Source organism: Botrytis sinoallii (genome assembly GCF_014898435.1).
Source record: "Botrytis sinoallii strain Bc 23 chromosome Unknown BSIN_006, whole genome shotgun sequence".
NCBI lineage: Eukaryota > Fungi > Ascomycota > Leotiomycetes > Helotiales > Sclerotiniaceae > Botrytis > Botrytis sinoallii.
The window spans coordinates 2,627,561-2,698,542 of record NW_024066033.1 but is presented as its reverse complement, the minus strand read 5'-3'; the positions used below and the strand labels follow the sequence as shown (position 1 = coordinate 2,698,542).

Genomic DNA, 70,982 nt, shown 5'->3' with positions numbered 1-70,982 from the left:
CCTAGCGAGAAGTGATTTATTGAACATGATCTGAGAGAATGGTATATTAATATTTATCCTCTGGGCGCACTCACTCACTCGCTCGCTCGCTCCCTATATCTGAGAATTCGACGCGTCCTCGGTGAAAGTTTACCATGTAATTTCTATTCCCTGGTACGAGTTGATGATAATCCAGAAGATCGTCACAACTGCCTACCTAGATACCGAGAGCCAAACCCATAAAAGTAAGCCTAGTCGACTCCAAGATGGGTACATTATACTAGCTCGATCTTGGCATGTGAAGGGGTCATAGTATCCCAAGTATTCGGGAACGGGTGCTGACTTTAACTTATACTATACCATATCTACGATTGCGTTCTTGAAAATCGTGGGATTTTGGAGGACAAGTTGAGTTGTTTATGATGGATTTTGTATCTCGTTCCTATACTATTTGGCTACTCTGAGATGCAAGATCTACATAGATTTGCTGGGCCTTTCTTTGGAATGCAGAGACTTTGTTGATACCGGTGGTCTGAAGTTACATTGTTGAGAATTGATTTTATACGTGATGATCATTTTTGTCAATAAGAAAAAGGGTCATCGAAAGGAATCTATTTCCTCTAGAGGTTGAAGGTGGGTAAGGATGACAAGTTGACAAATTGACATGGAGGCGGGGAGACGGGGCGAGTAGGCCTACGATGAAAGAGTCAAATACAATCTGAAGGTTCAATGAACCAGTAAAACTCTTTCTAGAAAGAGAAGAGGGGCAAACCAAAGGCTTCGAAAGTCAAATCTCGAAAGTTCTGAAATCTTCATATGTGGCAACGCCTGCGCTAGTTGACATCGTGAAGTGCCTCATTTTTGTACATTACTCTTCCTCCCCCCTGTAGTCTAATCGTTAAGCAGTGAAGTTGAGATAGTAAACACTACTCTTATGATACTAACAAGCAAATTATACATGATCACATTGTGGATGGAGAAACTAGGAGCCCAAGCTCGGCAAAATCGAGACTCTTGTAAAAAATACTATTACTTTAAAATGGAATGAAAAATCAGGAAAGTATGGAAAATTGTATGAATTAGAAAGCAGTCATTATTTATAAGTTTTCAATACTTTCATATAGATTTTATTCAGAAAGATTGATGATTTAAGTTGATAGGGAGTTTGGAAGATGTGGTAACTTTCTGGCGTGCTAGTTTTTTCGTCCACCGTGTGATGATCTTTACAATGATCCCTCTTACCAGTACCCACATTTGCCTAGTTCGGTACGTATTAACCTTAATGCTAGCGCTGGGAGGAAGTGCCTCGTATCTCGTATGTCGTATTGACCCCCCCGATAGGGTTAAACGAACAAAGTTATCCACTTATACCTACTCACTTCTTCACATTCTACTCAATATCTCGTGCAGCATTGCAAATTATGCAGGAAATCACTTACCTTGCTGTAATTTCCTCAACGGAAAATATCATCATCAATATCGCTTTATCAAAGTTCAATGCTCGTATCAGATACGACGGTAGTCGCGATGGTTCATGTATATAAACATTCAATTCATCGCCTGGAAGAATATTCACTCATCACACTTTCTTCTTCTCCATTCCCCAGAACAAATCATCTTCTCGCCGTCGAGCTGAAAAAAACACAATGACATCTCCGTGTAATATCTCTGCTATCCCCTATCCAGATTTACCCGGTGCTTCATTTCTCTCTGGAACAGCAGTACCAGTTCTAAACTATACCGCCTCAATCTTACCACTCAACCAAGGCTCCGCTGTCAATATCACTTCACTCGATTTCTGTAATGTAACACTGACATATACGCATCCGGGTCAGAATGATACTATCAATGTCAAAATCTTCCTGCCTTCATCTTCATCGTGGAATGGTCGATTTATGGGAACAGGCGGTGGTGGATTTGATACCGGGGCCATCGACACTTCTATGACTCCTCCGGTGTCTGAAGGCTACGTTGCAGCTGGCACAGATGGGGGACACTGTGTTGGCAACGATATTACCAATCCCACTGCATTTTATGCCAGCGATTGGGCGCACGTGTCACCTGGAAATGTCAATCTTTATTTACTTCAAGATTTTGCTTCGGTTGCCTTGAATGATATGACGATCATTGGAAAGTCTGTTGCAGCTTCTTATTACTGAAGAAATCCAGATTACTCATATTGGAATGGCTGTTCGACAGGTGGGAGACAGGGTATGATGATGGCTCAACGCTACCCAGAAGGGTACGATGGAATCCTAGCCGGTGCGCCCGGCATCAATTGGGCAAACTTTGTCCCCGCTATGTACTGGCCTCAATTTACCATGAACCAACTCGGAGTGTATCCCAGTGCGTGTGAAATGGACGCGATTACCGCTGCCGGCATCCAGGCGTGCGATGGCCTGGATGGTATTGCAGATGGTATCTTGAGTACACCCAAACTCTGCAATTTTCACGCCAATTCCACAGTCAGGAGAAAGGTCAGCTGCGCAGATGGAAGTGCATTGACGATTTCCGCGGAAGCAGCCATGGTGGCTCAAGCGGCTTGGGATGGTCCCCGAGACGAGGATGGAAGTTTCCTGTGGTACGGATTGAATCCTTCGAGTCCTCTCGGCCTCGGGACCGCCCTCACGATTTGCGCCGACGGAAATTCAAACTGCACAGGCTGGCCCGTTCCATTCGGGCCCGAATGGATCAGTCTCTTTGTTGTGAAAAATGCATCGTTTGCGCTTGACAATGTCACCCAGCACGAATTTGCACGGCTCATACGTTCATCTGTCGAACAATATGCATCGATCATCGGAACGGCGGATCCCGATCTCTCGACATTCAAAGCAACGGGAGGGAAGATTCTCATGTGGCACGGTTTGTCGGACGAAATCGTTCCTCCACCTGGAACCGAAAAGTACTATCGCGAAGTCGAGCAGAGGGATCTGAATGTGCGAGATTATTATCGACTATTTGAAGCGCCGGGTGTGCAGCATTGCTCTGGGGGGAATGGACCGTTTCCGACGGATTTGATGGGGGCTTTGATTAAGTGGGTTGAGGAGGGCGTGGCGCCCGAAGTTGTGGAGGCCAGAATCGCTGCGACGGGTAATGCGACGGAGATTGTGAGGCAGTTGTGCCAGTATCCGTTGGTGCAGAAGTATGTCGGTGGGGATTCTAATGTGGCGAGCTCGTTTGTGTGTAGTTTGGAGTTTTGATGAGGGTGTTGGGTTGGGTTGTAGAGGTGAGATGGGGGTTGAGATATTTGGTGAGGTGATTTGGTGAGATGATGTTGATGTTGATGTTGATGTTGATGTTGATGTTGATGTTTGATGTTGGATACTGGATGCTGGATGTTGGATACTGGAAAAGATAAGCCTTTCGATTCGATGTAATGAATTCCATTGTACTTTAATCTGCCACTATTTATTATTACTTCTTTAGACACACATATATATACTTTATTTATACAATATAATACAAAAGTCTTGATTTACATCTCGAGCCAAATGATCATCTTGATGAAATCTCCCTTCCTCTTGTGTATAGTAATCATTAGGCGTTACTATCTACCTATCTATCTAGGTAGCTTACTTCCATCCCACACTTCCCTCAAAATCCTCACTCATATCTATTCCATACACCAGAATCCATTCAAACCTACCAAATAAATATCTCCCCTCCATTCCAGAAATCCACGTGATCATACCCATCACCGAAGCCTTCGGCCCATCCAAGTAACAATAGGTACCTTCACCTCCCGCCCCCTTCCCCCTTCCACCCAACCCGAAACTCTCGGCCCGACCACCACCCAATATCAATACATCCATGCGAACCCAAACCATCAACCGGGAATAAAAATAAAAAGTTTTCTTATTCCCAGACGATGTAATTCTTTTACAAAATTGGTTTAAATGTGCTGGTGAACGAGGAAGGTGAAGTATTTTTGAGATGTGCAACAAAAGATTTCTTGGGAGAGGGAGCCAATGAGAGGGAGGTAACGTGATGATGGGGGTTTGGTGTTTATGATGAGTAATTGCACTGGCTGGGTATTGGGTATTGGGATGTTCTGGATGGGTAGGTGTATGGTTGATATTCATATAGCAATAATGTAAATCCAGGTGGGTACTCGATGATGGGAATAAAGGAGTAAAAGATCGATATCTGGGTTTGGGATGGATGTGATATACGTATCTAACCTTGGAAGTATGGAATACTGATGCTGTGTTTTTTGGCTCTGGGATTTGCGTGTCATATCACTTCACGTTGGATTCATATTAATGGTTTATTGTTTGTATGGGTGGAACTTGTAGAATGGGTTACTTTGGATGATGGTTTATATATGCGTTTATTGTATATAGATAGGTAGATGGATTGTATGGAGATTTCTTGGATGGAGGGTACTCAGATGAGGTTGATTGTAAGATTATACTATCTTGACTTCACTTCAAGCTGGTGATATTATTCTTTGGTGAAGAGCGGTGTTTATGGAACTGCTTGCTTGGGTCTACCTACTTGATACTGGATTTTGGGTCACAAGTTATATGATATTGATGTCGGCGAGAGGTTGGATGGAAATGAGAAGGGAGGATGGACATAGGGAGGATGAAAGGACTGGTAGATGGACTTTATGATCACCTTCTTTGGAAGTTCTCTTGTAGTTTATATTTGAAGATATAAATTTGGGAATACCAAGGTCGGCACCGACATCAACATCAAGCATCAACGTCAAGTTCGACGTTGATATCAATTTTGAAGTAACTTTGAATTAACTTCACTCTACACCTTCACTCTACGCCTTCACTCTACGCCTTCATCCTTCACTTATCATCATCAAATTCTCAACCTTGAACCTCTCACTTCCACTTTCCTATATTCCATTCTCTGCTGTCAATCCATCTCGCTGCCGAGGTACCTTGGTGGTCTAAGAATCCCTTCGAAGCTTCCATCAAAGACTCATGATATTCACTCCAGATACCTTGCAAATTTGAATGAAAATTTGAATGAAAATTTCATCCATTGCACTGCCTCCCCAATCTTACCGCCCTCAACAGAATTTTCTATTGGTGATATCTTCAACATAATTCACTATCAACGATTGCGCCATCTTTCTGCCACACCCAGTTTCCACAAAACAAAGACAAATTCACTTGATATCTCACACGCGCCGCGTCTATCGGAAAGACGCCAGAGAAACAAGGTTGGGAGAAAGAAAACTTGCTCAATCTCATTTCCCAACAGACGCCGACAAGGCATTCTCCATCACTTTCACCCGTTTCCCCTCACTTTTTCCCTCATTTTCCAATCATTCACTTGTAAGCTGCAGAGAAAATTTTCCCCTCCGAAGTGATCTAGCGCACCGAGATGGATTCCAAATTAACTTAAATACTTCCACATCCCCCGCACCCTTTCTGATTTCCTTTTTTCTCGACACGAATCTCCTCCAGACTGGAGTTTGTTCTCTTCTTTGCAGATCCGCCACCTGCATTGAATTGAACTTACTCCATGTCTTGGACCAACATCTCAATCATTAAAGTGCCCCTTGGATCTTTTTTATTCTTCAATTGACTTGTTCTTCGCCATCCCCTCCTCCGCTCCCTTCTTCTTCCCTTCTCTTTGTCGGATATCAACAACCTTCACCATTTCATCTTGGTCTCTTTCGTGTAGTGCCTGCTGCACGAGAGTGTCCTCTTTGGTATTGGTTCAACATTTTAATCATTGAGTGCCTCCGCCTACCGATCTCAATCATTCTTTTGTTCCTCATTATCCTTCAACACCTTCTTGTTTGTCGATACCTTCTTCTTCATCTCAATCTGCCTTTCAATTGTAGTGCCTGCTGCAAGCGATTGACCATTTTGACCTGATCCTACATTTCAATCATTGAGTACCTCTATCCATCGATCTCAATCATTCATTTGTTCCTGGTATCCTCAACTTCTTCGATAACGAGCGTTCTCTAGAAGGACTTTATCAACCTTTCTGGTGTAGCGCCAACTGCAACTGAAAATGATTTACTTCGTCTCTTGAACAATCGTTATCTCCTCTCTCAATCGACCAAACCACTCGATCGAGCCTCGTCAGATTTCGACCTTGAAGGTTCTGTGTAGCGCCAACTGCATAGAATTAACAACTCCACTTCTGTCGACTCGCTCATCTTGTGGACCCCTGGTCACCTTTAACCTTACTTGCGATTCGGACTTTAGGATTGTCTTTTCTTTGTAGCGGCCGTTGCAAAGGATAGACACGTTTTTTCGTCTCGACCTTCATCACTTGTTCGGTACTTCGACAATACAAAGCCAGCTACCCTTTGTACTCACCACGCTGGTCCTTTCAATACCACCACCGGCGACCCATTCGCACTATTCTCGTCTGCGTCTGGTCTTCTTCACCCTTTTCCGACTGTCCTTGTGTAAGTTTTTCCTCGATGCAGTCTTACCTGAATAACATCACTAACTACAAACAGATTTTTCTTTTCGTGTGCTTGTTCTGATTACGATCAACTCTGACCCGTTCGAGTTTTGGTGAGTTGTCAACTTGACTACGTTGTCGATCACCAAGATACTAACACCCATTGCAGAATCGATTTGTCCTTTCCTTTTGCGTGCTTCTTCTGGTTACGATCGACTCTGTCCCCGTTCGAGTTTCGGTAAGTCATCAAGTTGAACACGTCGTCGCACCACCAACATGCTAACACACCTTGTAGAATTGTTATCTCCTTCCTCCTTTCCTTTCGGTTTTTCCTTTCGGTCTTTCCTTTCTCGACAATATTGTTATCATTTTTATCCGGTTCGACAAATATCTTTTATTATTCTTATCGCAAGAAGTATGTATTTTCCATCATTCTCATTCCTCCCTTCACCTCTTACCTTGACCAATTCTAACCTCAAACAACAGGTTTTCGCAGTTCGGAATGGTGTGGTTGCAGGTGTGATGAACTGGTTGGGCGGAAACCCACATCTTCATGATCCACCTCTCCACTTACCATGTCTTCGCCTTCCTCTGTTGATTCTACCAAACTTTGTTGTTGATCCTTATACGATCTCCCTCGATGAACCATACGTCCAGTGCGGAGGTTCTTCGTTTCGCAGAGCTGTACGTCCCGGTCGCCGATGGCACGACAGGATGCAGTTTCTGACGGGAGATCAGGTCGAGTAATAGTCAGGACGGTGTAAATATAGCAGGCTGCGTCGGCAGGAAGCTTGAGAGCCCCCTGACTTCCTTCTCACTGACCATCGATTGCCTGAGGAAAACACCAGGACGGCAGGCACACCCGAGAGGGTACGTGACCGACTTAGCCTAATGGGACTCAGGAAGACGCGGGACGTCCCCCGTTGTCTTTCAAAGCAAATATTACAACCGAGTGAGGTTTTATTAATGGGTACGGGATCGACGTTGGCTGGTGATGGTGAGTTGGTTGGTGACTGTTGATGTGGTGGGACGGTTTGGCTGGGGAGTCTGAGGTGGGGGTTGGTGTGGTGGTTGGGGTGGTGGTTGAAGTTTCGAGGCTGCGGCCCTTCTTGTATTCGGGGTCAGCTGTGTTTTCAGGCCTGGTGGGCTGGAGTTGACTTCGGTCAAGGAAACATGGCAGAAGTTCAATTTGCTTTTGGGCAATTGAAGGTTGGTGGTGTTTGAGTAGAAGGTAAAAGTCAGAAAAACCCAAAAACATTCGAAAAACGAAACCTCAAAAAAACACGAAAAACAACAAACACAAAAAAACTCGAAAAACGAAAAAACACCAAAAAAAGGAAAAAGTCAGGCTTGACTTGTACGAAAAGTCCGCTTTGGTGACGGCCGAGGAGGGTTTCTTGTGGAGGAACAGCTTGACTTGAATATTGTAATAACAATTTTGTACAAGTACCTTGATTTCCCTTGTGAATGCATTTGATGAACATGACATGTCTTGTGATTTCCACCAACCTTTCTTCTGATTCATTTCTCTCTTTTTGTATTTACTAATATCATTGATATCACTTGAGAAAGTTCCAATCATATTCCCGACTTTGAGATTCTAATAACTCTAATAAAGCGGGAATGCTTTAATGAAATAGTAAATCGAATTCTGATATGGATACGAGTATACCCATCCATCACCATTGATGTGATTGACTTTGAAGTAGAAGAATCCACAACCACGTGGCACAACATCACACCATCACACCATACCATACCACTTCTCTCTACTCGTAGTTGAGTTGCATACCTACTTACCTATTCATCTAGTAAGTACATATTCCCTCCATTTCCTACACTAACTTCTTCCTACCTACCAGTAAATCACTTCGTTCACCTCATTCACCTCGTTCACCTCGTTCACCACAGCAAACACAACCTTATCGCAAATCAACCCACGATAATAATTGATTTCTACAACTCCCATCCCATCCCGTTCTCTTCCACAAAAACCCCAAGGCAGTGAGAGTAAGTACAGTACACCAGGTGGGATTGATTACCTAGAAGCTGGAGGTGATATTGATGTTGATGTTGAAAAATCGATGGCTCGGGTTCTCGGGTGGGGTGGCTCGAGGGTGAATAGGCTCTACGTAACCGAAAAAAGCAGCGGAAATTGACCATTATTCAAAAGAACTTTAACAACTAAGATCTCTTCTCAATATAATATCCAATAATACAAATACTCGTTATCAATATGAAAAAGACACAAATTTTCGTTTAATTTTTTCAAATTTTAATATTTCATTTGAAATGAATTTATAATCTATTAAAAAAGATCTTTGAAAGGGTACTCAATTTGCGCCGCTTTTTTCGGTTACGTAGAGATAGGTTAGACGCACCGCCGCATTTTATGATTTTTAGGTTACTCCTCCGTTGGTAGGGTAGGGTAGGTTAAGGTTAAGGTAAGGTTATGTAAGGGTACATAAGATAAGGGTACATAAGAGTATATTCCGCCAGCCCAGCCCAGCCCAGCTCACATTTTGAACATCGAAATCGAAGCACCAGTGAACTTCAAGTCTTGAGAATTGAATCTTTTTGGATGTGAATGTGAATGCGAACGTTGGATTTCGAATTGTTCGCTGTGGGTTTGGGTGCAGGGCTGGTTGGATGGGTGGTTTTTATGGTTATGTAGGTTTTCTTGCGATATTGATACGGATATCGATATTGAATATCGAATATTGTGTTGTAGAGAGATGGTAGGGTACGTAAGGTAGGTTGTGGAGATCGGCAGGTATGATTGCACTGCTGCTGCTGGAGGGATAGTTTGCATAGTTCTATGTGGTTTACGCGTCTAAGAATGATTTGATGTGATGGAAACAAAAAGGGCGCGGAAATATCATGGATGGATGGATGAAGACCAAGCAAAACGCAAAAGACGAAAGGAGATGAGGGAAAATATGTGTATCGAAAGAAAGATGCACTTCCATCATGCCCTGCATGTCGAACATGCCAGTGACCCAAAGATTGGGTGGACCGGGATAGTGTCTAGTTGGAATGATTTACGCGTCGCGCGTCTGAAATCCTTCCAGCTGACAGTGGCCGGTATCTTGGTCACCATCTGGATTAGAGTACATGGAGGTGAGAATACCCAGTGTCTTTATATCGACTTTTATTTGCAGCTGGGTCGTTGCGTCGACTTTTTCGACCGCTGAGACAACTGGTACTGCTCGTACCGTATTGCCCGCTTGCGTTGGAGCTACCGTTTGTGTTTTTGCTCTTCTCTTTATTGTGCGGGGCTTGAAACGTATTTGAATCTTCAACGCCCAAATCGTTTGAACCTCCGCGGTAGTCTTATTTACCTTTTTATTCTTCGCTTGCAGATCTGACTCGATTCTAACTCTAATACTGTTATGCGTTAGCTTGATATTTTCTATAAGGTATGTATCAATATCTAGAAAGAAAGCATTTATCTCCTCCTCAATATCTTTGTTATCAACCCCATTATGTTCCAATATCGCTCTGAAAAGGTCTCGGGTTCCTTTCCACATTTTGGAGAGGACAATCCTTGACTTCACGTCGCAAGCGATCCTTGTCTCATCATTTTTCCCGTTCGGGAATGAAAGCTTTGAAAATTGTCTACGAGCTTCAATATCATGAAGCTTCATCTCTATCAACTGCCAATCTTCAGTATCTATCTCAGCGTCTCCACTTCCATTTTTCTCCATCTTGTTGAGGACTGTACTTCATATCATCCATGTCGACTATCATCTCGTCCATCTCATAGAATGTAGCTCAAATCGGAATAAATCATTCCGAGAAATTCGTCAACTCGAGCGCCTTTTTCTTTATAGTGACCTGTTGGAAATGATCGCTCCGATACCGAAACATCAGGAGCTCCTATTACTACCTAGTATGTTTCAGTAATAATGCAGAGGGTCTTCATCAAATTATTTCACGCTACTTTGAAGGATACAGGGCTTTGGCTTATGATGTAACATGTTATAGTGCAATCTTTCATGTAGTTATATAGTGATACTTCCAAATCACACAGTGCTTTGTTGTATTCCAAAGGAAGGAAGGGATTTGTCTTTGGTGATGTTATTGATAGTAGTTGAGTAATACACACCTTTAAGCTTCTCTATTTCAGAAACCAAAATTCTCCAATTCCGCATGATCGTCAGTTCCCTGGTAAAGTCTCCTGTCTGGAAAAGCTGCTTCTTGAACTTAAAGTTCGGACCTCGAATGACCTTTCCGTCTCCCCAAAATTCAGCCATCGTTTAGACTATGCGGAATCCATTTGTAGGAAGGAGCTCAATATGATCTAGTTTGAGAGCGAGAGCCACACGTGCGCTACTCAATAGCTGGAGCTGGAGCTTCTCGATATCGACCCGCTGTGGCGGACCAGAAGGTTCACTTTCATATCCGGAAAAAATCCATGGATAGCAAGAACGCGAAATTGGAACGTAGTACAGATGTGCAATTGCTTCAGGCCATCGTGGTTCGCTACGAATTGCTCCACTATTCGACGGAGGATCTTCATTGTCTTGCTTTGTGCTCTCGGGATTAGATGTGCACGCGGAAAAGCTAATGATATCTTTTCTATGTGCGGCATGCTTGTCCCATTGTGAGAACATTGTATTCTAGATCATGCGTGATTACGCAGTACGGTTGATAAATTGCCCATACATGACTAATACTCTACTCGTGGTCGATTTGACTGCGTCGCATTCTGGTCGATTTGACTGCTGTCGAATGCGACGTATTCTGAGGGGTGATTGTTGCCTCGGTTGAATATAAGACTTATAGAAGTAAAGCGGGTTCGTCCGCTAATGCCTCTACATTTAAGTATTCCAGGGGTAGAAAATCTAAGGAAAGTAGGATTTATTTTAAAGGGAGAGCGAAAAATACGTCTAGGGGATAGAGATTCTTTCGAGTAGTAGGTACCTATAACTTACTGTCTTGGAGAAGTCGAGGTGTGGGTTTTTTGAGAATATTCAAATTGATGGGATGGTATGATATAATACAGATAAGTACGAGGAGCTAGAAGATGAGAAGTTATACTTCCATGTACCTAGTTTGTATGTATCTTGAGATTTTTGCGAAGTTATCGAGATGGTCTGCTTGCAGATGGGGTCGAGGAATACTCGGTGATGGTGATGGTGGAGTGATCTGCGGATGGGAATAACTGATCGAGGCTCAAATTAAAGAGCTCAGAGGTGAGATGTTAGAGAGGGAAGATAATATGCGCATGGAAGCTGGATGACAAGGTCCGTAGCGAATACTTCAGATGCACTGCACTATACCGGGGTGTTGAAGAACTGGAGTAGTGCTCGTGACATGACTTATCATCTGTATGTGGTAGCCCTGTCGAGTTTTCCTTGGCAACTTGGAGGTGAGAGGAGGTAACGAGGCGTTCGAGATATTTCCTTCGAGGCGAGTGAATGTGCGAGATTGTATCTGTCGACGGTATTTTTCCTATACAGAAGTTGTGTATCATGGTCAAGTGGTGTGGCTTTTATATGGGATGGAAAAGAGATCTGTTTAGCCGTGAAGGAGAAGTGAAGAGGCAGATAATATCAATGATCGCCAAGTGATTGCATTGGTCCAGATGATATGTGAAAGACATGAGTCTTTAGATCTGCTATTCCTTAGTTCTCGATTCAACGCGGTTGTCATGTGATGTGTATTTCTTTCTTAAGGACACAAAGCAAAGATATCGCAATTGATGGCAATGAAAAATATTCTTCAACTATCCTAGAGAGATCATCGTTAAAACTATCATAGATAGGGACTGTAGGATCTGGTACAACAACGAGTTTAACAATTGACAGAAATATAGCTCAAATCAAAGTTTTCCAGTCCTCCTTCTAAGTTCTCGATATGGATTCAAGGAGCGTAATAGAGTTTCAACCAACTCAACAAGTAACTGGTCCTTCATGAGGTATATTGGCGATCTCCCAGCGGATTCGAGATATCCACGGCCCGCTTGAATTCCAGTCAACCCGCATCTTGCAGTATGGCGGAATTCGACAAATTCTTACCGAGCGTGAAATCAACATAGTATTAGCGCACGATGGTGAGGATTTAGTAGCTTAATACATCTGCGATACTCGTGGAAGGCTGCTATGTATTTCACGTGCGCATTGAACATTTTACAGCGAGAACGCGGAAATTTCTATCCACGTCCCATATATATGATCTGCCTCTACAAATCGATCAACCACTTCGGGTCTTGGAATTCAATTACGGTTACAGTTCATTCATTTCGAAAGGCGCATCGTGCATAAGATTTTGCTCGTATGAAGAACCGACAAACAGATGTTCTATACATCTCATATCCACATTAAGCGGATAGTAAGATTTCACAAACATCCATCACAAATGTATTCGTAAAGTTTCCTCCGCAACTTCGCCACAACTTACTGTCCATCCAGAGACATGGACTTGAAAAATGATGTCTGTATTCACCAATCCTGATGTACACGCCAATTTTGTATAATCTCCAGGCCGTGGATGGTTCACTATAACTCCACTTGTAGGGGTACGATCTATTATTGATAAGATATGGATATCCTAGGATATCATAAACGAATAAAATATCTATCAACAGTATCCTAGATGATTTTTCACGGTACCGGGAAATGTGGGTTTGTAGCGAATTTTGGGTGGTTTCTAGGAATAATCTGAAGAAGAAGAAGAAGAAGAAGATACCCCGGGATAGTTTGGGAAAAGCACCCTTCCCTTCCCATAAAAGTCCTCAAAGTACAAATAACCAAGCCCCTCGTAGCCTACGCAATTATCGAGAAATCTGATATAGTCAAGCTGTATATAGTGGAGATATATCGTCGTCACCGTCATCCTTATAAATATATAAAATAAACCGAAATAGACTTATGCAGTACCGATTAGTGCGTACTAGGCAAATTTGCTCGATCTGATCTGCCTTACGGAATTCAATCAAGCATGATCCCTGACACATATTTTGAATAACATCGATTTTGAAATTTGAGTACAGAAAATTATCCTACATAGATAGTATCAAGATACGATTTGATGTATTACTACACTATCACAATTCAACACTACTCAAGGATTCCTATCTCATTCTTCCGCATATGTTTGTAATGTCTCATTCATGTGGTTGATCTTATATCATTTTTTGAAGAAATTTCAAGACGGAGAGTTCGTTGTTAGTCATTGGGACCCACTACCGAAGTTTAGGATTCGATGCGGAAGAAAAAGCGGGATGTTGAACGTTACTTTACTTTCTTCTCGAAATTCATATTGAATTGTTCTATGAGATGGGGGGTTCGATTATTGATTATACAGAAATATTTACAAGTATATTATTTATAGGTTTTCTAACTCTCGTGGTATCGATAATGTTATTTTATATTGTTATCTCAATATAAAATAACAATGTTTCTTTTCTGTAAGGGGTTGAATATTTAGCGAGTTCCTTGTCCCAGTTTTCCCGTTCCGATCGAGTAGGGGTCAAGAATACTAACGCAGACCAGCCACCGTGTCATTTCACGCATAAGGCTGTGATTATATAAGGACGTGTCTTAGAGTCTCACCTAAGACTGCGGCTACAAAATGATTAACCTCAGGGGTATCGGAAATGATATTCCGGATCAACATTTCCAGCGACGACATGCTGACTTGCCAAGAGAAAGCATACGTAGCCCCTACTACAGATTTTCCCCTCTTTTTGGGGCTGACAATTATATAGAAAATCGATCATGAAGAGATGGGAATACCGTCGTGAGATTCCGAATTTCCATACACATTCCTTCGTAGCACATCCACGCATCTCGCCAAACTCGGCTGTCGAAAGTTAAACTCGCGAGTATCGAGTACTCGATTTGACGCCCTCAAACTTAAAAATGAGTACCGCTCGCGGTAGTTGCTTCGGGACCGAAGATTGCCAAGGAACGCATGCTCATCGTGTCCCATAGATCCACTTATAGGTGCGAGTATGTGGGTCGAGCCGCCGGTCCGGAAAGACCCTGACCTTGACAGGTCGACTATTACTCCGATCAGATCTGAAATGGTAGGATGAGTGCATATATAGAGTATCAGCGATGTTGAAGATACTGTATACAGCTTCTGGAATGTGGTTTCGGAGCCGAATGTTGAAGCAAGTTGTGATAAGCTTGTTATAACCTTTTTGATATTGTCGGTCTATTCATTCATTAACATTTGATCATTAAGAACCTGAACTTTTCAGCTATTAGCTCCCTGAAATTTGCGTTATTGAGCAATCAATAGACTAATGACAAGTGTGTGAACATCTAACATCTCAACTCAATTTAACGAGAACACGCGGTTTTCGAATCTCAACCCAAATCACCCACCCCATTCTCAACTCAACCACGATTAAAGTTATTCTTTCCATCTAGCCTTCTTTCCCTGAACCCAAAAGTGTCTCAGTCGCATGCACCTACTACCACACTACCACACGATGGGGAAACACGAGCTCCTACCCTTTTCATCCAAGCTAATCTGTCAAGTGCACGTTAACTCTAGTTTCACACTTGCATTCCCCAATCTAACCAATTACACACTTTGTCTGAAGCATAACCATTACTCCTGCTGTCAGAAATAAGCATCTCCGCCGCTAAAGACAGGTGATTCCGCTTGTAGTTTACCATCTTACGGTACGTGCATCTAGCATCGGAGTCGCAAATATCTGGCTGCACGAGCATGTGTAAGAAATTGGGACAGGGGTTATGAGAGATGTGTATGCTGGTTTGTGGATGGTATCTCCTTGTCTTCGAGCACTTGATCAAATTTTCCATCTTGAGCTTCCTGACTAGAAATTCTAAGGTTTTTGATACGTGGGAGATGTTTCAATAAGGAAATATCCTTCGTGATGTTTTACTATGCGGTGTTTTGATATCTCGGCTGGCGACAAGTACTATAGCAAATCCTCACCTTGGCACTATTTCCCCCTTGATCGATACAGGTATTCGAAGTTCCAGACGGTAAAAATCGATGTGTCAACTACATGTCGTTAGAATCATGACGCATTATCGGATGAAGTTGAAGAAAATCGAATTTCAATCTTTCAATTCACATGCCCCGCATCCACCCATTATCGAAATAACTACAGAGTACGCGTCTGCAGTCGAAGCCGCATTTGCATGCATGGTTCTTGCTTCCTCGGGGTAAACGCTGGGGTTTCTTAGATTAAATCTTTGTTGGCCAAGGGCTGAAGGATTACATTAAGTGGACGTGAAGACAGAGACAACTAGATGATTACTATATAATTCGCTGGAGCTACTCGATGAGTATGTTGTTTCATTAACACTTTTTTACATTAGAGGTCATTGCCATGCGATCCATGAAAGTTTTCTCTCTTTTCAACTAATTTCAGTTGATTGGTTACCTATCGCAGCCATGAAGACCACCCAGATAGTAGCTCTCGCCGTCCTCTTGGCAACCGTTTCAGCAAAGGCTATTCCCACTCACCCTAAGTCTCAACTCAAGTCTACACCCAAGAAGACGATTGAAACTACTAGCCTCCATTTCTACAATGGTACATGTACTGCGGAAACCATCCGCGTCCGTAAAGAATGGCGAAACATGAGCACGAGCGAAAAGAGTGCTTATCTTCAGGCTGAGCAATGTTTGTTCAACCTCCCTGCCGCAACCACCTTATCCGGTGTCACAAGTCGCTTTAGCGATCTCCAATCTCTTCATCGTGATAAGACCAATCAAACTATTGACGGGCTCTATGTTCAAGACATCATCCACAACGTTGTAAGTTTTTCTCCACAAAGAAGGTTGTACAAACAACGCTGATGATGCAAGGGACAATTCCTCCCCTGGCACAGATACTACATGCATGCGCACGAGACACTCCTCCGCACCGAGTGCGGTTACACGGGTCCTATGAGTTGGTGGGATGAAGCCCAGGATGCCGATGCGGGCGCCTTCTTCCAATCCGACATGTGGACCGCCGAATACTTCGGTTCCCCCACCTTGGATGAAAGTGCCTGTGTGATTGATGGTGCGTTTGCCAACACAACCGAACACATCGGTCCACTACTCGAAAACACCGATTACTGCTTCTACCGCGCATTCGATCTCACACAAGTTCAATACTGCACTTCTGAGAAGGTGGCGGAATGCACACAATACAACGATTACTACAGTTTCTTCAACTGCATGGTTATCTATCCCACCAGTCCTCACGTCGCGGGACATGCTGCTGTGGGTGGAATGGTGAGAAATGATCGTTCCAACCTCTCTAGATCATTACTAATAAATACATACAGATGGCCGATATCGATTGCTCCGCCGGCGATCCAGCCTTTTTCATACACCACAACTATATTGATCGTATGTGGTGGCAATGGCAGCAGGCAAATGCGACTTCCCGCATGTTTGACATTAGTGGAAATAGTTTGAACGAGACGTATCTCGCCGAGCAAGGCGATGTGGCTCCTGCTGCTGACTGGCCCCAAATGACTCTCGAGTATACTCTCACCACTGCCGATATCCTTCCGGATGTCCAAATCTATGATGTTGTTAATATCCAAGGGGGGTATCTCTGCTATGAGTATGATTATTAGAGAGCTTGAATTTAATGATTGAGTTGACAAGAATGATAAAGAAAAGAAGGGAGTAATGGGTAAGGTTACGGTCGTTTGATAAGGTATTAGAGCGGAAGGAGTTACATTTCAATGTATGATCTTATAATCTGAGAATAACTTTTTATATAGACAATAGAAAACAGATACTATCTTACACTTTCAACGGTTCTTTTAAACCCCTAGGAGTTTTTGGTGTTATTTATAAATTCCACGTCGTCGCGTAGAGTTTCTATAAATAACCAGTTAGCTTAGCTTAGCTTGTGAGATCCATACATATAATCTCTCTAACAAGATCTTTTATCATCACCCAGCACGAACTACAAACATCAACTACAAACATCAACTACAAACATCAACTACAAACATCAACTACAAACATCAACTACAAACATCAACTACAAACATTAACATCAACATCAATATCACCATCACCAAAGAAGAAGCATATATATAAGCGAGGGAGCGAGCAACTTCTACATACTACTGTATGCCATTCATGAATAGAAAAATCATCCTGAAATTCTATCTATCTATCTATCAAAATGCGCTTTCAAAAAATATGCATTATGCAATTATCCACGCTAAAGAATCATTTATTCATAATTTTCTTTTCCCAATCCGTCAATCATCCCGTTCATAAGTCCCCATCTCTATCCCCATCTAGTACCACACCTCCCCAAACCTACTTTCCCAAAATCAATTCTTCCAATCTCTCCCTCTCCCCACTCTCCTTGACCATCCCCCTAAACACTCCCCCATCCAACTCCATCAATTCCCTCGGCTTTCCAAACTCCACGACTTTGCCCTCACCCAACACCAGAATCTTATCGAAATCCGCAATCGTACTAAGTCGATGCGCGATAACAATCAATGTACTATCTGTGAACTCTTGTCTGATAGATCTTTGAATCAATGCATCGGTATCCATATCCACTGCCGAGGTTGCTTCATCCAATACCATGATTTTCGGATGTGAAACGATGGCGCGCGCGAGACAGAGGAGTTGTCGTTGACCTTGCGAGAGATTGAGTCCACCTTCGGTGATTGGTGATTGCAGGGATGTGAAGAGATTCTTGTTTTTCTGGAGCGAAGGAGTCGATGTTCCGGATGTTGAGGGAGTGTTTTGTCCAGTTGGTGGAATAAGCTGTACACGTTCTAGAGCATCTCGAAGTTCCGAATCTGTATGTTCATCAAAAGCATCGAGGTTAGATCTAACTGTTCCAGAGAAAAGTACTGGATCTTGTGGGATAATCGCCAATCTCGAACGAAGCGAATGCAAATTAATTTTAGAAATATCGAGACCGTCAATATGAATCGTTCCTTCACGGGCTTCGAGGAATCTGAAAAGTGCGAGTGTCAATGAAGATTTACCGGCTCCAGTACGTCCTACTACTCCGATTCTTTCACTGCGTTCGACTCGGAATGTAAGACCTTTGAGAACGGGTGGAAGATCATCTGCATATGAGACAACTAAATCATTAACTTCGAGACGACCTTCAGTTGGCCATGCTGCTGGTGGATCTGATCCTTCTAGAGATTCGGTTTTGAGGTTTGAGTATTCAACGATACGTTCTGCCGCCTATAATATTGAAAAGTCAGTAATTGCCAATGAGTAAAAATGACGCTCCGCTGGCCCTCCGGGGGCCATTGCCATGGAGGCCGAATAAGATCATATGAAACATCATCGAGCGCAGCGAGCAAAAGGGGGTTTGGGGGCTTGCCCCCTGAAAGCTTTCCTCCATCTCGTTCATTCCCACTCACATTGGGAATCATTGTCCTTTGTTGAACGCTACCCCATATTTACTCGGAAAGCTTTCCACAATGCCCGGAATAAAGAAAAATTATCAAAACTTACATTCATATTAAGTTCCAAATTAGTATAATGCCTGATTGTCCACATGACCGTTTGACCATAAGCCAGCGCAAAACTCAACGCAAACCCAGCCAGCGCAGCATCGATTTCCGGAAGCAAAATAATGACAATCGCCACAATTGTTGAAAACAATCCACCCACGAAAGCCATTCTCCATCCCATCCATCGATTGAAGACCCAGAGATGCCAGAATGTAGTTGAATGATCGTCGATTTTGGCCCACATGCTTTTAATGTAGATATCTGTTTTGTCAAATGCGCGAATTGTGCCTACACCTGTAAGAGCGGAACCGAATTGTTCAAAGATGGGGGATTTAGCAGTTGATTCGAGACGTTTGACTTCACGAGCACCAGGGAGATAGAGAAGTGCCACGTAGACGCATACTGCCAAGAGAACAGCAGACATGAGGAGGACCCATGGAGAGACGATTACACTATCATCGTTAGTTTAGATGCAAAAATAAGAAAGGAATTCGATACACATACCCTGTGCAAATGATTCCAATCAATCCAAAAAAGTTATTCGCCCCAAATGCAAAATCATTGGCCAATCTTCCATCAACCACATTGAAATCGGCAGTAAATCGATTCAAAATTCTACCAAGTGGTACTGTGTCCATCCATCTTAAAGGTGTTCTTAAAACCGTAAAGCAAAGTCTTTCAAAAAGAATCTTGGATGCACGAATAGATCCAGTGTAAACGTAGAAATATCGGAGAGTTCCTACAACAGCAGAAACTGCCGAAAGAGCAACGTATATACTCAGATAGAATGTGGTGTCATGCTTGATAGCTTCCGTTTGGAAAGATGAATTCTGTACATTGCCGTATGAAGGTAAGTGATTAGCCTGAGTTGTGAACATGGAGTTAATAATGCTAGATTCTTGATAGCTCGCTGTCCAAAGTTTCAACCACCAAGAGCGACCTGAATAAGCGTTAGTAATTGTCCCAAGTAGAATTTAATGAGCATCGAAATCTTACCAGTGATCAAGAATTGTTGACCAATGAAAGCAATCAAAACAAGAATCCAGAAAGACCATCCACCAGAAGCATTGAGATAATGTCCATAGACCTTTACTTTAACACTTCCACGCTCTCTTGTCTCTTCTTGGACGAATTTCTTTGGATCATGCTTTCGTGATACAACCTTCGCTAACGTATTTCCATCAGTGTTTTCATCGTTAGAAGACACAGATGGATTAATGACTGTAGATGATTCCGATATTGTAATGGGAGCTTGATCCTCAGCGATTTGTTCCGGTGTTTCTTCATGGCTGATGATACGTTCAAGGGTACCCGCTTCTTCCAAATCCGAAAGAAGACCTGCACTTTCAACCGTTCCATCACCAAGTTCGACCAGATATTTAGCTTTGGCCTTGCAGAGAGCGACATGATGAGTGACGAGAATACGAGTACGTCCGATACCAAGTTCACCAGTAAGACCCTTTTCGTAGATGAAACGACCAACATGAGCATCAACAGCACTGAAGATATCGTCGAGAACCAATATGCCTGCACGAGAATAGAGGGCCCGAGCAAATGTAACTCTCCATCTCTGTCCACCACTCAAGTTGATACCATTTGCGCCAATTTCAGTATTCTCACCATCTCCAAGCATTTCCAAATCTTTGCGCAGAGCACAGTATTCGACAACCTTCTGATAGCGATCTTCATCAAGTGGTAATCCGAAAAGAATGTTGTCCTTGATACTGGCATTTTCGATCCACGGGATTTGAGCAACGAAAGCAATTGACGATGGAATGATCCAATTATCTTTATTGGCAAGATGATCATGTCGATCTTTGGCTTTTGGTCCTCGAGGAACATTGACCTTACCAGCAAGTATATCGACTTCTCCGAGAATCGACGCTAACATCAAACTCTTTCCGGTACCAGTTTTACCGCTGATGACACTCAATTCTCCTTCAGGGAAGGAGACATCGACATTTCTTAAAACATATCGTTCGTTGGCGTCCATCTCATCTTCGCCCTCAGCACATGGCCATGCAATTGAAGCTTTCTCAAATGAAACATTGGGCGCATCATTGGTACCTTCGGCTATTTCAGCCCCATTCAAATATCTTTGGATACGATTAATAGAAATGTAGCAATCAATCAAGTCCGTGGTAAGTTCTGGAATGACGCTGAGGGTAACCTCCAGATTGACGAAGACACCTATGGCAGTGAATGCGACCGAAGGTAGAAGAACTCCATTGAGGTAAGCATATACTGCTAATGCTACTGCAGCAAGAGCGATAGGGCTTGTGATCCAACAAAAGAGCAACATTGTATCATTGAGATAAACACTCCATTGCTCATCCAACTCCTTCTTTCGGACTAGTCCAATTTTGTTGCCCCAATTCGATTCTAATGCGGAGAACTTGATTTGACGGATACCTTGAAGTGCTTCAGTTACAACTGCCATTTTAACATCTCTGACCTTCATTAGTCTGTCCTGAGCTGCTGAATAACGTTTACTAAAGTAAATGTTGATAGGAACAGTCAAAGACATAGCCAATATTCCCGCCAGCAAACTCTTCCATCCAATGATACTAATCAAGAAAGAAAAGGAGACAACAAGTTTGAAAACGGAACCAGGGAAGTAGTTGTTGAATGAGCAAAAGTCTGAAACTCTCTTGGCATCCACACCGATCAAATTGACTGTAGATTGTTTTCCCTTTGGATCACTATCCTCTTCTTCCTCTCCCTCTGATTTGTCTTGTGCGATCGACTCTTGAGCTTCTTCAGATGTTACAGTAGATTTCTTTTCCGATCTAGCTGCACCTTTCACATCCTTACGTCTCATAGCTTTTTGGAAGATTTGAGCTGATAACTGGGACCTAATTGGAATGGCAAGTTCAGCCCAAGAAATCCAGAACATCCAGGATTCAATCCAAGCTGCGGCGAGAGTGACCAAGAATAATGTAGCTACCCAAATCCAAGCTCCAAAAGGGACTTCGTCTCCAGGTTGACGACGTTCTAACATTTTCAAAATCTGAAAGGTCACGAATTGAGGTGCGAAATTTCCAAAGGCCTGGAAGACTGTAAGGATCCACTGAATGATGAAGGGCGATTTATGTGCCAAGAAAATTTCGATCCAAAGTGCCCGAGTATGCTTCCTCTCCTCCCACGCATCACTGAGATCCTGCGACCTAGTATGATGGTCCATTTTAGGTAGATCTTGTAATTCTAGACGCTTTTTACTAGAGGCCAGAGCCAATAGATCTCCCACCCAGGAGAAAGTATATCTATCAAGAGCAGAAACGGAGTACATGGCATCGACGGGTTGCTTATCTCTAGTCACATGCGGACGACGTGGAAATGAGATGGCGGAGATGGCGGCAAATAGTGCGAGTATTAATTGAGAGATACGGATCCAGAAAGTCGCACTTGAACGGAAGTTAACCTGGGCCGACTGATCCTCCACGATAAGACCATCTTGGTAGAGGCAAATGGAGAAGAGGCAGACAGCGGATATAGCTGTACGAGCACCATTGGTATAAGCTTTGGTAGGACTTCTGATCAGTATAGTGCTAACCGCTTGGATCAGAATGAATGACTATGGACAGGTTAGTAAAATGAAACATGTAAGTATTGCCCAAGGGCGTGAGAGATGCGACTTGCCCAAAATGCGACATTGAGCCAATCTTCAAGCTTCAATGCATCATAATGAAAGAGATCCAGAATGGCCAGAATTATCGAAGTTGCAAAACCGAGAAGTGTAGATATAATGAGTAAAGTTTTTGGAATTTTTGTTGAGAAGGCAGCGATTGTTTCCTCGGTGGCAACTCCATCTTTGTCTGTATATGTATTGGGGATTTGCTTCCCTTTTTCTTGAAAATGAGAAATGATAGAGACAACGGATGGGAAAGTCAGAGTGATGACCAAAAGAAGAGCGCAAGTTGCAGCAGCAAGGGAACCCGAATTATAATCGAGCATCTTGAATTGTCTAGTTCAAGGAGGGGAGAGATGTCAAGTTGAAGATCATTCTTTTGGGGAAGATATCTCTACTTGAATGCAATGGGCGAGGGGACGCAAGAGGACAAATGTGAGTATCCAACGCGAAAAAAGATTTCCCCAAAAGATTCAAACTTTTTCTCTTCTTTGAGTGTGGACGAAGATATATATTGAGCAAGGTCCAATTGCCAGTGGAACGCAGCAGCAGGCTCAGCAAAAACTCAAGAGGTGACTAGGGAGGTAGTAATGTTGACTCATTCGGCAAGATGAATTGGTAGTAGTGTAGGAATAAGTGAAGTACCAATTAAAGAGAGAGAGAGAAAAAGGGAAAAAGATATACGATATACGATGGATGGGAGGTATACTAGTGAATTGGAGGGGGAGTGAATGATTATTAATGAGCAAAGATGGAGTGGGCAAGGTTAAAGTGGAAGTAAAATGAGAGATGGATGGATGGATTGATTGGTGAAGAGCTGGATTGGTAGATTGGTAGCTAGACTCAAGATAGATAATAGATGGACGGAGATACCCAGAGAGAAAAGAGAGAAAAGAGAGAAAAGATGACTTTTGTATTCGGATATTAATAAATTCCCACGAAACTCCCAGGACAAACAAACCACAGAAAATGGCGGGGACAAGGTCGAGGTTTATTAACCATTTTTTTTCTTCTCTTTCGACGAGTATCGAGGGTTCACTGTTGGTAGGTGGGGTTGGGGTGGATTTGAAGGTACGTGAGTGGGTGGATAAGAAGAAGGAGTGGAATCCATTTGGAAGATAGTGATAGTTAATGATGATAATAATCATGCTCAAGTATATGGATCCTTGTACAAGACCGTTGAAAGGGAAGAGAAGAGATGATCGATCAATTAATGGGGCGATTTGAGTGGTCAATTACCTAGAGAATGAATTGATGAGATGTTAGATTATATATATGCGCGCGGTTGATATTGACGACGATGAGTGTTTTGGAATCGAGTGAAGGTGAAGTGAGAGGCAAGAACAAGAGAAGGGAAGAAGTGCTAATATGTATCCCCATGCCAATGTTAATAATAAGAGTATATGAGGAGTATAGACATTCAATGATGTCTATCTATCTACCTAGTACTTGCCTACCTACCTACTACATGACGAAAGCTAAATGAGAAAGATGTCATACATTGCCGAGTAGAGTACGAATACAGCGGGAGAGATTGTATATAAATTCTCCACATACTCCCCTTCTTTACCTGACTTCCATCCATATCGTGAAGATGGATATTTTATACTTCTCTCATACTCATCGACGAAGTATATCTTCTCTCTCTCATACTCATCTACGAAGTATATCTTCTCCCTCCCATGAGCCATATTCCCGCGGTAAGATCTCAACGTTACCAATCCCAAAAGTGGTGGCGAATCATGCTCATCTATCCCATCTATCCCATCTATCCCATCATTCATCCCTCTACTACGAGTTGTCGTATGGACTAAATGTCGGTCGGTCGGTAGGTCGGTCATATCAATTCAACTTCAAGGGTTATCAGTCGCCCCCACCATGCATCCGGATCGTTGGGTCAACGACTCACAACCTTCCATCTTGAGGGCTAAATTTCGTGCATGTACAGTATATATATTTTGGCCACATGGTGGTTTTCGGGATGCCTCGTGTGATGAATGTGTATGTGTGTATGTGTCTCACATCATACGCCATCGCTTGCCACGAAACAAAATAATGTTGATTGAGGCTGGCTGTTTCTGCACGGTACCGATAATGAGTGTCTGTGAGGAAACCCTGATATCTTATCTATCACCAAGGTTGACTCTGTTTAAAGAGTACATACGAGTAGAATCCGTCAAGCTAGCCATGAGCTACAGTAACAATACGAGGAACCACAATCCCAATTCGAAACGGCTGGTCGTCCTTCCTTTTCAAGCTGACCGAGAGCGGTGTGAATGATCAGGCCGTGTACAGATTTTCAAGACTTGCAATGCATGGTCCTGGGTTGGGGTTGGGTTGTCAGCAAGAAAAGGGCGCTGAGATGGAAAAGGTTGGTAAGCATTCAATTCTCCAATGATGGTCAAGGAGAATGATGTATTAGATAGATTTTACCTAATTCTTACCTTGCTATCGTTTTCCTCTTGGTTCATCGTCGGTTGTTCATCGACATAGATATATAAGAGATGTACGGAGAGCACTAGACCTTCTTACCATTTTGTAACCCACGGTTTCTGTTTCTGTTTCTGTTTCTGATCGTCTTTCTCTTTCTCTTCCTCTTCCTCTATCATCGCTTAATCTTCAAACCCCCCAATGCGCTGCCTGCACGAGACATGAGACCTCCACACCTCCTACACCGATGAACGTTAAAACCCGATGAAACAAAACGAATTCCCAGACCAGATCATATCAGACCGACAAATAAAATATTCCCCACGATACACGATAGATATACATGGTACCCATCACCCATCCACTCACGGGAATGTGAAAGAGAAGATTTGGAAGATGCATCGGGAAAAATGCTTAATTCATCACCGGATTCAGGGCGGGTGTCAAAACCGGAACCGATTGATCGTGCCGACTCGCTCGAGTTATCCATAGACCTCCACTCAAGTACATTAGTTTAACTGCAGTTGTTGTACGGCAAGTTGGAATCTGTAAGGTTCATTTGTTGAAGTTTCAGGATGATTCTCCATGACGTCCTAGGACCGATAAAGAAATTTGAATGGCGAAGTGTACTCTGTATGTGATCTGGATCAGGTACAGGTACAAAGAAAGGCACAATCTGTCTGTCCTAGGTGTGTACCTGTGCGGAGTAGAAGGATGGGAAGACCCACGTGGTGAGAATTCCATCACATGATGATATATGGTATTCATCTATCCATTCATCCACCCGTAGATCCATCCATCTAATTATCCATCAATACATACCCGTGATGTATTTCCTAATAAGGTTATCATCTATTGAACGTTAATCCAAAGAACGCCTTGGATAGACGGCTGGGAGGAAATGTCTGATGTAGATGTTGAATTATATTATATGCAGATTTATTATCAGATGTGACATTGACATTCTTCCAAGGTACAACACTGGCTAGGCTGGCTCAAGGACTCTCGTTTGGCGGCCGTTGATCCTGTAACCAATCAATATCCACGATATGATATGGAGAATGAAGGGGTTTGTTGGGCCGGCGTGAGGTAACTTACTAGGTAGGTAAGATGTCTTGGGGAACCTCCACGGTCTGGACAAGCTCTAAACAACGAATGCTTCATTTCATATCATATCGGTCGATGAAGCAGATGAAGAATTGAGGAGGGAGGGAGAAAGCAGTCAAAGTTCAAGGAGGATGATTTGATCTATATATGAATGAAGTACTTGGGTAGATATGAGGAGATACCTGAGTAGGTAATTCTTGATATAAATTCAATAAAAATTAAATCTTTAAATAAATACTTGTAAATTCATGTGTTTTTTTGGTGTCTAATGATTTATTATTTCCTTCCTCTCTTATCTAGTATCCCTTCCATCTTCTCTCATAAATACATACACACATAGAGAGTAGGTAACCTTCGGATCATTGAGTATTGAATTAACATCAAAAATCCCCATGAACGCGTAAAATTCATTGGACACGCAAAACGTGAAAGAAAATAATAAGGTGGCCCAGTCTCGCCAGTCTCGCCAGTCCAGCCCAGCCCAGTCAATACCACAACTTCGCTATCTTGGCTGTGAGCCTTGGAGTACTACCAGGTACTGTACAACCTTATGAGACATCTACCCTACCACGGCTACCATTATTACTATTATTCTCCTCCTCAAACATCCAATTGATCATTCTCTGTCTTGGTCTTTGTACTGACTGCACGGGATTTGATGTTTGTTTCATTCTCAATTACAAGACCATTTCTACAACAATATCTTCCGTCCTCCTTGAAGACGTAGGTAATCTTTGGGTACCTTTCTTATCTGCAACTCCAGAGGATGATTAAAGTTTCTATCGTGCTGAAATTCAAAACCACAACCCCAGTACCAGTACCAGCAATCCTAACTGACACCCTTTCCAAGATCTTTCACGCCCTTCATTCAGACCATTCTTCGATATCGATCTAACTTCACCTCTTTCCCATCCTCTGCAAACAAAAAGATTGCGAATTGAACGACGAAAGAGTCCTGTTCATCCCTCGGACAAACACTCATTCCAAGAACTCAATTATCGACCTCGAGAAACACCGGCACAATGAAAGCTACACCCTTAATCATCAACTGGCATGATCAGAATTCTCCCATATATAGTTGCGATTGGGAAAAGGCTGGGAAGGGAAGATTGGCGACTGCAGGAGGAGATGGAAATGTTAGGGTACGTTCAATCTATCCGGATGGGAAATGTGAAAGAAGTACTGATTGGAATACAGTTATGGAAGATAGAATCCGAAGGAGAAGATCGCAAGATTGACTATCTAGCTACTCTACAAAAGCATACACAAGCAGTCAATGTAGTAAGATGGGCTCCGAAAGGTACAAAGGCATAGTTTGTGCACATCAAGGTGGAATGTAATGTGGCTAATCAATCTTGTAGGGGAATTACTAGCATCTGCTGGAGACGACGGCAATGTACTACTCTGGGTCCCTAGCGAAGCTTCAAATATCACACCTGCATTCGGAGGAGATGGATTCGAAGAAAAGGAAACCTGGCGAACCAAACATATGTGTAGATCGTCGGGTGCTGAGATATACGATTTGGCTTGGTCCCCCGATTCCGTGTACTTCATAATTGGGAGTATGGATAATGTTGCGCGGATATACAATGCTCAAACTGGTATTTCATCCATACTTTTGTCATTCTATGGAAACTAATCAATCTCATCCAGGTCAGTTAATTAGACAAATCGCTGAACATCAACATTACGTTCAAGGTGTTGCCTGGGATCCATTGAATGAATATATCGCGACACAATCATCCGATCGATCCGTACACATCTATACCTTGAGAACGAAAGACGGTCAATTTAGTCTCGACAATAGGGAAGAGCCAAAAAGAATTGGACATAATTTGAAGATGGATTTACCTGGAAGACGAATTTCCTCCAATAGTCCAGCACCACCCGAGCTTGGATTTCGTTCACAATTTCCACCAGAAACCCCAAATACAATAGGTTCACCAGGACCATCTTGTCCAGGTACACCAACTTCGATGGCTTTACCAATGAATCCTCCTAGTGTTATTAGTCATAGTAGAAGATCTTCATTTGGTGCTTCTTCTCCAGCAATGTCCATGCGAAGATCGGCCTCTCCGGCTCCTTCAATGCCATTACCCGCTGTTATGCCTATGGAAGCATCACCAAAACCATATTCGATGATTGGACTTGGAGTCAAGAATGCTCATATCTACGCCAATGAAACCCTCAAGTCATTTTTCCGAAGACTCGCATTTACACCTGATGGTAGTCTTCTTTTTACACCAGCCGGTCAATATCAAACACAACACAAGGGATCAGAAGAGGGTGCAAAGATGTTGTATGAAGTGATTAATACAGTCTACATCTATACACGAGGTGGAATCAACAAGCCTCCTGTTGCACATTTACCGGGACACAAGAAACCTTCTGTGGCTGTCAAATGCTCTCCAGTTTACTACACAACCAGAAAAGCTCCCCCACCAATTACAAAATATATCACAATCGATACATCATCTGCTGATGACACAATGGCAGCATTACCAGAACCAGCGATGGTTCCTAAATCGCCATCGAATGCTTTAATGGAACCACCTCCACTTGTATCACAAAGCAGTGATTCCTCGAGACCTAGTTCTTCATCCAAACCAAAATCTTTGGAGGTTGAAACGAACGTAACATCCCAAGGCCCAACTATGGCATTTTCTTTGCCTTATCGTATGGTCTATGCTGTTGCCACGGAGGATTCAGTTCTCTTGTATGACACACAACAACAAACCCCGCTTTGCATAGTGAGCAATTTACATTGCGCAACTTTTACAGATTTATCATGGTACGTTTATTCGAATCAATAACTTTGGTCCATGCTGATTATTTTAGGTCCACTGATGGAACTACATTATTGATGACATCCTCGGATGGTTTCTGTTCAACCTTAACTTTTGCCCCGGGTGAACTCGGACAAATTTATGATGAAGAAATACCCACTGCAAAACGTTCATACATTAGTGGTTCAGCAGTTTCATCAACTCAAAATACTCCCATGGCAACACCAACAGCTGGGATCGCACCTCCATCACCATTTCCAATTTCAAATAATCATCATCGGACATCTTCAAATCCTATGGTGGCGCCATCACCTCCACCAGCTCCTTTCACAACTTTCAGACCTTCTTCACCTACTCGGTCAAATTCTACATCTTCAGTTGCAACACAATCATCTCATGTAACATCAGCTATGGGGACAATTATCAGTAACCCAACTCCATTATCAAGTAGTGTTCCAGGTATTGCTGCAGCAAATACCACGTCAGGAGTTCCTATGACAACACCACCACAAACTCCAAGAAGTACTACAGGTTCGGTAGTGGGTGTGAAACGTCCTGGAGATGTAAGTGAGAGTGAGAAGGAAGATACAGGAGCTGGACCTGAAAAGAAAAAGAGAAGAATTGCTCCTAATCAAGTTTTGTCGACAAATCCTGCAATTGGTAAACAGTGATGTGCATGTTATTCAGAGAAATGTTCTTTTTTCGATTGATTCGAGACTTGATTTGGTCTTGTGGGATTTGATGTTTTACGGTGTTTAAAGGCTCAGGTGTGTGTGGTTTGGTGTTTAATGACCTAGGAAGGAGTTACAATGGAAGGAAAGGAAAGGAAAGGAAATATATGATGCCCTGGCACCTTGCACATGGGATGAATTAGGATGGAGTTTTTAGTGGGCATGAATGAATATAATGATATTTTATTTCTATTCCGACCTTTATGTACTATTTTTGTCATTCTTTGGCTGGAATGTGTTTGAGGGTTCATTTGATTTGATTTTATGAGAAAGATGAGAGAGACGTGAATGATTTGTAATGTTAGTGGAATGTTCACGGTAGTGGAATGTTAGTGGAATGAAGAATTTTTTGGATGAATTAAGAGAGGAGAGGGAGAGAGAGAGGTGAGTTGGGTAAGATAGATGATGGATAGAAGGGATAGTTGGGATAGAAAGGTTTAGTTGGGATTATTTGTTATTTTGTTAGGAAGTTATAAAGTTGGGAAGTTGGGATGGTTGAGGTTATTGTTATGGAGTTGGGATTATTGCTATGAAGTGAGAAGTTGAGAAGTGGGAAGTTATAAAGTTGGAAAGTTAGGAAGTTGGGAAGTTAGAAAGTGGGAAGTTGAATATTTATGAAATAGATTGATGGGTAGGTAGTGTAATGAGTTGAGAAGTGATGAGTAGTATTAATATCTTCCTTGTTCTTTCTTTCTTCTTTCTACTTTTTATCTTCTACAGGAAGTAGCGAGATGCGGTGAGTGAGAAGTGAGTAAGTAGTGTATCTATTCGTTCAGTCTGTCCATCCGGAGAATACGCATCGTTTTTTAGGCGAGGAAAAGTAACTGGTAGGTAAATAGTTAGGGAGGAGGTAGAGAAGAAGGTAGAGAGAGAGGTACCGAATCCTCCTGCCTTTTTGGGAATGCATCGATGTAGACTAATTCCAGGGATTTTAGGAGCTGCTTTCTTTTCTTCTTCTTGATTTCCTCTTTTCACTTCTTCTTCTTCTTCCTTTATCATTCAATCTGAAAAACGATATTGCATTCTATCACGATTCAAATTTCACGATAGGGAAAGGAGTCGATTTTGTAAATTTTGTTTTCTTTGGCTTGTCATTTTTCACTTCTCACTTGAGTGCTGAGATTGAGGGATTGATTACTTTACTTGCTGGTTTATTTGCTGGTTTGTTGCTTGCTGGAGACTTTACTTTGGAATTTGTTGGGTTGGTGTTTGTTTACTTCTCGTTATATCTACTTCTTGCCTACCTACCTGCCTGCCTGTCTATGTTTCCTGGCTTCTCGAGTCTCAGATAAAGGAACAAACGAACAACCAAGCACACAGTTACCATCCTGCCATACTAACACCAACAACCATGCACCCCCTCTCCACCATCATCTCTCTCCTCCTCCTCTCTCCCCATCCCCATCCCCTCACACTCGCATCTCCTACACCCCTCCCCCCAGCTCTCCCTCTCTCATCTCCCTCCTCAACGCCCTCGTAAACATCACCATCACCGCCTCAACACTCAATTCCGCTCCTCCTGCTCTCCTCACAACAACTACACATTCTGCAGAATGCGCAGATGTGAACCAGGGAGCTCTAGTATGCTGTCCGAGTATTCTGGATGGTGATCAGCCGCTTGTGGTCGCGGCAGCTAGGGCGTTTGGGTTTGTGTTGAATGGGAATAGTGTTAATGGGATTGGGTGTGAGTTTATTGATTTTGGGGGGATTGTGTGTGAGTGCGTGTGCTAATTTTGGGGATCGATAGGTAGGAATTTAGATGATAGTGTGGATTGTCCGATGTGGGAACATAGACTGTGTTGTCAAGTTACTGATCTGGTATGTTTTTTTTGTCTGAGTCTTCCCCCACTGTTAACTCTGCTGCTGGATTGATGATTTGTTTTGTGGGTTTTTTGAAATCAGAGGGTTGGTTGGGATATCAGATGAGATGAGAATACTGATGATTGTATCTTATAGATGGTATTACCACTTGTTAGTTTGGCAATGTGGTGTCATGGTGCTGGGAAACTCTGATTTGGTAACACATCTTGGTGTGGGAATTGGGATCGATGAATGATACAATTGATGTGGATGAAGCGCAGTCAATGGATGAATTGTGATGGATTATGATGAGATGAGATGAGACGGAAAGGGAGAGGAGAATTTTGATGAACAATTGCTTGAGCAAATGATTTGCAGGTGGGCATAATGCTAAGGATTTTGCTACTTTTGCTTCGAATACACAGACATGAACATCTTATGGGGCGTATAATTTGGAAGACCATCGAAATCATTGCTGAAGATTTGCTACGATCTTTTTATGATGGGTTATCAAATAACGGAGACTTTCATTGTGTTAGTTCAACTAAGAACTCAGTTCTCTTGATGGTTTAACCTTAGCTCATTGGCTTCACCTCAACTCTTACGTCTATTGCCTCCACCAGTGGGTGTACGGATTAACGGGACAAAATTGGCTTAACAATATCTTTCGAAGCTTCGACTCGATATTTGTTGAAGAATTGTTAGATTGATTCAACACAGGCTGAACAATAAATAGATCAATCAGGGAATCAAAGATTGAATTTGTTAAAAATTCTGAAAGTTGAGAAGTACCCCCGTCAATCCATACACCTACAGATTACACATGCTATCCTCACCACAAAGAGATATATCAAAAATCAAACGGAGAAAGCAGAGAAGGAGACTGAAAGGGAGCTAAAAAAGAATGGAGGGTGTCCAGGCAGAAGAAATCAGAAAGCAAGCCATACAAAGGAAATTATATTGCTGAACCACAGCGATTATGTGGCAGATAGATGCATGACATACAAGCAGTCTGCGCAATAGGATAGAAAGTATTCAGCAAAGTACTGATCGGAGATTAAGGCGGAAGCAAGATCATTGTTGCAAAAACCACCATCAACACCAATGCTGAACCATCTCGCAAGGGTCGCCTTAGATCTAAGGTACCGGTGGCCGATATATACCCTGTGGGATATATCAGCATATTCCGAGAGAAACAAGCTTTGTCATATGGGATATAGCGATAATGATGATTGGGCAAGGAAATTGGATGAAACTCGCCCAACGAACGCAGATTGACTACGAGAATGCAATGTTTTATTTGCTATCAGAAGATTATAAAGACTGGGGACCACCACTAAAATCTACAATCAAACTTCTCCGAATTGAAGATCGAAAGAACACTCTCTACACAGTACTCACTGGAGGTTTGAAATAAGAGACTAGAAATTGAAATTGGAAGACTTGTCCAGCAAACGCAGATTGACTATGAAAATGTAGATACATTATTATCAGATGAGTATAAAGACTGGGCAGGCGTTGCCTTTGAAATCTGCAATTAACAGTTCCATGAAAAACACTTCTTTCAAGTGAAATTGGAAGAAAGAAATTGAAATGGTATTTACTGGAGGTTTCGAAATAAGAGACTATAAATTGAATAGATACCAAAGTCGATGTTATTAGGAAGCGAGGAAGGAGAATACTATTGGAAGGGGTTTGAAAAGGGTTTGAAAAGAAAGAAAAAGGCAGAAGATTGGAGACACTTGAGATTTTAAAGGAGGGAAAGAGGCGAGTTGGAAGAGAATTGCGAGCTTCTGAAGATTTATCGGAAAGAATGAATTGGGGAGGTAGTACTAGTACTAGTACTAGTACTTGCTACAATATCAAGACTCGGCTCTTGAAATGGATGAGACATCTTGGGAATTAGATGGGATGAGATGGGATCATGGGAGTTTCTTAAGTGATCTTGATTCTATTTTGATGTGAAGATTGTGAAGTAGGATATGGAGATTGGGTGGTAGAGGGGTATCTAGAATAATATGTTTTTGTGGAATAATATCTATTGCTTCTCATGTGTTGGATTTCTTTTTCAATTCAGGGGTGTGTGCTTTGTGAATACATAATTGGTTCATTGCTTTGTTGAAACTCCTGTGGATTCTGTGTTGAATGTAAACTTATTTCTATTCCTCTTCTTTCATATTATAATTATATATCTTCTTCTTTCCAAGTACACGAACTCTTCATTTGATGAATAGAAAGAAGTTCGCCCTAGAAGTTCCGATTCTGTACCTATTCCCAGTATTTTCTTTTCTTTCTTTAATCTAGAAAAAAGGTATACGTTTATACGCACGAATATACAAACAACACCCGAGCTTACGTAGTAAGTACCAAGCAACCCCTAAGCCCCCTCAACCACCCACTCAAAATCCTCTACAATCTTCTCACTCAGCTCCTTGGATATCTGCCGCGTCATCGCAAGATGCATGCCGTATTCGCGCTGGGCTAGGAGGATTTTGCCCTGTGTTCCTTGGTGGGTGGATGTGCTGAGGGTTTTGTAGAGGCCGAGGGCGGGGTAGGAGACGAGTCCGAAGACGCCTGGGAGGAGGGGGAGTGGGGGTTAGCGAGTTTTGGTTTGGGGAGGTGAGAGGTTTCTGGATGCGAGACTGGGGATACGGATAAAATGAAATCAAATGAAATGAATGGGTGGATCATGTAAACTGAACTCGACTTACCACTAGCAGGTTTGGTGAGAAATCCCACCGTTCCTTTTCCAAGTCCCTTCAGGAATCCCTTTCCGCCTTCCTGTATGGCGCCTTGGATGGGTTGTGTAAAGAATCCTGTGAAGCCGTCTGCGATTCCGTAGCCGAAATTCTTTATTATTTTTATACACGGTTAGCTTGCTTTCCTCTTCATGAATCTGCATATTCCACATCTCGTAACCCATCTCATATTCGGTCTCAAAAAGGGAAAAGAGGGAAAGAGGAAAACAAACCTTAGCTCCCTTAATACTTCCACTCTTCCAATCCCTCACCTGTTCATACTCCCTCGGCTTATCCCCATACAGCGCAGGCAACGCATGAAAGCCATCCGCAACTGCGAGGGGTAAATCGATCGCCGTTTTACTCATCGCGATGCCTACCTTTCCGAACCCTTTTCCGACCGCGATGGAGCTCGCTTGTAGAGCGCTGCGCGATGAGGCGGTGTCAGTGTCAGTGTCGATGCCTTTGGCCGGTTTTCGTTTTGCTTTTTGCGGGGTGGTCGGGTTAGAGCGCGCGTGTATTCGGTGCGATAGTCAAGTCCGATGTTGGTTATGGCGCGGGTGATGTCGAGGGCACTGTCGAAGGCGGCGGAGGTTGTGGCAGTCCAGGGGTCCCAGCGGCGGTTGGTGATGGTTATGGGGTGGGGTTTGTGTCTTTGTCGTGGGACATTGAGTAAGTATGAAAATTGGATGGATGAATAAACGAATTGATAGATGAATGCATATCTAGAGGAGGTGAACTTACAAGGAAAGATCAGAGGCGTTTATTTTTTTTCTTCTCGACGAGAATGGCGGCTGCTTGGTGAGATAAGTTGAGATGTTTTTTTTACCCTTTTTCCAATACCATGTTGCGGGTTGTTGAGTTAAAAGCGCACAACTGAGGGTTTTGACGGGGAGATTACGATGGAACGAATTAACGGCTTCTTTTACGCCATTTTCGTGTTGGATTCTTGAGGCGAGGGTTTGTGCTGCGGTTACCACATCGGGGGAGAGGAGAAATTTGATGGCATCGGAGAGAGTGGTGATGTTAAGAGATTTGTGTTCGATAGGTGCAGGACCGGCACCGGCTGCTGCTACCATGTTTCCCCAGAATGGTTGGCTGTTGAAAGTTAGTTGAGGAATTTTATGCAGGAGAATTCTCGACGCACTCGCCAAAAAAGGTACGATTGCTGTAGGACGACCATTGAGTAATCTACATGCTGTTGTTCCTGCTCTACTATGGTGGATGACAGCCGCAACTTGTTTAAATAGCCATTCTATTAATATTAGTTAATGCTAAGATCATTATGTTGATGTATCTCTTACCATGAGGACAATCATCAATAAATAACACATTCTCATTCTCAACCTCCTGTCCAAGTTTACTCCAACCTTTCGATACAATTGCTCTGACACCACAATTTTTAACTGCAGCCATGATCGTCGCGGTCATAGCTTTAGGATCTTCCATTACGATGCTTCCAAATCCTATATAAATGGGTTTCGAGCCTGCTTCCAGAAATCCTAAAATCCTCGCATCGGGATCATATGATGGGGGCGGACGAAAGAAAAATCCACAAACATCTAAAAGCTTCATCAATACTAGAGTTTGGAAGAAACCGAATCTACGAACCTATATGTGGGAGCCAATCTTGTGGTTTCGGTACAAGTGCTGGCGACCAACAGTATGTAAATGGGATATCGAGAGAAGCTGCTAAATGAGGGCCAGCCATCACAGGGACCGGTTCAAGATCAAGGGACTTCTTTCTCCAGTGATTGATTACGTCTCCAAGTCTATAATCAAATGATTAAAAATTGAGAGCTCAAGAATATAAATTGGAAACATACCCTTGCCAAGTCATCGTGTCAACCAATCCATAAGAAAGAAAATTGGCTGTTTTAGGATCCGTTTCAGTAGATTGGATATTTGCAAGTGGATGAGGGAATGATCTCGTAGCCGTCCAAGGCATAGTAAACATAAGATGAACTGGAATACCCAATGCCTGAGCACAATGTGTGTGGGCAAAACTAGGTGGATTGGCAATAATTGCTCCTGCGATAAATGGTTCTCCAGTCTTAGAATCGGGTTCGATACAGGATCGCCAACATCCTTCGAGCATAGCGGATATCATTTTTCTTTTCTTTGATATCTCTCCACTAGCTAAAGTACTTATTTTTGGAAAGATTCCGGGGTTTTTGACCATGTACTAGAAGGGATGGTCATAAGTATGTATGTTGGGGGATGCGAATCAAGTACACTTACTGCCATTAATTCCGTTGGATCGCCACCAATTGCATGGAATTCTATTCCGGCATCTCGTACAAATTTTTCAAATACATCGTGAGTAGCAATACGCACCCTATGACCTGCGACTTGAAGTTCATTGCCCAAGGCGATGAAAGGTTGAACATCACCTGAAAAAGCTGATCAGTGATGAAGTACAATTGATTTTTCTCGATATTGAGAAAGTAGGAATGTATATACCTCGACTTCCAACTACCTGAATGACTATGTTAAGTCTTGGATACGATTTCACGGGCTCTGATTTTACTTGCGGTATATTCTCGGGTGTATAGATTGGAGGTAATGGTGAGGTATTACCCAAAAATGCCATACTAATCCGTCCATTGTCTGGTGGTGTCAGTAAAATTCCTTGATTAGACTGTCAATAGAGTTCATCACCTTGGACTGAAGTAGAGACAGCAGACTCTTCATTGCCGAACGCGAACAATTCTTCGTAGGGAGGAGGAGCATCCCAATTGATACTTTCACTCCCCTTTGGCTGTTGTTCAGGAATGCCCATGATATCTGGGAATCAAGATAGAGAATGGCGACAAACTTGCACGTACAAGCATGATATGGTATTAAGAAAAAGGATGAAATGGAAGGAAAACGTTATGAGATGGGGAATGAATGTTTGTAAAGCCTTTCACTGATCTAGGCAAACTACACTTGACTAGACTGTGGCTATCGAAAGAGTACCTACCTAAGTATATAGAGGCAGTGCATCAATGCCGTATTGAGCGTATTTGGTCCCAGCAAAGGGATGCCAATGCATCTCTGACCCTTTTCTTCATGTTCATGCTGTGTTAGTATGTGTGCTGTGTATTTAACGTTCTAGATTGGACCACTGGCGCATGTTAGGGTGAAACTGGTTTGAGCTTTTTCTATACGCGTATTTCGTACTCGCAGTGAAATGTCGGACATCGGACTCGGACTCGGACTCGGACTCGGACTCGGACTCGGACTAGGCCTAGTAGGTAGTCCATGCGCATCCTCCACGTGATTGAAAGATCCAACAGAAATACCTACCAGCCTACCTACTTCAAAGTCATGTGCCAATCACAACTTCTTTCATTGCCTGAGCCCTCTGCTAATAATCTGAGACGAACAAACATTCTCACATGATCCTGATACGGAAGGAATAGAGAGATGTCGTATAATGGGATATCCCATTATATAGCTAAACCCAAGGTCTAGAACATGTGTTAGACTCCTGCAGGACAGTTTCCGGAAGACATGGTCAACCACCATAGCTCTTACCAACTTCAGCCCTACAGGTATAGATATCTTCCGGGCTTTGTGAATCACACACCCACAAATGACGGTGAGTATTTCAGATGCCGCAATCAGGGTCTGATGCATATGGATATTCAAGACCATTGAAGAAGGCGGCATCGGACATTAGCTGTCCAGTTGATTCTCGGTAAGATCTTACCTTGAGCATCAGAGAATGCTGATGCCAATTCCACTGAGAACATGAAATCACAAAGTATTTCACCAAGCAACACCGTTTTACACTGTACCTTATATAGAATGCTCCTCCTCCTACTATCAACCTCTCCTCGAATTCTGTTGCCCTTCATCTCGCATCTCGTATCTCGTATCTCGTATCTCGTATCTCGCATCACGCCCGAAATGGTATCTTCCGGGAAATAAAAAGTGGATTCTTCATCTCTTCTTCGCATTTTTTCTTTCAATACGGTCCCTTTAGGAAAGCTCCTTAACTTTACTCGAAGCACGTTCCAAGTTTCAATCTCGTCCTATTATTCCGCGTATTTATCGTGTTTCCATTATGCTGATTCGTCTATCCTACTTCAGCCCTCTCCATCTGCATAGATTATCTACCAATGATTTCGCGTATTCAATGCTGGCTGGACTTTTGATCCTTAACTCAGCCTAGGTGTTCCCAGTGGAGCTCTATTTTGGGATTCAACGGCCATGTTCATGGATCTTCTCAAGGGTCTCTACCGGTATCAATTTAAGTAAGTATGATTGTGGTATGGAGAACATTGTTTGCATGCGCCTCAATGGACAGCGCGAATACGATTTACGATGGCCGCAATATGCAATAACCCTTCCAATTGCTGTAGCAATAGTCGTTGAAAAGATCTAGTGCTGCTTTTGAGCGTTTAACATTTGAGTACATATTATGATTATACTCCCACTACAAACACCAATCTCTATCTTCTTCAACACTATCTTTATCTGCAAATACATTCATTACTTTTTTTGCCTTTTCAATTGCAATCTTACGATCTTACGATTCTGAGCGAGTGTTTGTTCTGTCGTTTACCTTCTCATTTCTATTCGTGATACACTCATTAGTACTTTACTTATTCCGTCTCATCGATCAATCAACTTCGTTGAATCTTCAAAATGGTGTACGTACTTTACGCCTATCAACCTGGCACAACCATTGCACTGGTTGCCGCTGCATTATTTGGAGCGAGTGCCATATATCATCTCATAACTATGTTCCGAAAGAAAACCTACTTTTACACAGCCATGGTAGTCGGAGGTTTCAGTAAGTACCCAATCAAACTTCTGCTACTTCTTACTGGACGGATTCTAACCAATGAACCCAGTGATGACTGCCGGTTATGTCTTTCGATATCTGTCGGCAAAAGATACTTCTTCCATAATGCTCTACTCTGGTCAATCGCTCCTCATTATCCTTCCACCTTCTCTCTACGCAGCAACCATTTACATGATATACGGCCGGATCGTCTTATTCGTCAATGCACCATCTGCATCCGTGATCTCTCCCAAAAACGTCACTAAAGTGTTCGTTGGTGGAGATGTCGCATCTTTTCTTATGCAATCTGGCGGGGGTGGTATGATGGCAACGGCCAGCATGAGTTCAACTGGCGAAAAATTGATGGTTGGCGGCCTTCTCGTACAACTTCTTTTCTTCAGTATCTTCCTCGTCATCGCCATTACTTTCGAACGTCGCATGCGCTCACATCCAAGATTTTTCGATATCCCAGCTAATGGAAAAAAACATTGGCATAAATTGCTCATGCTTTTATTCGCAGCCGCGGTCTTGATCATTGTCAGATGTGTATACAGAGTCATTGAGTTCTCACAAGGATCGACAGGGACACTGATGAGTCACGAGTATTATATGTATATCATGGATACAGCACAGATGTTGATTGTGCAGTGTATGTTTCACTTTGTACATGCAGGAGATGTTTTTCAAGATGGGGTGGATCCAAAGAAAGTTGCGTTGATGGGTGATAACTATATTGGATTGAGCGAGGTATAGGGAAGGAAAGGGTTATATGAAAATTTAGGATGGATAAAGGATTTCATTTGTTAGTCAGGTCGAATTAGGGGTTGGAATATCTCTTCTTCGTGGGCAGGTATAACCCAAGGATGGGGGGGAGGGCGCTCTCGAGTTTCTTTTGTCGGATATAGTACTGAAAAAAACGATCAGCTTAGCTCATCTTTGGTGGAGTTATTGGCGATTCAAGCATTGTACATGAGCAGTATAGGGATAACCTATGGAACATAGGAGGATAAGAACACATTAATTATTTTTATCAACGTTATACCATACCTACTTCCTATTTAAGCGCAATATTTGTCCACGATTGAGAAAACTACTTACTCACGATCTCGATTTCGTCAATCACTATGCAAGTGCAGAACAGGCTGTCTATCACGTGTATGCCATCGCTTAGTTTCCGTGTCAGGCTATTTATCCTTCCATTTTCCCATCTATTCTTCCGGCAAGTGTCGTGTCAAGATTCCCTAGCTCATCGATCTATAATATAATCACCTCCCGCTAAGATTTTGACATATACCCCCATCACGCTTTGTTCAGACAATCAACCAATTACTGGTCAACTAGGCGATTTCCTCTACGGTCAGCGTAGTAACATTGTATATTAAGACGGGATTATTGTCGTCTCAGCCGAATCTTTGTTCACATGGCAGGAAATAAATGAGATTATATTAGTGTGATTAATTTTTTACCCTAGATTATGTGCGTAGCATGGAGGTGTTTCGTCGGTTCTCGACTATAGTATGTTTTCATTCGTACGGTCAAGAAATCTAGAGTTGGCGATGCTCTTCACATCGCAGAAAGCTGTTTGATATCTACCTTTATATGGCTGGAAACTTGCAGCGCCAAGAAATACCTTGAGAATTTGCGGGCAGCAATTTGGCATAGATGGTGGCGGCTAGGTTTATCCGGGGTTTTCGGGCAGTGATGAAGCTCATATACAGAACCACGTGGCTGAGAATTATCTTCTATTACATATATATCAAGTATCTACCTTTCTCATTCTGCAGAAAGTTGTTTTCAGAATCAGTCTACACACGGCAAACTTTCAATAAATAGATTCAATCATGAAGTTACAACTTATCATACCCTTTTCATTTCTTCTATCGTGTGTTTCTGCACACACAATATTCATGAAATTGCAATCAGGTGGCACACTTTACAGTTCGTCTCTTATTTTCTCTTTGGCAAATACCTCACTCACAGCAAATAGATACCAGCTATGCCATCCGAACCCCAACATACGACGGAGTAAGTCTTCATCCCACACCAGACAACCACTCCTAACATCTCCAGCCCATAAACGACGTAACAACTGAATACGTCGCCTGCAATGGTGGACCAAATCCTACCACTCCCTCCTCAAATATCATAAATGTCGTTGCCGGTAGCACTGTAAACGCCATCTGGCGCCACACTCTCGATAGCACTCCTGCAAACGACGCAACATATGTTCTCGACCCATCTCATCTCGGTCCCGTCATGGCCTACATGAAAAAAGTAGACGACGCAACCACCGACGTTGGCTACGGACCCGGCTGGTTCAAAATCTCCGAGCAAGGACTCAACGTAGCCACACAAAAATGGGCAACAACAGATCTCATAAACAATGCAGGCGTACAGCCTATCACAATACCAAGCTGCATAGCCAACGGACAATATCTCCTACGAGCAGAATTGATCGCGCTTCACTCAGCAGGAGGCAGTCTCGGTGCACAATTATACATGGAATGCGCACAAATCAACGTATCAGGCGGCACCGGAACCGCAACTCCAAGCACCGTGTCCTTTCCCGGCGCATACGGACAGAGCGATCCCGGAATCCTGATTAACATCTATCAAACGCTCACCACGTATACGATTCCGGGCCCTACGCCATTTGTCTGTGGTGCTGCGCAGAGCACTGCGAAGAGTTCGTCGACTTCTGCTGCTGCTTCGACTGCGAAACCTACGTCGTCGTCGACGCTGAGTACGAGCACGATTACCAAGACGAGTAGTGGTGCGACGGCGACGGGGACCAGGACCGCGGCGGCTTATGCCCAGTGTGGGGGGCAGGGGTGGACGGGTGCGACGGCTTGTACGAGTGGGAGTAAGTGTGTTGTTAGTAGTGTTTATTATAGTAAGTTTTTCTTTTCTATGTATTGTGGGGAGCGGAGAGCTGGGTTAGGGAAGAGATAATTAATGTTTTTTAGGTCAATGTTTGCCGTCGTGATGGAGAATGGGGAGAGATGTCGGTTGGATGTAGTTGTGATGGAGATGTTGGTTTGTTGTGGGATGGTAGGGAGGAGATAGATTTGGTACCTTATGAGAAGAATAGCAATCGAACCAATCACTTGCACTATACTTGTCGTTTCGATTGAGACTCTACTCTCCTTGTATCTGAAATACAATGATTACGACTTTGACCCATAACCCAATCACCCAACCACCTCAATCTTTCGATCCATTTCATACCCTCCATCACAAAACCCATCACCCATACCCCTTCATTCCACACAAACCCGCACCCCAGCTTGCAAATACCATCCCCACCCTCCGGCAAAAATACTCCGCATTCCGGTACTTCTTCATCATGTGTACACCCCATACTCTTGGCACTCTTGGCATTCCTACTAAATGCTCTCTAATCTGGAGTATCGGGCTGAGAGTCCGTAAGGATGTTTACTAGTTCGTCCATATTCAGTTTCTTTCAGTCGCGTGTTTGTACTGGTTTTATATTCATACATTGATTGTATCATTGCTCGTATGATTTAGAGGATTGTTTGTGAGGGTGGATTTGGTTTCGTACTTGGTTTTATTAGGATGTTGTGGTAGATGCTTCTGTTTTGTTCCTTCCTATTACTCGGCTGAGTGGTAGCGTTTGCTCACATTGTCCTATTGAGCATTCGATCAAAGTGGGCTATATGAATTGGGAGAGGAAAAGAGAAGACACGGGATAGAAAAATGAACTTGTAGAACGAACATGGAAAAGTTGAGGAGAAAGAGCTCACAGAGAGTAACTATCTCGACTTGGTCAATGTAGCAAGGGAGTCTGGCCATCCTAGATTGTTGTTTTTCTACTTATCAATTTTTGTTGCCACTAATCTTCTTATTCTTCTCTTTTCCTTTCTACATGCAATAACCTCTTCAACCCAGAGAAAAGATTGCTTTGTATGTAAACGCACCACCAATATCATGCCATCCACTCACTAGACTCTCCCTATCCCGGTCGTCATTTACCTCCTCCAACTTCCTCCCCTCCTCTAAACCCCATCCGCGGAGTAGAAGCGACCATTACGCATTCAACCGAATTAGAAAAGTGGGGTAAAGTCTCGACAGCAGAGATTAATAAATCTCATTGTTTTGAACTGAGAAGAACATCACCTATTTCAGACGAGATGCAATATAAGATTTCAATGATTTCTCAAATGTCGTATGTGTAAAGCTCGAAGTATATAAAATGAGACGTATATTCTCTTCTTCCAGAATAAGTGCTGGCCAACATGAGCATCTAAAAATATGTATAGTATAGTATGTACAAGAAATAAGTTTTTCTCCTCCCTTCCTATATTTTTCTTTTTAATACTTTCTTTATGCTCCACTTGTTCCATACAATGAAATCGTCTAAACTATGTGCACATTTAGACTTCACACTCATCATCTCCTTCATCAGCCGAAGTTGGAGCAGCAACAGCAGCACTGGAAACAGAGGTTTCAATACCAGCAACCGAGCTAGCAGCTATACTGGTTGATGTTGCTACAGAGGCAGAAGCGATAGTAGATCCCTCAATAACTGGTGCTGCAGGAGTAGCTACATGGTGAGACTTTGTGCTTGACTTTGCTGATGTAGATACAGCCGCAATGGAGGAGGTGCTGGTTGATGCTTGTGCAGATGAAGCGGAGGTAGTAATAGCAACGACTGATGAGCTATTTGATGGAACGATTGCCGCTGAAGTAGAAGCGATTTGGCTTGCACTTGAAGATGCTGAAGAAACAGCTGCTAATTTAACTGCTGCAGAGGTGGCTGTACCGAGATCGATTTGGAGACCAAGGGTTGCGTTCATGATTGCGTTTCCGTAAAAGAATTCGGTACTTTCTTTTTGTCAGTATGATATCATTCATCTCTAATTCGGATCCAATAAAATGCTGTGGGAGAGGTATCTGAGAAAGAATAAAAGGGGAAACCTCACCCAGCATTTCCAACGTTAACATAAGTACTCTCAGTAAAGAGACCTTGTCCTACAAGCGCAACCAACCACTCTCTCAAATCACCCTCAAAGGTTCCCTCAAACTGTGTTTTTGGCAACATACTGCTAACCGTAATACCCGTATCTTCATTAACACCCTGATACAAATCCCAGCTTGTACCAAATAAATTGTCAATGGTAGCTACGCTTCCATCAGCCCATCCAATAGGTAATTGACCACCTTGATATTGGAGCCAGAGCATGAGTTCCTGGGAGGAGCTCGATGTAGAGTCACCTTTAACATCGTTGGTCATGAAATCGTAGCAGACGTTTCCTTTGAAGGCGGTTGTGTTGGAGCGTGTCCAGGTGTAGGTTGTAGGAATGGAAGCGATGCCTGTGAGAGGGGTTTCCAAATTCTGGGTCAGGCCGACGAAAGAATACCCTTTAGGAACATTGTTTCTAGATTCTCATGTCAACATGAAACACACGATTAGAAACATCGTTTCAACTCCATACGTGCTCTCAACATAAGTGATATCCGTCTCACTGTTCCACTTCACCTCAGCAGTCCCATCACTCCCTGTAATCATACTATCATAATATGTACACTGACTTCCCACGATCTGATTTGCATTGTACAACATGTTATACACAATCCATGGCGAATTGTTTAAAATGAGATAATCATAATCGCCGCAAAGATCGGTTGATGCTTGAGTGGCTCGGGTACTGAAATGAGGGCGAGCCAGAACGCTGGCGGCAGATGTGAGAGCTACCAGAGCTGCGGTATTACGAATTTGTGCAATCATTTTGTAATTTTATGTTGAATTTAATGGCCTAAATGGACAGGGAAGACATCGAAGAATGGAAATAAATGAGCGTGGATGGTAAGTGAGTGGATTTGAACTTTCAAAGTTCGATCAAAAGAATGTCAGGAAAAAGAACTTCCAGAATGAGTGAGCAAAACGAATGAACGACAGATTAAAGAATTCCGAGATCTTTAAAGCGATCAAGAAAATGGTAAAGAAGCTCTTGTCCACTCACTCAAGGAGCCAAGTACCGTTCAAATCTCCTTGTACTATACTTCCTTGTAGTTATCCCTACTTCGAATCACCAGCAATCCCTCACGGCCAAGATCCCTCCATGCAAGCCTTACCCACCGGCGAGATCTTCAGAATGGCCTGCCCACACGAACAATTTAAAGACCAGACCATTCGATAAGATCAAATTATATATCTAAAGCATCGCTTATCCCACCTTTGATCTTGTTCTCGAATGATGAAGTGCGGCTTTCTTATGGTTAAGAGATTGAACAATTCTATGTATATCAGCATCGTATAACTATATGAAACACACTAGACGAGTTTAAATAAATGAAAGTATCATGATCACGTGAATACTCGAAATCTCCCGCCGACTCCACTTTGCTCCGCCTTGAATTATTCCATATTGATGTTTAATTGGCGATCAGAAGATCCCGCCCATTGTTCCACTCTTACTCTGCCGACTCGCGGCGGATGAAAAATCCGAACATCAACTCCGTAAAAGTGAGGGAAATTCTAGAAATGAATGTATTTGAGAACCAATCATGAAATCATCAAAAATTATTTTGAATTCTATGTGGAACTATACTAACATACAAAAGAGACTGTAGAACGAATACGCCAGACTAAGCACGTGCGTGCTTCTAACAATCTTGACGGTCATTTCACAACTCTAATTCAATCACACCCCTAATTATATAATCTAATTCCTCTCTATACGCGTCCTTCTTCTCCTATATAAAAAAAAACATTTCTCATAACCAGCCACCCAAGAAGCAATCTGTATTCTCATCTATTTTTCGTTCTCATACGAATCTACACTCTTTCATATCCTCTTCTAATTATCATCTAATCCAGGGCAATTCTCGGATGTTATCTCGGTAAGACCGGTATATGGTTTTGGATCTGTCCATATGGTATCGTATCTACATGAAATTAGTTATGATTGCCGTGACAAAAATAATGTCTCATCCCTCCCTCAACCAAATCATCTGACTCAGAAAAAAAAAGCAAAAAGAGAAACTCACGCATGTTTCTTCCATTTGGGCGCATTCTCATCACCCAAAGCCTTAACAATGTCGGTCAGCGCACCGTGTTGCCAGCTAATCAATATGTTTCCTTCCCCTTCATATTGATTCACGACATTGGCTACACAATCTGCGTCATCTCTGTCGCATGAAATATCAACTGTGATATTTAGATCTGTGGCTAGGGGTTGCACTGTATCGAGTGGACGCGTGCGTTCTCCATCTGATGTGCACGTGTTAATTTTCTGAGAATTTCGAGATGAGAGATCGGATTGCGAGGAAATAATTGTGAGAAAGAGAGTTATACAGATGTAATCCCCATCGATGTAAAATGCTACCGAGAGTATCTCAAAGAAAGCAATGGAAAGGGAAAACATACCACTTTTAGGCGTCATAGCCATTATATACTTGATGTCATAATTACTTTCATTACCAAAGACATTGCGAAGACATTGTGCTCTTTGGAGACCGAGGGCACTGAGGCCGTTGCTGCCATCTGAAGGCTTCTCTCCATGACGAATTAGGTAGACTGTCTGGGAAGAGACTGAGAGGGGAAGGGCGAGGAGGGTCAGAAAAGAGGTGATGAAAACTTGAGGGCGATGCATTGTTTACTAAATTGGAGGCTGAATTTTTGGCGAAGGAATTCTTAGAATATCAGGTATGGGATGTAGAAAGGAGGAGAAATGGGCATTGGTAAATATATATACCCTTTTTCTATTCTTGCCTGTCAATCAGATGCACATCAGAGGCATATGACACTCTCTTAATAAAGTTTAGTATATTGATGTACTTGTGGAACTTACATCTGAGGTAATGAACTAAACTTCGCGTGTCGCTGTCAAGTGATGATCGCCAAGCAATGAGGTTACACAAAGGTGAAACATATGTCAACAAAAACACGAAAACACGAAAACATCAGGAAGCTTGAATCGAAAGATTGAATGATCAACATCTAAACAAAATGACGTTTTAGTTTCTATTAGATAAGAAGATTGATACTTGAATAAGCCAAAAGCAAATGGTACCTAGTATCACCTAGAAATCACAGGATATATCTGCCGTAGACACGGTGGTACCATGTGAGTGTAGAACTCCAATGATCCTCATCCATTCGCAGAATTATACATACAATAATACACATTCTTACTCTCCGCAAATCCTCCATTGTTCCCTCTTCAAACGGGAAATAATGCGCCTTTCCACTTCCCCCAAAAACTCAATGTGAAAACCATCACCTGCGTTCCTCCATCGAATGCAGCACTAAGCAAATATTTCCACTTGACATAATCACTGGGGCTATAGTTGCGCAGAAAATACTGTGCGAAAGACCCAAGAGCGGAATAGGAAGTGATGGACGAATTCACGCCGACAAAAAGCCAACCCAAATACTAGAGAATGATAGAAAGGTTTATGGAATCAAGAAATTCAATTCAAGTTCTCTCGTAGAGGATACAGAAGGGAATTGAAACTATGAATTCGAGAAGGAAACGATTGTTACCCATTGGTAGCGAGCCCCTATAGAGAACATGTCGCCAGCGATGGACCATGCTATGGCTGGGGTACTGTATTGATGGCCGTTGTGTCTAGACCAAATATTAGATCCTTCAACAGAAATGAATATGTGGAGTTGATTTGTGACAATAGTTTTTATGATGATCTAGTCGAAGATTGCACCGATGGCCGCGCCAGGCATTTGGGCTGTGAAGGTTCAAAATGTGAATGCTGATATCAAACAATTAGAGAATGAATTTTTTTTAAGAAAACTATCGAAAATTGACAAGTATCCTGTCAATCCACACACCCACTAGTGATCCTAACCAAGGAAATGCAGATTTAACACCATAATAAGTAGCCAGCCCCATATCAAAACTGAATACTAGAATATTGGTATACCGCCAACTATGTATTTCTTCGTAACCATTTACCAATACATAATGTGGATCCACGTCAGAATTTGAAATAACTTCTCTCTTGTTTTTCCAGAATAACCGGAAAGACGGTTGAAAGACTTTCTCAAGGTTGCTACACGAGAGGAAATACCTTCCTGCTTTGAAAGTATCATATTTCCGAAGAAACATATGTACTATTGTTGCAATCTATCCCATATTGGTTGTGATCAAGTATGCGATATATGTTCCAGCCAGATACGGGATGCCGTCAAATCAGCTTGAATGGTCTCATTATTTGCTTCAGCATTAACGTCAGACTATACTGAGCATAAACCGTTGCGTTGGAACTATTGTAGAAGAGTTACTGTGCAAGGAAAGGAAAAATTTGTCATTCCCACCCGCAACCATAATACAAAGTCGTGAACAGAACAACGCAAAGAAGATATCCGATCAACCATCGGTAAAGATATATGAAGAAACCTAGAGTGGTGACCGCAAGATAGCAATACATTGCAAATCGAGGCTGAGGAATAAGAATCCAAGAACTTCGTTTTCCTGTGAGCCACCAAATAGGTTTGTGAAGAAAAGACCATTCTGCTTGAAAAGCTTGCGCCACCAACATGAATAGTCAAATGATTGAAAAATAATCACAAATAATGGCCAATGACATTGAGGAAATGGAAGTGGACCAGGATATCTATAGAAAATGATGGATAGATCACCCTCTGCTCCAAGATAGTACTAAAATTGCCCATTAACAAATATCCCAACATTACAAGAGATTTTCCGATATAGCTAACTAGCTAAGTCGTTGGGAATAATTTTTCACGAGCCTTGTGAAACACATGGTCTGGCATAACATATAGTGATAACAGTCCAATCTATATCGTATCTGGGCGAGGGAACCATGCTGATGACATTTTCGGATTGATATAATCACATCAAGAGCAATGTTCCTGTCTTGTACGATGTAACCTATATCGCACCAGGGATGAAGCGCAGCCGCCAATCTACCTCGCTGATCTTTCCTCTGCATATTCTCTAGACTTCATACCGATGAGTATGGAAATCGATGACAAAGCCATGATATAAGTTGTAGAACGCAGAGCAGGATAGATGTTTGCGCATGCCAGACCGGAAATGTACTGTATCCACAGGTCTGCCCACTGGGTAACCATATTTGCTATTCCTCCGGGACAGAGGATATGAATGACTGGTAAAATCGTTAGAATACATGCTGCCCATGGAAAGACTGCATTACCCATACATAAACAGTGGAACAACCGACTGACTATCGGATGTGAAAGTATTAGGGATGCATAGATAATAGGAGAGTGGCGATCGAATAGTGAGAGCTTGGAGATCAATGAATAGCAAATATTCTGTAGGCATATGAAAAAGCCAGCCTGCCGTTCCACATAGCTAGGATTGTAGAATCTTGATCAATGTAGACAAAGTGCATTATTTTTACATCAAGCAAATGAGCCTATATTGGCAGAATAGATGCGAAGATGTGCGGAAATTCTGGTTAATACGTCTTGTTGAAGAGATGTCGTTAGGCCCTTCCGGGTTAGGCTTGGCAAGGCTGAAGAAAAATAAGCTTTGGCCTGTGGCACCATATCCCACTCTGCAAACAACCCACAAACCTGCAACTTTGAACTCTTTCTTTCCATTCAACAATGTACACCTGAATCTTAGATTCCGCACTTTCAATGATCATGTTGAGCCGGAGAGTAAATGGAGAGTTCTTCACTTGTCCACCAAAAGATATTTTGGGCGACTAGATGAGATTCCCCTATCTGATGTTCAGCGACCGCGAGCCTGGAAGGTAATCCTCAGTGTCCAGTTCGCCATTTCCACTTCGACGTCAAACACGAGAGCTCCAAATATTCAATTAACGGGTGGGTATCCTACACACGGCACATTTGCAATTCAAGGAAGTGGTACCTGCTGAAGGCCGTTCTAAATGATAGCCCACGTTTCACGACTACACGGCCAACACTCAATACGATATGGATGAGCCATAATCAAGTCGACCATTATCCTACCTAATTCCACGGATTCGCATCACTATTCATAGTTCAGATGAATTCTATGACGATTTATATTGGGGGCTGTTGTCTAGACTCGGGATTTTTCAGAGACATTCCAACGCCACCATTCAGAACTTATCTCTCTATACACCCGTCTTCAAGGGAATCATTTTAGCACTGCTTCATCCAACTTCGTCTTCTTATCTTTGCCAAAGGTAATTGATGTCTCCTGCCGGCGTGTGTAATAGTAGTTTTCAGAGTACAACTTTCCGATTTCTTCCCAACATTGGATGCTACATACTCTCCTTAAGGATGTCGCGTGGGACGAGATACTCGAGAGATAAAACCAACAAGGGGGCTCCCATGGACAAGTCAAGAATCCTATGTAGTCTGGAAACCTATGCGTTAATCCATATACAGTAGAGAAGTTCTTTCCTTTATCTCCCCAGTGCTCGTTCCCGAAAGGTTGTTTCCAGCGACTGATCCACAACCGATCCTCTCATGCTGTTCTTACTGCTAGTAGGACCTTTTATTTATTTACATTTGCGAGGAAATGGAAAGGCAATGTAATTGTGGAGATGTGGTAACTGGCCGAGCTGACTCAATTACGTTAAGTAGCTTTCACGGAGCTGATTTTTGAGTGTATCATTTATTCTCAGAAGTATAACATCAGATGAGCGACCAGGCCAATAAAGTATTTTCCCGCATTCCGAGGAGTCCTGTGGTTCGGCTCTAATGGTACCAACTGCCGCTGACCTTAAAATCGCTAGTTCTGCGCCTAGTCGGTACCTGAACTTTCTGTTGGCCGAGAATCCGTAGTCTTACTTCACCGGCATTCATCAGATTGGGGATTGACTGAAGCGCAGGTTAGATGCTTCCGATCAATGATCTTGTTACTGCCCATACACTATTCACCCTGTCTGACTTTGCACCTACCTGCAGCTTTTTGTTCACGTCGTCTTTCACATTAAGATTGAAATAGTTAAGTACTAATGGAATCTAGATCCTTGAATTATTGGACCCTGATTTCAGTTATGGCGTGTCATATATTGAAGCTGCGCTTGTTCCTAGGTATTTTAATATATCAATTTGTGAGGGATACAATACCCGCCATTCATGAACCTCTGTTAATGTTGTCGCTGCACGCCTCGTTAAATGCTGGCAAGTCAACGTGGTATCTCTATTTACATCATCGCATTCATTTATGGGCCTAAATTAGTGACGCATGTTTCTTCACGGAGAATCATTCTATAAGTTTCCTTGAGTTCAGGGGCAATACTTTAAAGTGGTGTCAACAGCCGCACTCAGCCGCATTAGCTGCTAATAGGTAGCTTTGACCAAGGCTGGGCACCCGTGATTATTTGAATCGTTGCCAATCAACCTTGGGTAAATAGCCGATCTTGTGGGCTGAATAATTTCACTTCCCGTTCACGATCTACTAATAAGCTTTGGTAGTTCCTGAAGATCCTCCAAACTGCGATTTATCAACAGGGTCCATCTGCGTACCATATCAAACTTACCAAATCCAAATCACACTTTCACTATCATGGAACAAGGTCCGGATATGTGATTGAGTGGATTGTGAAAGTGGATAGAGTATTGGATATTTCTCCTGATTCTTCCGTCTTGAACGAGGAAACAAGAGATAACCTTAATTCAAATGTTAATATTAACCTTAATTGAAAACAGTTTAGTATGTTTTGAATTCGATGAGTTGATGCAGGAAATTGAGATTTCCGAGAATCGAGATTTTCTTGGGTATGGTATCAATTTCAGAGACAGGAGATCTCTAAGGTCCATTGAAATCATGTAAGTGACTTATAGATGGTTGTTGTTGACAATGGCAAAACCCTATAAGTATGTGTTCTATTCCTGCCCATCATCGATCATCTCATCTTCTCTACATTCATTACATTCATTACATTCCTTTACCAATATCCTACGTTCATTAAAATCTAAACAAAACACTTCAATCACAAACCTTCAAACTCAAAATGCAATTCACAATAACCACACTCATCGCCATTCTCAGCGCCATCGCAGCTGCATCTCCTATCGAACCCCGTCAAAATGGAACGGCGCAACAAGAACGCCTCTGCACTTCCGCTATTGACACTGCCATGTGCTGTCAAACCTCTCTTGCCGGTGTTATAAACCAGACCTGCTCAACTCGTACGTTTTATTTTAACATTAACCCTGAACATGACTTCTGTATACAAGCGCTGACTGAATTGAAAGCTGCCATTACTCCTTTCACCAAAGAACAATTCCGAGCATACTGTGCCGCTCAAGGACAAGACTCTTCATGTTGCAAAACTCCTCTCGTAGGCGATGGAGTTATCTGTACCCCTCCTTAGATGGGAGGTTGATTGTGATGGAGGTCTGAATATGTGGACATTTGGACGGGCGTTGGAGTTGATGCGAAAAATTTGGTTGAAGGGTACGGATTGGTGTACTGTATGATTATTGAGGACGGACGCGTATTTTCTCTGATTTTTGATGCCATTTGAAGGATGAAGAGAATCTTATATTGTAATTTATCTTTGGACTATTTTGTCACTTGTTGTATAGACGAACTGTTTCATACATATTTCCTGACAGAAAAACGATTTTGGATGGAAATCCAGTGATTCTGCTTCTTGTTCTCTGGATTTTAATGAAGTAATATCTTGGACCAAATGTCTATAAAACTCGAGGAAACGTAAAGAGACTTCAATCGAGATCTAAATACATCGATCTCGTATCAACATGTTTTCTGTTGTTGTAAAAATGGAGGAAATTGAGTTGCGTAAATGTCGATGGAAAGTTACAGATGAATCATGATTGATTACGGCATGCAGTGGATGAGTGGGAGGCAATGAAAAGATATAATGATACAATGCATACATACAATCTCATTCCTTTACCTTGATAATTTGCAGGAAATATTCTAGAATATTATTACATCAATATGATTGCTATGTCAGTCCGAGTCATTAACGATTATGAAGTTTCTAACAAGAAGTAAGAACAAGACTTCGAATGAGACACAATAATTTTTCACGCCGCCAAGAAAAGCGAACTACCCGGACGTTTGAAGAACGATGGAACTCCTGATTGTCGAGAAAGATTGCGGCTGAGTAGGGGTAAAACGTAAAACATCGCTAAATTCCTAGGTTTGAGACAAGAATTGATATTCACAATCTAAGCTCACTATATAACATTGGTAGTACCGTAGAAGAAATCAGAGTTGGTAGACATTAATAAGGATGTTTCCCACAACCCCTACTAAGCTAGCATGATACAAATGATTATAAGTTCAGCAGAAATAAACATGATTTATGGTCCATAGACTTGGGAGTGTTGTTATAACATTATGAGCAGGTAAGGAGCACTAAGCTAGTAAGCTAGCATAGACTATCACGTCTTATCAAAATTGATATCAGAGAAACCAATAAAACCAAAGTCAATTTTGACTTTGAGGGACCTTGCACCAAAAGGTTATTGTGATGTTATTGTGATGAGCTGAGAATAAATCAAATAATCATCTAGCGAATTCCGGGGAGGCTCTGAGCTAGGGAGGCTTTTACAGGCTTCTAATGCTTGGAAAGCGTAGATGAACAGCATGTACAACGTATCCTCATCATTTTAGACTCAAGGAGAAAAAAATAGTTGTGGGGAAGGGAGGACAGCTCCAAGAAGTCCGCTCATCATCGCTTAGTGGCTTATTTGAATAAAAAGATGAGAGGTTTGAAGTTTGTGTGGATATTGTCTCACTGCTGCATCTTGCGAAAATTCGAAAAGAATACAGAAGGTAATGAGATAGGTCGAGCAGTATGTGTCTCCTTCCGCGAAAGGGGAAATAAGTCAAATCATACAAAGGAAGAAGTGACAACTAGGAATATGAAAAAGAAATCCGCAGAACATATCGCAGGACTTCATCATAGGATCCCAAGTGATTCTATAATGTTATTGATTGCTAGCGAATTCGCGGGCGAACAAGTGTTTTTATTGTAAAATAATGATTAATTATTGGAGTTGTAAAGGAGCGTATTATCTATAAAAACCGTATCCAGCAGTATTCTAATTTCTGAGCTCAACAGAAATCATCCAAATTGTGTTGACTTATACTATAGTCGTTTGATACCGTCTCTTGTCCTCCACATTGAATCTAACGAATCTAACCAGAACCATGCCCTGCTGGAAGAAGAGCAAGAAGGCTAGCGGCGCTCTCAGCTCTCTTGACCTCCTCTTCGGATGGCTCTCGTTTGTCGGAGCCATGACCAGCAGGAAGCAATGCGAGAAGAGAAGCTGCGTTATCTCTCTTATCAGCGCCATGTCCTGCTGGAAGGAGAGCAAGGAGGCCGGCGGCAGTATCGGCTCTCTTGTCAGCGCCATGGCCTGCTGGAAGGAGAGCTAAAAGACTAGCGGCGTTCTCAGCCCTTTTAACCTCCTCTTCAGATGGTTCACGCTTTTCATGGCCAGCTGGAAGGAGAGCAAGGAGGCCGGCGGCAGTATCGGCTCTCTTGTCAGCGCCATGGCCTGCTGGAAGGAGAGCTAAAAGACTAGCGGCGTTCTCAGCCCTTTTAACCTCCTCTTCAGATGGTTCACGCTTTTCATGGCCAGCTGGAAGGAGAGCGAGAAGGCCTGCTGCACTATCAGCCCTCTTGTCGGCGCCATGGCCAGCTGGAAGGAGAGCAAGAAGACCAGCTGCACTATCTGCTCTTTTGGATTCCTCTTCTGGCTCACGTTTCGAGGAACCATGGCCTGCCGGGAGTAGTGCAAGTAGTGAGGCGGCATCGTTTGCTCGCGCTTCTACATCTCTTTCGACTGCAGAGGCAGCGAGGGAAGCAAATTCAGCTTGGCCACGCGCTGTTAGCTGGTCGAATTCTGCACCAGCGGAAACAATTGCAGCATGAAGGTCCTCGATTGGCATGCCCCTCTCAACCACAGATGAAGTAGCAAGGGAGGTAGAGGCGAATGCGACCAGCGCGAAGGAAAGAATAGATTGATTACGCATATTGAATGTAATTTAGGTAGTATGTAGACAGAATGAAGACTGAGATAATAAAGTGCTTGTAGATGAATTGATAAGAGAACACGAAATTAATTGTATGAGCACCGCTGGGGAAAGAAGGGAAGAATCTGTGCAATCTTCGAGTATATATACACGGCAAGAACAAACTTGTGTTCCAATCGCAACTTTGCAGATATTCGAAAACCCTTACACCGGAAGCTCTTCATCCAGACCGATCTGAATTCATGCAAACCTCCATGGATCAAGTACCCTACAGAATGTCGTTTCAACAAACAAGCTTCTAGTGCTTTGACTCCCGTTCGTTCTCCGCCGTCACTGTCCCTCGGCAATGTCAGTGCGCGTGGTATCATTGTCGTAGAAAACAGAACGCGTTTGAAACGACCTGGAGAAGTCTAATGCAATATTTCCGATCAATAAGTGTATCAAAATCTCAAATTTCATTGGATCGCAACATTTTTGCCGACTTGTCCGACGAATTTGAAGCTTAGCCAAAACATTCGTTAGTTTGTGGCGATCAATTCTGAGAGATCAAATATAGAATATTGAGGCCATCTATTTCCTTTTATGCTACTGCCATGATCGACAGCATACGTGTCCGTTATTCTAGAACTATCAGCTAGACAAATCTGGCGGCGCATACCAGACATAGTGTTATATCTTGTGGCGCTTTCTTGGAATCCACAATCAAGCTTTCCTTTTGGCAAGCCTGTGCGGCGTAAGAAGACGACACAAGGTTAATGCATTAAAAAAATGCGATTGGGTAGCTGGGTGAAGACGAGGTATGAATCGAGAGAAATAATGTCTCGAGATCAAACAATCTATTATATTTTGTAAAAAGGATGAATGATTGTATACACGTCGTCGACCACAAGGGATAAAACGCGTGTTAGGTTACAAAGGCGGCATCGCGTGGCAGAATAAACACGTGATTATTTCCACATCAAACCTTCACACTCTCGACTTCTTTCAAACACCTTTTCGTTTGCCAATTGCAATATAGTCCTAGGTCTTAGCTTTGTTCCAATCCTCTGATATCCTAAGCTAGATACGATGGCCGAATCGACAACAGTGTCTAATATGGACCTATTTCCGACATCACAGTCTTCTTCGCCATACAGTCCGCTGTATTTATTTATTTATTTATAGTGATTAACGTCTTGTAGAGGACCTCCCGAGGGGTATGAAAGACGTGGCTAGATCTAGAGTTACAAATACAGAAAGGCGCTGATGCGCACGCTAGTAAAACCTCACAGGGTAAACCCAGTTCCTTCTATATATCCTAAACAAGCCAGTGTAATGATCGCAAATAGGGCCGTTTTTTGATTGGCCCCATATTCCTAGCGCTTCCTTCTGCTCATGGAGAGGAGCGCTCTGATTGTACAATTACTTCTGTCATAGAACCATGTTTTATGGACAGGAGCGGTGTGTATAGGTGTGCCGCTTCAAAGAAGCGGGTGTGTGTGTGATGGTGCTCCAGAGGAGCGGAGGATTCGGCTATTGGGCCGCTCGAGAGGAGCAGCCGGAACGATGGTTCCGCTGAGTAGCGGAATGGCGCATAGGCGCAGTGGTGGCGGCTGGAGGGGGGATCAGTTCCCCCTCAGCATTCGATCGATCGCTTTTGCGGCCCATAATAGAAAAGCTCTATTAGGGTTAGCGGTAGATTGTCGGAGCTCAGTGGAGCTGTGTCAGGAGGTCCACACTAAGGTGGCCTATGAGGCGGCATATAGGGTGGATCCATGTGGATCAGATCGCTATAGCCATAAGTCGTAGAACAGTAGGAGAGTGACCCGATCACTCTACCACTGAACCAGCCAGGCTCCTTGCGGAGGACAATGGTCTTTTTGTCACAGTCCGCTGTATGTACAACAAACTTTATACTAAAGGCTAGTTTGGATATACAAATCCGCACTGGATCCACTGAATATTTCGCTCTTTTTAAAAGTAGATTTTGAATTTATATTTGGATATCAAATTGTAGATTCTATCAAATAATCCGTATTTCAATAAATTTAGTGTATTTCGAGATGGAAAGGAAATAAATCACTCTAAAATGATATTAAATAATCCGCATTTTTCACCAAATTTGTATAGAAAAATAAGGGTGCAAATTGAAAACAAAAACTAGAAAAAGCAATCCTCGTTTTCAATCTAACAAATAATTCATATTTTTATAGGCTTTTATAAACCTTTCACCCTATATCCATATAATATTATAATAATATTAGTACTTCAAATATCTAAATTTATAGAGTATCTTTATTTTTCTTCAAATCGTCTCTGATTTCGATTTAGATTACTTTACATTTCTATTTCCCATATATTAAAATATATATAGCTTAGTTTAAAAGTAGATTTTTCAATATTCTTTCTATTATAGCTTTAGATTCTATTAATGATTTAGATTGTAAACTGTCTTTTTCTTATTCACAATAAGCGATGATGAGGTTGATAATTCTGAATAGTTTATTCCTATCTTGATTTATAATTTAGCTGTTGTTATTGGCTCTTTTTATTATATTCCAATTTCAAAAAAAGAATTGGTACTTCTAATAAATTTAAAATACAATCTCTTCTTGATTCTAAATACCCTTAATATTGTCAAAAACAATTGTATATGCCTTTATACACTTTTCGATTTTTGATTGAGTTTTGTTATAAAAAAACAAAGCTACAATACTCTCAATATACTTCAATTAATCAAAAGCTATATGTATTTCTCTATATTGTAGGTTAATATAGAATTATATATAATACAACTAAAGCCTTTTCTTATTCTGAAAAAATAATCTATAAATACGAAAAACACCTTATATAAATCTACTTATTGATTTATTCTAATACGTTTTAAGATAATTTTATCAAGTTTTAAATACTATAATAATATTATACCTATTAATAATAAAGCTACCAAATTTAATTATATAATTCACTTTTTTTTGAATAGTAAAAGATAAAAAATATCATATATATTTTGCAGATTGTTTAAAAGCTTTCAATAGTATCTTTATTCCAGCAATAATACCTTTCGAAGATCGATCTGCTTATTTCAATCAAAAAGGATATACTGCATAGAATATTCTTGCAATAGTTACTTTCAATTTATAATTCTACTATATATTAGCCAATTAGAAAGATTCTATAAATAATCAAAAGATACTTTTAGATACTTTGATTTCAAAAGATTTACAAATTCCAGAAGATTATTATTATCTAAGTAATACAGGATATATAAATACTGGATAGATTCTTATTTCATTCAAAGGGGTAAGATATTATCTACAAGAGTAATTGGGATTCAATAAAATATTCAAATATCAAAAAAGCTTTTCAATCTTCAATACTCTTCTTTATAAAATAAGATTGAAAGAATTTTTAGAATACTCAAAATATGCTTTCTATTTCTAATACAATAACAAAAATACCTATATACAACTCAAATATATATAGTTTATACTTTATACACTTTATATAACTTTATTCGATAAAATAGCTTTAAAGAAAATCTATTTGAAGTTCAATTTGATTGTATTATCGATTATATTCCAAGTACTATAAATGATACAATAATAAATTCAAGCAGTAACAAATTAGACTCTATTTTGTTATAATCTATAGATTACTTTCGATAAGGAATTGTAGAGACTATATAAAGAGATTATTGTAAGATGAAAAGAGTTCGAAAAGTGTAAGAGAAAGAAAAGCAATATTATATTGAAATAGAATTTGATAAGTATATATAATTAGAATAGAAAGTAATCATTAGGGTTTCTCTATTTATCATTATCTTTTACTATAACTTCTAGTGTTTCTTCAAATTCTTTAAAGAATTGAGAAAGATTTTTATTTTATTTTATATAATGGAATAGATTTCAAGTTCACTTATATCTTATTCTATCTTTAGGAATCTAAAATCCATGTCTTTTTGGATTATAGCTTTTATTAAAGATTCACTATTCTTTAGGTTTAGGAAGTTTGATATCATTCTTTCCTTTTAGCTTCAAAATATTAGAGTTTTAAGAAGCAAGATTTCTCCAAACAGTATGTTATCAACAACTAAATATTTTATAAGGGAATTTATTAGAATACAAATATATTCTATTAATATATTAATAATTTGATATAATAATAAGTGAGGGATAGTAAATGAAAAATAACTAAAGAGAAATAACTAATAAGAAAAAATCAAAATAAACTTATCCAGATAAATCTTTTATTTATAAAAAATCCAAAGATTCTTTATCAATTTTTTTGTTTAAACTCTTTAAATTAATTATAAACTACTTTATACTAGCTTTTCAAGCTTTAATTCAAATCAAAATCCTAAAAAGTCTAATTGCCTAAACTTATATATTTGTCACGGGATCACCTCTGGGAGTATTCAGAAGCTTTACCGCTGAGCTAAACGCCCAAAAGACTAGGAGGTAGAACTGGAAGTTCTACCTTACTCTCACATATATAGCAGAACAGGATAGAATAGAAAGGGCTTAGTGTCACCCCGTAACACCACCCCCTTTCTTAAGATATAGTCTCTATACCATTACCTACTAAAAGGTTTCAGGATTCAGGATTCTGGATTCTAATGCCTCAGACATTCAGACAGGCAGACAGGATCTATATATGCTAGCCCCCAGACCAATGGCCTGTAAGCTATAAGTGTGAGAGTAAGGTAGAACTTCCAGTTCTACCTCCTAGTCTTTTGGGCGTTTAGCTCAGCGGTAAAGCTTCTGAATACTCCCAGAGGTGATCCCGTGACATTAGGTAGAACTACCCTTGGTTATAAGTGGAGCTGTGTGGGGGGCCCACTTATAGCTTACAAGCCTTCATTGGTTTGAGGGCTAGCATATATAGATCCTGTCTGCCTGTCTGAATACCTGAGGCATTAGAATTCAGAATCCTGAATCCTGAAATCTCCTAATAGGTGATAATATAGAGACCATACCTTAAAGGAAAAGGATAGTATCACGGAATAATACTAAGCTCTTTCTGTTCTGTTCTGTTCTGCTATATATGTAAAAGTAAGATAAAACTTTCAATTCTATCTCCTAGTCTTTTGGGCATTTAGCTCAACGGTAAAGCTTCTGAATACTCCCAGAAGTGATCCCATGACATATATATTCTATTGTTAGCGGATTAAGCGGGGTGTAGTAGATATTGAAGATCGAGTACCTATTAACATTAATCCAAAATAAATCCTTGCTTTCAATCTATCTTATTTATCTGATCTTCAAGTTGCCTCCTTTTTATATATAAATAATTACTTGTAGTTTATACTCAAAGCTATCAACTGCTTTCCAGATATCGATCGACTGGTATCAGTCATATACAGCATGATTTTGGGTTGCCGAATTATTATACAATCAAGATTCTTGGATACAGATAATATCTATATCAGCTTCTCCAGCAATCTGTAGAAAAGTAATATAATTGGAATATCCGTGTTCTACATTTGCCCACATAATCGTAAACCCCCTTTCCCCTATTGAGTTCATATTAGTTGTACAATTTATATAGGGGTAGTGACGGCTTTATTAACATTTGACTTATTCCTTTTGTTTATTTCAGAATTGAAAAATAAAAAGGTTTTTTTAGTTATAATTATTATATTATAGTTTACCTTTTATTAATATAATATAAAGGATTATAGTTTAAAATATAAATCGGATTATTAAAGGGGTTCTCCCCTAATCAGACTTGTTTGAATGATTGATTTATTAATTGCTATTCGTTCTTGTAGATAGTAATGCAAACTCTCAGTATAGAGGGTTTGGGGATAATCACTTGAGACTATTTGATAAGTATTAAAACAAGTGCCTTTCTCTTATATACTTCCTGAGTCTTCCTTTGGCCAGTAATTCTGACTTTTCTTACTTATTAGTAGATAAGCCTGATTAGTTTTCTATTAATTGATTATAATACTACAGGGTAGTTGTTATATACAGATTGGAAGGATTCTAGGCATTTTGTATATTGAGTATCATTTTGATATTGCTTATAAATCTTTCCGTTAATATATTTAGTAATCAATTCATTATACCTAGAGTAATAAGCTAGGCAATAATATATATATGGATTATAGTATAGCTGGTACCTATTGAATACTGTTGTGATTAAGGGTATTGTAATCTATCAAAAGGCTTCGAGTATTTATTAATATTAAATAGTCGGAATGGTTTTATTGTTTTCTTGAAATTAATAATCTAGTTAGCCCTTTTTGTAAAAGGGTTCACTCTATATTTAGAGATTCTATATTGTATTGGTTCCTTTTCTATTTATATCTTGATTTTTTCTTGAATAATTATATCTAGAAGTATTATAAGTGTATTTAGTGTATTGTAAGAAATCTAAGGTATAATATAATTATATTAAGTCTCTGCAATTTAAGTATTATCTATACCAAATATGGTGATTAGCTGTATACGATTTTTGTTTTGCAAAAGATTCTTATATTCCTTTGATGTTTTGTATCCCAAAGTCCACCCCATTTTGTTGTAATAAAACAAGGGGATCAGTTTGAGCCTTAATCTAGGAACTGCTTCTATAATCTTCAATCGCAATTTGAAAGAATTATTGGTAATTATTTATTACCCACTTCCCATCTTTATAAAAATTATGCAACTATTTCACTCTTATTATTCATATTCCTATATCATTTCCATCATTTTAGGTATACTCGCTTTGACACCCTTTAATATTTGAGGTATTCTCTTAGTCTTGAGCATATCAATATAGGATTTAACAGTTCCCTTTAGGATTACTTTTATGATTAATATAGGGATTCTTTATATAAGCCTGGCTTGTTTTATAATCTTAATCATACTATCAATACACACAAACCTCAATATATCGGCATAGCTCAGTTCTATCTTGCTTAAGGTTTTAATACACATATCAATCACACTCACAATCTTTAAAGTTACTTATCGCTTTCTGTTTTCCTTATAGAATTGATCAATTATTATTTTATAAATAAACTATATATCGTCATTTCCACTCACTTCAATTATTGATATAGTCATTATCATTATCATTGGAATAATTGGATTACAACCTGATACACTCGACAACACGACAGGTTGCTCATGACCACACATTAACGATATTATGATATTGTAAGATTCCTTCAATATGATTTGTTATAATATAGCTAGTATCCGACTTTTGATACAAATCGATATGTTTTATGAATCTGTGGATTTATGTATTAGGATTGTTGTATTTTGATATTCAATTAAGTTTATACAATTATTTCATCTTATCTATTCTTTGATGTCTTTAAAAAATCAGAAGTTTTGTGAAGCACTTTCAAAGTGTAGAAAATCTAATGTTTTTTTTTATTTTTCTCTTTTTTGACTTCTAACTCTTTAGATGTCATTTTTGCCTTTCGATTATGTATATTTCTAGCTTTTTGTTTTTGTGAATATTCTTTTTGCTTTTTCTATAGCTTTTTCTTATTAGATTTAGTTATTACTAGTATCTTTTTGATTTTTTGAAGTTTAAAAGAGATTTAATATTATAAATATAACACTTATTATTGTTATTAGTATTATTATTCCTAAAAGTGTATTGTTTGTGCTATTTATAATATTTTCGTATTCGAAATAACTATATTTTATGAGAAATAAGTAATATAATTGGTTGAATTATGTGATACGTGATATATTAATTTATAAATATATGTTTTTAAATATTTAATTTTTCAATGCTTATTTTTTTCGCCCCCATTCTTGAAGCTTTTTAGATATATACCCCTTGAATATTTGAAACCTTTTTTATAATAGACTGAAATAATTCAAATCTAGGCCTTGAAAGTATTATATTCCAGGAAATCCTGTAGTTGTAATATAAACTATAAATGTATTATATAGGAAAACTATATTATATATTAATATCGAAAAAAGATCAATGAATAAATAAAAACTAGGTGTAAATGGAAGGTTATCTTTTTTTAAAAATAAGAGTATAAAAAAAACTTCGAAAGTAAAGATTCAAAGTACAAAAAAGTAGTTTAAAAAAGGAAAAGCAGAAGTTGTTAAAAGAACTTATTGATAAAAAAGTAGGGAGTAAGTAAACCTTTTTTTGATTTCTAAACTTTTTTCTTATTAATTAAATATAGTAGTTACATTACAAAAGATTAAAAAATATCAAAAATCGATTGAATTGCTTTTGAAAAAAGTCCCTTTCAATGTTTAGTTAAAAAGGTTTTGGATTAATTTACACTTAATAGAAAATATTGGAAATAGAATACTACTACTTTTGTAGTAATTCAAAAGGCAGTTGAATTCTTTATAGTTATTTATTTTGAAAGTGCATTTTCTATTCTTTCTATTTATAATTGAGTAGATTATTGATTTAATTTATAATACTATAATATTATACATTTCATACAAAAGACAAACTATTAAAGATATAGATAGCATTTTTCTTCGAAGAATGATAGAATTAATAACCTCTGTTATTAATAAATATTACACCTTGAGAGACTAAACTTTACAATTTTCTTATTAGTCGTTTTCTCATTAGCCATTTTTTATTAGCTGTTTCTCACCAGCCATTTCTCATTTACTATTTCTCACTAGCCAGTTATTATATACTTATATTCTTTATTTCATATATCTAGAACTGATGAATAGATATTATTTATACTCATATATTGTTAATATCAAATAAGACAAAGATATTGAAAAATATAATATTAATATCTAATTGAATAAATATAAAGGTTATATTGATAAAAACATACAATAAAGAGAACAGAGTAAATAGAACTGCCAAATCAAAAGCTATTAGAATTTGGAAGCCATTTTTTATTTAAAGTTTGTTGTAAAGAAATGGATAATAGAGGTATTTCATTATTTTTCTTTTTGTACTATTCTTTAAGCTCTTTACAGATCTTATCCACAAACTCTACTTGAAATGGGTCTATACGTATAAATATTAGTAGTTCACCATAAGATTAACAAGACAAAAAGACCATTGTCCTCCGCAAGGAGCCTGGCTGGTTCAGTGGTAGAGTGATCGGGTCACTCTCCTACTGTTCTACGACTTATGGCTATAGCGATCTGATCCACATGGATCCACCCTATATGCCGCCTCATAGGCCACCTTAGTGTGGACCTCCTGACACAGCTCCACTGAGCTCCGACAATCTACCGCTAACCCTAATAGAGCTTTTCTATTATGGGCCGCAAAAGCGATCGATCGAATGCTGAGGGGGAACTGATCCCCCCTCCAGCCGCCACCACTGCGCCTATGCGCCATTCCGCTACTCAGCGGAACCATCGTTCCGGCTGCTCCTCTCGAGCGGCCCAATAGCCGAATCCTCCGCTCCTCTGGAGCACCATCACACACACACCCGCTTCTTTGAAGCGGCACACCTGTACACACCGCTCCTGTCCATAAAACATGGTTCTATGACAGAAGTAATTGTACAATCAGAGCGCTCCTCTCCATGAGCAGAAGGAAGCGCTAGGAATATGGGGCCAATCAAAAAACGGCCCTATTTGCGATCATTACACTGGCTTGTTTAGGATATATAGAAGGAACTGGGTTTACCCTGTGAGGTTTTACTAGCGTGCGCATCAGCGCCTTTCTGTATTTGTAACTCTAGATCTAGCCACGTCTTTCATACCCCTCGGGAGGTCCTCTACAAGACGTTAATCACTATAAATAAATAAATAAATAAATAAGATTAACAAACACCAAACATTGGATATTATAGAAAATCAATAAGTTTAAAAACAATATCAGCCCCTAGGGACTTATATTTACTAGAATAGTTTTATGTGATCATATAGTATACTTGATACTAAAAGGGTAATGAGTTGTCGACTTGAGTATGTAAGGCGTTAGAGTAGTTTCTCGATTTATTAAAATCTCTTAAAGATTTATTAATATAAAATAAATTATCTGCAATTTCAAAAGAAATAATTTTTCAAGACCTTTTCGATAGTGTATAGTTTGTAATAGATTGTTTATATCGCTTTATTTCTAACTATAAATCAGTTAATAATAAAATACATCTCAAAAATATAAATTCCTTATCTTGTATATCCCAGAGCTATATTTATTCCACCTTTTAGTATTCTATCTGAGAAAGATATAAAGCGTATTGAATCAGCAAGATTATCCTTCTTATCCGAAAAAACGATTGTTTGTTGTATTAAAACTGTAGGGTGATATGTAAATTTACCATTAGCTGTGCAAATTTCGAATAGAAATTGAAGAATCGACCAGCTCTCTGTATAATAATTTCGATACCAACGATATTTTCGATTATTAGCTTCGCTTACTTGTAGAAGCATTTTCTATAGATGATTAGGTACATAAGACTGTATAGTATTATTCTTTTCATTAAATCTAGTACCCCAACCAGATAGATTAAGAAGATATTGATATTTTACATAATGTCCCTTGATTTAAATTAAATCAATTAAATCAAATAAACAATAAAAAAAAAGAATGTTCATATCGAATTGATTTTCTTTTTAATTTGATCACCAATTAGATTTTCATTATTATTAGTGCATATCTTGTGCTCTAAAATAATAACTTATACAAATTAATTATAATGAAATATTCTCTATCCAGTAAATTGATCTAATCATTGATTAATCTTTTATAAATAACTTTGCATTAAATTTAAAAAAAGCTTTTCATAAAGTTTCCATTTAAACTAATTCATAGATTTCTTCGAAATATCTTCAATCTTAGTTTTTGAATCCACTGATTTATCCTCTTTTTCAATGATGTCGGTAAAAGGATTCTTTTTACTTTCTAAACCATTACAGGTATTATGTTTTGGATTTGATTGATATTGTAGTTATTATCGATATCCCTTTCATTGTTATTATTCTCATCACTGTTTATATCAATATTTGTTGAAAGCCTTTTATTGGTTTTGGAATCCTACTATATATTATAAATTAATATAATTAAAATAAGTTTTATTTGAATCAAATATTTGTATATAGTTTTTCTTTTTATAAAGAATATCTTTTTCTAATTAAAGATAGTATCGTCATTATAAAAAAAACTGAATAGTGAATCTCTAATAAAAAAAGAAAAGGAGGTATCATAATCTCGAAATTAGCTTTAAGATTTGATTACTTTTGCTATAGGTTTGGGCTTTCGTTTGGAATAATGAATTGGGGGAGAGGGATTTCGAATTCGAGATTTTCTACCTCTTTTTTGTACAGATATAAACCTTCAATTACTATCGTCATCAATAATTTTCGATTTCCTAGATATTTTCGAAATGTTTTTAAATAATAATTGCATCATTGACTATTGGAAATAATTATATATATAAAAAATAGCTTCAAAAATACTTCAAAAAAAGATTCTTTTTTTGAAAAGAAAGAAAGAAAAAAGATAAAATCAAAATATATTTCTTTTCCAATTCTAAATACTTTTCAAAATCATTATTCTATTAAAGCTTTTTATTAGAAGATTGGGTGGAAGAGGCCTCTATATTGACTATGTAATTATGTGTGTAAGTATATTGATCTCCTTATAGTATTATATGAGGGGATCAATATGCCTGTTTATGGTTTGTTTAATCTAGTCTGTTTAGGTAGCTGTATTATTAATCACTATATGTATTTAGTATTGGTAACTTTTATTCCTTTTAATATTCTTTTATAGAAATTACTATCTTTGATCTTCCTGATCTTCTACATCTCTACTATCTCAATCCCAGTATGTTTTTGAATCTTTTGAATGTTATTCTTGTTAAGGATTTAGTTATCCTATTTGTTATTATATCCAATATATTGATATAATTAGTTATCATCTTTTCTTTTTAGTAAGATCTTTGATGAAATGATAGTATATATTGATATGCTTTGATTGTTTATGTAAATGTGGGTTTTTGGTTAAAGCAATTGCTTTTGGTTATCGCCTAACAGTTGAATAGTATCTCTGTGTACAGATATATATTCAACTTTTCCAAGATCTTTAAGTATTTGAACTAACTATTTCTTTTACTTAATGAATATTGTCATTGATATATATTCGGATTCAGTATTTTATATTACTACTAAATTCTGTTTTTTATTAATTCACAATATTGGTTTGTATAGAATATAGCAATTCCCTCAGAAATACTTTTCCGATCATACCGATCATTTACCCAATCTGCGTCAATAAAGACTTTTATAATTTATTTATTTATTTATTTATTTATAGTGATTAACGTCTAATATCTGACCTCCCAAGGGGTATTCTAGACGTACTAAGGAGCGGGCCTACGGGCCGCTAGCGTTCCAGCCGCTCATAGTAGTGTAATGTTAGCTAAACAGGGGCTTGTTGCCTCTGGTATTCCCCCGCTCAGTACCGCTCATGGCGATCCTGCGGCTGTTCTGTCTAAGGGTTTGTGGTCCTGTTTCAGAGGGCCTTGTTTCGTATGCCATCCGGGTGTCGGCGGATGATCAGGTCGATCGCTGTCGATCGGGAGAAAGACTTTTATAATATCTACTAATAGATTATATTTTTTTGCAATTTGGTATTATATTTTCTCGGGTCCGTATTTGAGTTTCTGAATGATTGTAGCTTTCAGGTATTGTATTAAGTTCTTTATTCCTATTCCATAGCATTTCGCTAGCTTTGTTATATACTGTGACAATCGGCCTAACACAAAGGAGATATCTGGTCTTGTATATACCATTGAATGAATAAGATTATTTATAACTTATTGATATTCAATAATATCAATTAGTTCATTATCTTCTATAGCAGGTTATAAATATGAATAATCAGTAGTAGATATCTTCTTAGTATAATACTAAGCGTATGAGATTTCGAATTTTGTGAGTATAGTTTCTAGATATTCTTTTTAATTTAATATAAGAGATCTATTTGCTCGATTTCTTATAATCCTAATACTTAGAATCTTGCTAATCTTTTTTAGGTTTTTGGTATTAAAGTATGATGAAAGTGTTGTAGAAAATCAATTAAATTAATCTTTTGAGGTTGAGGAAGCAATTATGTTATTGATATATATTAGCAGATTAAGTTGGTAAGCAGTGTATGTATAGAGATATGGATCAGTGAGATTTTGGGTGAAGCCTTAATTGATTAATTGAAACTTTAAAAGTTGATTTCAATTTTGTTTAGTTTGTTTAAGGTTATATAAGTTTTTTAATACATATAAAACACGTTTATCTGATATCTTGAGTTTTTGAGGTAATGTAAGGTATATCTCTTTTTTGAAATAGGATTCTGTAAAAGTATTCTTTATATCGAAGTACTAGTATTTCAAGTTCTCTTTTACAATGATTACTAAAATAAGTGGAACATATCGAGTTGTATTGTAGGAGCAAAGATTTTATTATAGTTTTTTCCGAGAATTTGACTAAAACCTCTTGTTATTAATTGTGTTTTGAACTTTTCGATTTTATTATCCTTTATCTTATTATGAATACCCATTTTGTTAAAACAAGGTTTTCTTCTTTTAATAAAATATATTCTTTTCAAATGCTATTTGCAATTAATAAATTAATTTCTTTTTAATAGCTTGTTTCTATTTTTCTTTATATTTGGGGTTCGAGATTGCTTGATAATATATAATAGAAATAAGAATTCCTAAAATCTGTTTTGCAAAGAAAGCTATATCCTCATTTATAGGGTTTTCTAAAATTACTTGTAGATTTTCGGATAATTTTGTTTTAATATTTGTATTGATTCTTGGTGTAAGCAATATAGAAATTATAATATATTTAATAGTATTTCTATTTAGATTTACTATAAGTATTACTATTATTACTTTAATTAGTTTTTAGATATGTTTGTTTGATTTATTGTTATTTTGTTTATATTTTTGAAAAGAGTATTTTTTAGAATATTTATATTTATAGATATAATTGGGGTTTGGTTGAGGGTTGAATTGTAAATATAGTATTTGATATTTTTACCTTTATTATCCTGGAGGTAATATTAGGTTCTTAAATAAATTGATTTTGATAATATTTCTTTTGTTATCTTTATTGAATTTCTGGATATTATTATCTTAGGTGTGCTGGGGATTATTATTTTTGGGGTCTCAGGAATAGTAGTATCTTATAATGAATCAGGTAGGTATTCTAATTTCTTTTATATTTTATAAAATTTATTTTTAGGTTTTTTATTAGGAATGATATTCTTTATACCTTAAAAATCTGATACTAAATTTCTTATTTTCAAGTCTAAATCTTCTTCTTTTTTGGATTTGTTTATAATTATTCAACTTGTTTATATAATATAGTCTAGTTTCAGTAAGTATATTTTAATATATCTATTAGTTGTAATCGAGTATCCTACAAAGATACTTTTTCGAATTGTATCTTGTAACTTATTGTATTGTTGATTCTTTGGGATTATTTTTGGATTGATATATACATAGTATTTGCTTCCCTATATTCTATAATGATTGATATTCGAGATTGATTCTATGAATATTTTGATCAGGCTAACTATGCTGTTATCAATAATCAATCCAATATTTATTCTATTCCTACAATATACATCATATTCAACAGCTTCATCCCAGAATTCCAATAGCAATCCAGATTCCTTTAGTATAGTTCTCATATCGGCTTCGGCAATACCAATATTTCTCTTGGTAGTTTCATTCTAATAAAATAATACTATAATTATTAATTCTAATCAGATTCCAAAATTCCATTTTTTAATAACTTGAATTAGCTTTAATACATTATTAATCCAAACAACTACTATCTTGTTATTAATATTAAATTTCAATTTGGTTTTCTATTTCTTTAATCTTGATATAGCTTTATCTTTTGTTTTTAAAATCAAAATCCAATTTACTTTTATCCAGCTATCTATAATTAATAAGAAATAACAATTTCCTTATAATAATTTTGGGAATGGGTTAGCAATATTAAAGTAAATGAGTTCTAGTCTTTTGTCTTATAAAAACTGAATTGTTTGGGATTAGATTTTTCATCTTGATAAATATATAAACTTTGTATATAAGAATCTTAAATAGAACTTTGATCGACTTTCCTAATGTAGTAATTTTATAAAGATTCTATATTTTCTTTAAACTAAGATGATTAAATTGTTTATACCATAATAAATAAGTTTCTAAATCCTTTTTGGTTTTATCTAAGGAGATATTTAAAATAATCTCATTTGGCTTAATATTATTAATAATCTTTGTACTCGGTAAAACAATATCTTTATATCCTTTTACAATATCTAAGATTATATAAATTTCTTTATTCATTTTTACTTTAATAATATTTATTCTATTCTTTGAAAATATATACAATCTGAATTAAACCTACCCTTAAATTCAGTTTTACAAATCTTTTTGTTAGAAAGGAGATTAATTTTTAATCCTGGTATATATAATGTTTTTGAAAATAAAACCATACCCCCATTTTCCAGCTCTATTGTAGTAATACCTATCTGATTATAGTACATAACTTTCCCACCGATTTTTATTGTCTTTCTCTTTATTTTCTTGATATTTTTAAAGAGAGAAAATTGGTTAGACATGTATAAGGAAATATTAATATCTGTATATTAATGAGAAGAGGTGATTTTATAAACAAGCTTTTTGAATATACGGTATTCTTTATTATTAAATTCTTCTTCGCTTTCTAATAAATCAAAATCAACTAAAAGGTTCTTGCTATTTGCAAAATAAACTTGGTTGCTTTTTTTAAAAAATAATACTTTAATTGTCTTTTTAAGTATTGCTTTTCATTACTGGGCTTTATAATATTTACAAATCAAAGCTTGTGTAAGTAAGAAATCTTTGCAATTATATAAAAAATATCCTTTTTGCTCATACAGGTAACAAGCAAAGAATTTTATATTATCATTTTGTTCTTGCTTTCCAAATAAACTTAATCCTCTGCATTCTCTTTATCGATTCGGAATTATATACTTTCCATTAATAATATAAGCTTATTCTATCTTTTTGATACTAAGTTCTTTAACTATAAGATACTTGATTTTATTTTTGATTATTAATGTACTTTAAATACTTATAATATTAATTGTTATTTGGTAATTAATTGATAAGCTTCTTATTTTATTTATTTATTTATTTTAATTTGCATCCAGGGGGCAAGCTGCAGGGGCTCGCCACAACCTCTCAGGGGGTACTAGGAATAGACTATGCTAACAGGAATGCCGGCATAGCCATATGTTCCGTTTTTCTACAGCTATGATACAGGCTGGGGGAAAAGTGGTCAAGAGTACTGTACACACTCCTGCCA

At 39.5% G+C, this 70,982-nt stretch overlaps 13 protein-coding genes across 13 annotated transcripts; 7 read left to right on the top strand and 6 right to left on the bottom strand.

Moving 5' to 3' along the window:
• Positions 1 to 1,625: 1,625 nt before the first annotated feature.
• EAF02_004488 (uncharacterized protein) lies at positions 1,626 to 2,138 on the top strand (the record flags this gene model as incomplete). Its single annotated transcript, XM_038900536.1, has 1 exon — positions 1,626 to 2,138. The coding sequence occupies one exon, from the start codon at positions 1,626 to 1,628 to the stop codon at positions 2,136 to 2,138; it is 513 nt and encodes a 170-aa protein (XP_038760243.1).
• Positions 2,139 to 2,195: 57 nt separating this feature from the next.
• EAF02_004487 (uncharacterized protein) lies at positions 2,196 to 3,179 on the top strand (the record flags this gene model as incomplete). Its single annotated transcript, XM_038900535.1, has 1 exon — positions 2,196 to 3,179. The coding sequence occupies one exon, from the start codon at positions 2,196 to 2,198 to the stop codon at positions 3,177 to 3,179; it is 984 nt and encodes a 327-aa protein (XP_038760242.1).
• Positions 3,180 to 9,410: 6,231 nt separating this feature from the next.
• On the bottom strand, positions 9,411 to 10,076 carry EAF02_004486 (uncharacterized protein; the record flags this gene model as incomplete). The annotated part of the gene is made up of 1 exon (XM_038900534.1): positions 9,411 to 10,076. One exon carries the CDS (start codon positions 10,074 to 10,076, stop codon positions 9,411 to 9,413), a length of 666 nt encoding a protein of 221 aa, XP_038760241.1.
• Positions 10,077 to 15,753: 5,677 nt separating this feature from the next.
• EAF02_004485 (uncharacterized protein) lies at positions 15,754 to 16,931 on the top strand (the record flags this gene model as incomplete). The annotated part of the gene is made up of 3 exons (XM_038900533.1): positions 15,754 to 16,116; positions 16,168 to 16,581; positions 16,635 to 16,931. 3 exons carry the CDS (start codon positions 15,754 to 15,756, stop codon positions 16,929 to 16,931), a joined length of 1,074 nt encoding a protein of 357 aa, XP_038760240.1.
• A 703-nt stretch (positions 16,932 to 17,634) lies between these two features.
• EAF02_004484 (uncharacterized protein) lies at positions 17,635 to 23,028 on the bottom strand (the record flags this gene model as incomplete). Its single annotated transcript, XM_038900532.1, has 5 exons — positions 22,446 to 23,028; positions 19,803 to 22,380; positions 19,311 to 19,746; positions 18,808 to 19,258; positions 17,635 to 18,531 (listed from the first exon to the last, which is right to left on the bottom strand). Exons 1-5 carry the CDS (start codon positions 22,758 to 22,760, stop codon positions 17,635 to 17,637), a joined length of 4,677 nt encoding a protein of 1,558 aa, XP_038760239.1. The 5' UTR covers positions 22,761 to 23,028.
• Positions 23,029 to 26,993: 3,965 nt separating this feature from the next.
• Positions 26,994 to 29,428, top strand: EAF02_004483 (uncharacterized protein; the record flags this gene model as incomplete). Its single annotated transcript, XM_038900531.1, has 5 exons — positions 26,994 to 27,113; positions 27,169 to 27,271; positions 27,333 to 27,572; positions 27,625 to 28,762; positions 28,810 to 29,428. 5 exons carry the CDS (start codon positions 26,994 to 26,996, stop codon positions 29,426 to 29,428), a joined length of 2,220 nt encoding a protein of 739 aa, XP_038760238.1.
• Positions 29,429 to 33,665: 4,237 nt separating this feature from the next.
• EAF02_004482 (uncharacterized protein) lies at positions 33,666 to 36,808 on the bottom strand (the record flags this gene model as incomplete). The annotated part of the gene is made up of 11 exons (XM_038900530.1): positions 33,666 to 33,862; positions 34,000 to 34,138; positions 34,260 to 34,360; positions 34,417 to 34,679; positions 34,771 to 35,281; positions 35,331 to 35,588; positions 35,638 to 35,798; positions 35,853 to 36,211; positions 36,268 to 36,419; positions 36,490 to 36,636; positions 36,688 to 36,808. The coding sequence occupies 11 exons, from the start codon at positions 36,806 to 36,808 to the stop codon at positions 33,666 to 33,668; spliced, it is 2,409 nt and encodes an 802-aa protein (XP_038760237.1).
• Positions 36,809 to 38,664: 1,856 nt separating this feature from the next.
• Positions 38,665 to 39,556, top strand: EAF02_004481 (uncharacterized protein; the record flags this gene model as incomplete). The annotated part of the gene is made up of 2 exons (XM_038900529.1): positions 38,665 to 38,812; positions 38,874 to 39,556. 2 exons carry the CDS (start codon positions 38,665 to 38,667, stop codon positions 39,554 to 39,556), a joined length of 831 nt encoding a protein of 276 aa, XP_038760236.1.
• Positions 39,557 to 40,710: 1,154 nt separating this feature from the next.
• Positions 40,711 to 41,789, top strand: EAF02_004480 (uncharacterized protein; the record flags this gene model as incomplete). The annotated part of the gene is made up of 4 exons (XM_038900528.1): positions 40,711 to 40,741; positions 40,791 to 40,828; positions 40,874 to 41,696; positions 41,770 to 41,789. 4 exons carry the CDS (start codon positions 40,711 to 40,713, stop codon positions 41,787 to 41,789), a joined length of 912 nt encoding a protein of 303 aa, XP_038760235.1.
• A 1,408-nt stretch (positions 41,790 to 43,197) lies between these two features.
• EAF02_004479 (uncharacterized protein) lies at positions 43,198 to 45,021 on the bottom strand (the record flags this gene model as incomplete). The annotated part of the gene is made up of 4 exons (XM_038900527.1): positions 44,788 to 45,021; positions 44,260 to 44,649; positions 43,747 to 44,202; positions 43,198 to 43,648 (listed from the first exon to the last, which is right to left on the bottom strand). The coding sequence occupies exons 2-4, from the start codon at positions 44,550 to 44,552 to the stop codon at positions 43,198 to 43,200; spliced, it is 1,200 nt and encodes a 399-aa protein (XP_038760234.1). The 5' UTR covers positions 44,553 to 44,649; positions 44,788 to 45,021.
• Positions 45,022 to 45,384: 363 nt separating this feature from the next.
• Positions 45,385 to 46,462, bottom strand: EAF02_004478 (uncharacterized protein). The gene is made up of 3 exons (XM_038900526.1): positions 46,194 to 46,462; positions 45,815 to 46,037; positions 45,385 to 45,712 (listed from the first exon to the last, which is right to left on the bottom strand). Exons 1-3 carry the CDS (start codon positions 46,417 to 46,419, stop codon positions 45,625 to 45,627), a joined length of 537 nt encoding a protein of 178 aa, XP_038760233.1. The 5' UTR covers positions 46,420 to 46,462; the 3' UTR covers positions 45,385 to 45,624.
• A 5,268-nt stretch (positions 46,463 to 51,730) lies between these two features.
• EAF02_004477 (uncharacterized protein) lies at positions 51,731 to 52,093 on the top strand (the record flags this gene model as incomplete). The annotated part of the gene is made up of 2 exons (XM_038900525.1): positions 51,731 to 51,908; positions 51,975 to 52,093. The coding sequence occupies 2 exons, from the start codon at positions 51,731 to 51,733 to the stop codon at positions 52,091 to 52,093; spliced, it is 297 nt and encodes a 98-aa protein (XP_038760232.1).
• A 1,802-nt stretch (positions 52,094 to 53,895) lies between these two features.
• Positions 53,896 to 54,735, bottom strand: EAF02_004476 (uncharacterized protein; the record flags this gene model as incomplete). The annotated part of the gene is made up of 1 exon (XM_038900524.1): positions 53,896 to 54,735. The coding sequence occupies one exon, from the start codon at positions 54,733 to 54,735 to the stop codon at positions 53,896 to 53,898; it is 840 nt and encodes a 279-aa protein (XP_038760231.1).
• Positions 54,736 to 70,982: the final 16,247 nt, after the last annotated feature.

Excerpts from the sequence above, each read along its gene's own strand:
- EAF02_004478 (XM_038900526.1), bottom strand. The coding sequence starts at position 46,419 with ATGCATCGCCCTCAAGTTTTCATCACCTCTTTTCTGACCCTCCTCGCC. Across the intron at positions 46,038-46,193 it reads GGCTATGACGCCTAAAAGTG|ATGGAGAACGCACGCGTCCA; the intron begins GTATGTTTTCCC and ends CGTGCACATCAG. Across the intron at positions 45,713-45,814 it reads CCCAAATGGAAGAAACATGC|ATACGATACCATATGGACAG; the intron begins GTGAGTTTCTCT and ends AATTTCATGTAG.